The sequence below is a fragment of the Peromyscus leucopus genome, chromosome 23 (genome assembly GCF_004664715.2).
Source record: "Peromyscus leucopus breed LL Stock chromosome 23, UCI_PerLeu_2.1, whole genome shotgun sequence".
Classification (NCBI taxonomy): Eukaryota; Metazoa; Chordata; class Mammalia; order Rodentia; family Cricetidae; genus Peromyscus; species Peromyscus leucopus.
In genome coordinates this window covers 29,816,977-29,888,208 of record NC_051082.1, presented here as the reverse complement: position 1 = coordinate 29,888,208, position 71,232 = coordinate 29,816,977, and the positions used below count along the sequence as shown (strand labels likewise).

At 44.5% G+C, this 71,232-nt stretch overlaps 3 protein-coding genes and 2 pseudogenes across 5 annotated transcripts in view; 2 read left to right on the top strand and 3 right to left on the bottom strand.

Moving 5' to 3' along the window:
- Positions 1-9,064, bottom strand: part of Gjc3 (gap junction protein gamma 3) — a 12,270-nt gene extending 3,206 nt beyond the window's left edge. Inside the window, exons 1-2 of the mRNA XM_028859641.2 lie at positions 8,723-9,064; positions 1-737 (exon numbers count right to left, since the gene is read on the bottom strand). The exon at positions 1-737 is cut by the window's left edge and continues 54 nt beyond it. Coding sequence (XP_028715474.1) covers positions 1-730 — 730 coding nt within the window. The 5' untranslated portion in view covers positions 731-737; positions 8,723-9,064. The remainder of the gene's footprint in view (positions 738-8,722) is intronic.
- A 12,304-nt stretch (positions 9,065-21,368) lies between these two features.
- On the top strand, positions 21,369-29,183 carry Azgp1 (alpha-2-glycoprotein 1, zinc-binding). 2 transcript variants are annotated; one of them, XM_037198367.1, is made up of 4 exons: positions 21,369-21,504; positions 23,595-23,855; positions 26,855-26,995; positions 28,578-29,183. In XM_037198367.1, exons 1-4 carry the CDS (start codon positions 21,444-21,446, stop codon positions 28,898-28,900), a joined length of 786 nt encoding a protein of 261 aa, XP_037054262.1. In that variant the 5' UTR covers positions 21,369-21,443; the 3' UTR covers positions 28,901-29,183. The 2 variants fall into 2 exon arrangements, with proteins under 2 accessions (XP_037054262.1, XP_028715477.1); XM_028859644.2 differs by having other exon boundaries at positions 21,370-21,504; positions 26,720-26,995.
- Positions 29,184-51,238: 22,055 nt separating this feature from the next.
- LOC114685014 lies at positions 51,239-51,990 on the top strand (annotated as a pseudogene).
- Positions 51,991-52,427: 437 nt separating this feature from the next.
- LOC119086562 lies at positions 52,428-55,020 on the bottom strand. Of its 2 annotated transcripts, none has more exons than XM_037198555.1 (5): positions 54,716-55,020; positions 54,345-54,526; positions 53,716-53,763; positions 53,085-53,269; positions 52,428-52,846 (listed from the first exon to the last, which is right to left on the bottom strand). In XM_037198555.1, the coding sequence occupies exons 1-5, from the start codon at positions 54,848-54,850 to the stop codon at positions 52,515-52,517; spliced, it is 882 nt and encodes a 293-aa protein (XP_037054450.1). In that variant the 5' UTR covers positions 54,851-55,020; the 3' UTR covers positions 52,428-52,514. The 2 variants fall into 2 exon arrangements, with proteins under 2 accessions (XP_037054450.1, XP_037054451.1); XM_037198556.1 differs by having other exon boundaries at positions 54,725-55,018.
- A 5,122-nt stretch (positions 55,021-60,142) lies between these two features.
- Positions 60,143-60,894, bottom strand: LOC114685013 (annotated as a pseudogene).
- Positions 60,895-71,232: the final 10,338 nt, after the last annotated feature.

Below are 71,232 nucleotides of genomic sequence, written 5' to 3'. Positions count from 1 at the left end.
CCTTGCGTCTTACAGAGCTCTTTGAGGTTCGAAAGTTCTTTAAAAAGGGAAGTTTGTGCTTGTACATCCTCCAAAACCTCCCCAAACCCAACAGCATCAGCTCCAAGGAAGTGACAAAGAGGCAGGCCCCACTGATTCCAAACATGGAGTTGAGGAGAATGGTCTTCTCAGAGGGGTGGGACTGGAAACAGGTCGTGCTGCCGATGCAAGGATCCTCACGACATATAAAAGTGCTGGGCATCTTGAAGCCATACAGGTGGTACTGAACTCCCAAGGCTGCTCCCTCAAGGACCAGCCGTGCCCCAAGCTGTGCCGCATAGGCCCAGAGAAGCTTGAGGCTTCCAGCCCCTAAGACATCCTTGCTATGGTCCCCCTTGCAAATCCGTGTCTCTTGTTCCTTATTTTCTTTTTCTGGTTCCTCCCAGTATCCAATCACATGATACAGAGTGAAACCCATGTAAATGACACTGGGTACAGCCATCAGGATGACTTGGAAGGCCCAGAAGCGCAATGGAGAAAGGGGGCGGAAGATGTCATAGCAAGTGGTCTTGCAGCCTGGCTGTCCTAAATGACACATGAATTCGTTCTCATCATCACCGAAAACCCCAGGTCCACTGGAAACCAGAAGCAGGAGGCGGAATCCCATGAGCACCGGAAGTAGGAAGCGCCCCACGGGGGTGGAATGCTGGCTCTCCTTAGCCAACAGCTGCCTCAGGAACTTGCCACACATTCTGCCACTGAGCAGAGAACAATTATCAGTGAAGGTGTCCCACTCACTGCCCTTTAGAGGAAGCTTCAGCCTGTTTTGTTCACCTGCTAACCCAAGGATCTGCAAAGCAAGATCTGCTCCTCTCCAAAGTTGATCAAACACCATATAGTCTGTTTTGCATGCCTATAAGACAATACCTGAGGTAAGTGCCTTTATAAACATAAAAACGGTTAGTTAGCTCACAGTTGTGCAGGTTTGAACTCCAAATAGCATAGCACAGATTGGTGAAGGTCACTCATTGAAAGAATGTGTCATGTCTTGGATGGCAATGAGGAGGAGGGCATGTTGGAGCAAAAAGTTTCAATGTAAGGAGAGGGGAGGATGGACAGAATTCCATGATCCCTTTCAAGAGTACATTTTCATAGATTGGGGGCAGGAGGCTCAATCAGTAAAGTATCGCACAAGCATGAAAACCTGAGCTCAATCCTCAGAACCCATGTAAAAATTCGGAGTGTGGTGGTGTGCACTTGAAACCCCACTGCTGGGGAGGCAGAGACAGGAGGATCCTAGCCAACTGGAGAGCCTCCAACCAGCAAGAGATCCTCTCTCAAACACAAGGTGGATGACTTCCAGAGAATGACACATGTCACTGAACTCCAGTACACACACACACACACAGACACACACACACAGACACACATACACACACACACACACACACACACACACACACACACACGCTGAGGGCCGTGGGAGTATACAGCAGGTGACAACTGATGTTTGACCAGTCAACCCACCAGACGTATAACTCCCTGATGGGGAGCCCCACCTGGCAAAGCTGTGGGGTCAATGGCTGTGGAAACTAGTTGTTTTCTGTCTGTAACTTTCTCATGTACCACCATTATACCTCCCTGTAAGAACAGCTGTGAGGTGCTTTCCACAGCCCTTTGGTAGTATGTTTTACATCTCTGGGCACACATTTAGCTGTGGATTTCTGTTTAAGCTGTATAACTCTGATGAACAGAAATATTATCAGAATATTCTTTACTGACATAGGAAAGTAGCAGTATTCTCAGTCTCAAAGACAGCCTTTTATACATTTTGCAAAGACCTTAGAACAAGTCCAAAACAGACTAAGCTGCCTCTACAGAGAATACACAAAGACTAATTCCTAGGTGTTGTCTATTGCTAAATCAAGGCCAAGCTGTTTACATCAAAACACAGTCCTTGCAGTAGCTCCCTTTCTGTAGGTGCCCTGACCACTCAAGATTCAGCCAATTGTTTATTAGCTGTGTAGAGCTGTGTGAGAGCTTGTGGCTGCATCCCTGCTGAGCTACTCCTGGCCTGGCTCCAGAGAGTAGCACCTAGCCCTAATCCATCTTTCCTTTAACTGATACCTTTCCTTTGTCCTATGTGAACCTTGTTTCAGAGTCTCCCAAGGATACAAAGGCCTCTGCAAAACTTGATTCAGGAAACCAGGCAAATTGTGGTACCTGATAAATCGTGGCATTTGCACTTGGCATTGTATTTTTGGGAGCTCCTTTCAGGTTGTTTTAAGCATATGGAAATTAACTGGAATATTTACAGTTTATTGAGAAAAATGCCCTGGGTGAAGGGAAAGGGATCAGTCCCTAGAGCCTTGAGTCCAGAGAGGCTGGATCCCCCTGCAGCCTCAAAGGCTAAATTCATTCTTAAGATGCCTCTGAGTCTTCTTTCCATGGAACCCACACACCCCGTGCTGTGACACACGGTGACAAGAGCTGCTGCAGAATGTGGGTGAAGTGTGTGTGTGTGTGTGTGTGTGTGTGTGTGTGTGTGTGTGTGTGCTGGGTGAGAGATGAAGAAGAAGAACCATGAGAGAAGTGTGAGGAAATGAATGAGTGAAAGGATGAAGGAGTAAGTGTGATAGACTAAAACTTGTTCCTAATTACCCTCAGATAAAGAAGTTTCCTACCCCTCGATACTCTGAGGCATTCCTTTCATTACCCTGAGCGGATCATGGGGGCTGGTCTCTCATGGTCCAACACACATACACACACACACACACACACACACACACACACACACACACACACGCCACTCACAGGCCAACCTGATCTAAACAATCCCTCATCGAAACCCCCTTCCTAGTTTGTGTCAGGTTGACAGACTTATCACCACAGATGGCTGGAAGGTAGCTCAATGGTTAAGAGTATTGTTGCTCTTGCAGAAGACCCTGGATCAATGCCCAGCACCCACAATGGTGGCTCTCAACTGTCTGTAACTACAGTCCCAGAAGATCCAGTGCCTTCTTCTGGCCTCCATGGTCACATGCGTGGGGTACACATACATACATGCATGCAAAACACTCACACACATAAAATAAATCATTTTTTAATTTAAAACAACCACAAATTGTTGGCTTAGGGAGCTAGAAAGCAATGTGATGAAGTTAACAGAGTTAATGTCAAGATTTACTCTAATCTAATTGAAAGGACCAAGCAGATGCCATAACAGGCTGCTCAGTCTTGTCTCAGAGATCAGGCCTCAATTTCAGTTTCCTGAGACTGAGCAAGCAGTCTCTGGGAGGACCCTGAACAAAAGACAGAGTCCTTGCAGTAGCTCCCTTTCTGCACGTACTCTGACTGCTAAAAGTTCAGCCAGATGTTTACTGTCTGGGGCCCCTCACCAACTTAGAGTTATGTGCATGACGTGCTAGGCCAGCCAGCCCCCATGGCGGCTCAAGGACAAAGCCTGGGACTTGTGCTGGGCAGCCCCCAAAGTGATCATTGTAACCACCAACCAGTAAATTCAAAGGTTACATACCCTCACCCAATTAAAAGAGAACAGAGATAAAAATAAACCAATCCAAGTTGCACCCATGCAAACCCCCCCAACCCCCCTGAAGGGCTTGTGGTTTTTGCCTTTAAATAGCTAGCCACACAAAGAAAGAGGAACTCCTCCCTGCCTCACTGTATTGGGTGTAGGAATGAGTCCCCTGTCTAGACTTGTATCTGCAGAATAAACCTTGTTGTTGCATTCTGGACATCCAAGGTCTTCAGTGGTCTCTTTGGGGGGTCACAATCTGGGCATAACACTAATGTTCTTTATACCTTACCATCTTGGGAACAAGAATTTGCCATAATTAAATGCTATAGGGTTTGGGGCAAAGCCAAGATGAGGATAAACATTCAAATTCCTAATCTCTGTTCTTTAAATGTTTATCTCCCCATGATGAGGGGTAACCATTTTTGAGGATAAATTTCAGATGTTTCTCAGTTCTCTGTCCATAATACCAAGTTTGCCATCTTTATTTCTGCCCTAATATTCCTAGTGTTCCTTCTTCAGTGCCCAGAAGCTGCTTCCAGCCACCACCATTCCCAACCATCTTCCCTTTCTCAATCCCGAATGATCATGACGGTCAGGTGCCATGACCTAACTGATGCCACCCTCCCCAAGTCAGATGCTGAAGCCTGGTGAGGAGTCAACGGTAGAGCACCACCTAGAATCCCCCAGTGAGGGGCTGGGGTGTGGCTCAGTGGTAGAGCACCTGCCTAGAATCCCCCAGTGAGGGGCTGGGGTGTGGCTCAGTGGTAGAGCACCTGCCTAGAATCCCCCAGTGAGGGGCTGGGGTGTGGCTCAGTGGTAGAGCCCCTGCCTAGAATCCCCCAGTGAGGGGCTGGGGTATGGCTCAGTGGTAGAGCACCTGCCTAGAATCCCCCAGTGAGGGGCTGGGGTGTGGCTCAGTGGTAGAGCCCCTGCCTAGAATCCCCCAGTGAGGGGCTGGGGTGTGGCTCAGTGGCAGAGCACCTGCCTAGAATCCCCAGTGAGGGGCTGGGGTGTGGTTCAGTGGTAGAGCCCTGCCTAGAATCCCCCAGTGAGGGCTGGGGTTGGCTCAGTGGTAGAGCACCTGCCTAGAATCCCCAGTGAGGGGCTGGGTGTGGTCAGTGGTAGAGCTCCTGCTAGAATCCCCAGTGAGGGGCTGGGGTGTGACTCAGTGGTAGAGCCCTGCCTAGAATCCCCCAGTGAAGGGCTGGGGTATGGCTCAGTGGTAGAGCACTGCTAGAATCCCCAGTGAGGGCTGGGGTGTGGCTCAGTGGTAGAGCACCTGCCTAGAATCCCAGTGAGGGGGGGGTGGCTCAGTGGTAGAGCACTGCTAGATCCCCAGTGAGGGGTGGGGTGGGTGGTAGGCTCCTGCTAGAATCCCCAGTGAGGGCTGGGGTGTGACTCAGTGGTAGAGTCCCTGCCTAGAATCCCCCAGTGAAGGGCTGGGGTATGGCTCAGTGGTAGAGCACCTGCCTAGAATCCCCCAGTGAGGGGCTGGGGTGTGGCTCAGTGGTAGAGCTCCTGCCTAGAATCCCCCAATGAGGGGCTGGGGTTGACTCAGTGGTAGAGCTCCTGCCTAGAATCCCCCTGTGAGGGGCTAGGGTGTGGCTCAGTGGTATAGTACCTGCCTTGAATCATCCAATGGGGTACTGGAGGTACACGCCCAGCATGCAAAAAGCCCTAGATTCAACCCAAGAACCTAAAAAAGAAAAGAAAAGAAAAAGAAGCAAGGCCTTTAAGTCATGAATGGGGTTATAAAGGAGATTTGAGGGAGCCCTTCAGCCCCTTCCATCAATTGATGACACAGAGACATCACCATCCATGAGGAAAAGGCCTACACACCAGACACTTTATCTGCTAGTGCCTGCCTCTTGGACTTCCCAGCCTCCAGAACTGGGAAAAAATAAAATTCTGTGGATTATAAATTACTCCATTGAAGATATTTTATAGCAGTTTTATTATACTAAGATGTTATGCAGACCCCTAGAAAGCTCCATAGATGGTTCTTTATCTTTTTTTCCCTTGTTTAAGAATTTTATAGATGAGTACTGTATTTACATCATTTCCTCCAACTCCTTCCTACTTTACCCATGTCCCTCAACTCCTTCTCAAAGTCATGGTCTCTTTTTCTTTAATTGTTATTGGTACACACACACACACACACACACACACACACACACACACACACAAAACCTGTTGAGTCCCTGTATTATTACTTTTATGTATGTATGTCTAGAGATGGCCATTTGGGATTAGATAGCCTATAAGGCACTTGCCCCTGGAGAAGACTAATTCTCCTTCTTTTAGAAGCCATTAATTGCCTGTAACTCTATCTAGGAATGGGGCCTCGTGGGATTTCCCCCTTCCACAGTGGCATGTAACCTGGTATTGTAACATTTCAGGTCTAGTTCAGGCAACCATATTGTTGGCCTTTCGTGGGTGCATTAGATGTCCTGGTCCTCTGACTCTTCTAATCTTTCTGCCCCTGTCTTGTGAAGGGTTCCCTGAGCCTTAGGTGTAGGGTTGTATTGTGGATGTATCAACTGGACCCGGGCACCCTACAGTCAGTGGCTCTCTGCATTTTGACCGCTTGTAGCTTTCCATAACAGTCTCCATCTGCCGCAAACAGGAGTTTCTTTGGTGAAAGGCGAGAGCTACGCTTAGTTGTAGGTATGGAGATAAGTTTTTTGTTTGTTTGTTTGTTTGTTTTTAGTTTTTCGAGACAGGGTTTCTCTGTGTAGCTTTGCGCCTTTCCTGGAACTCACTCTGTAGCCCAGGTTGGCCTCGAACTCACAGAAATCTGCCTGGCTCTGCCTCCCTCCCGAGTGCTGCCTCCACCACAGCCAGGCTCAAGGTAAGTATTTAGAACGAAGTTAGAGTGAAGAGAACCCACTGCTGTGACTTCCCTAAACCAGTGTGATCACTAGCCACAACTGTCTCTATTGTGCGCACGCGCACTCGTGCACTGGCACACACGGAGGTGGGGCATACATACCGTAGCATGCCTGCGGAGGTCACAGGGCATGTTTGTGGAGTCAGTTCTTTCCTTCCACCTTCCCGTGGCTTCAAGGGATCAAACTCAGGTTGCCACGCTTGTGCAACCAGTGTCTTTACCAGTGAGCTACCTCAGCACCCTACCTTTCTGTATCTTAATCTTCCTTCCTTCTCCTATCTTCAAGAAAGATGGTCCTACCCCTTCGAATACCACCATCCTTTCCAGAGCTAGCACTTCAGGCCTCTCCTTTCCCACTGCTGCGAGGATTTGATCCCCAGATGACCTTCCCTGGAATTCAAAACCCACTCCCTAGTTTTGAAATGGCACAGTAGGTAAAGTGCGCCTCACGAAGCGTTTGGGTCTCAGTGTGGGTCGCCAGCACCGACATAAAAGCCAGGCATGGCAGCACTCTTCTGTAACCAACCCTAGGGCTGCTGCGGGGCAGAGCAGGAGGGGGAAGTGAGCAGAAACAAGCAAATTCCTGAAGTTCATTGGCCGGCCAGCCTAACCCATCAGTGAGCTCCAAGTTCAGCAAGCACTTCTGTCTCAAAAAGTAAAATGGAGACCAATCAATGAAGACACAAAAGTTAGTATCTGACATCCATACTCATGGGCACACACCCACGGGAAGGGTTAAAACACCAGACACACACAAAATGAAGGAAGGAAAGAAGGAACGAGAGAGGGAGGGAGGGAGGGAGGGAGGGAGGGAGGGAGGGAGGGAGGGAGGGAGGGTAGAAGGAGGCCTTTGGCACAAAAAAGGGAATCAGTAGGAATGCAAGGGGGCAAGAGACCGTAATGGACAGTGAATATAAGAAAAATACACGATAAATGTGTATGAAAATGTCATGATGAAATTAATTATTATGCATTAATAATGTAAGCTAATAAAACATTTTAAAAATCCACCTTGAAAACAATAGGACAGATTCCGGGTAAAATCAAATTGAGATATTGTATAAATTCAATACCTTGAAAAATAAAATTTAAAGGATGGAATTAATAAAGTAACAAAAAGGAATCAAATCTAAAACAAATGTGGGGTGTTTTTTTCTTTTGAAAATCAAGACAATAATAATTAAATGTCCACTACAGTTTCAATATCCTGAATCCAAATATCTAAAATCTCAAATTCTACAAAATCTGAAACTTTCTGACTTTCATGTATGTGGTGTGTGTGTGTATGTGTGTGTGTGTGTGTGTGAGAGAGAGAGAGAGAGAGAGAGAGAGAGAGAGAGAGAGAGAGAGAGAGAAAGGATCTCCTCTAGGAGAAAGGTCTTACAGAATGAGTAAGGAAAGGGGAACAGAGTAGATCTCACATATGGAAGGGAAATGAGGGGACAATGGGACTAACCTAGCAGAGAGGGCAAGCGCGTGGGAGGAGGAATGAGGGGAGAAATAGCAATGAATGAAAGTATGCATGAAAATACCATAATGAAGCACATTGCTTTGTATGCTAATTTTTAAAACACAAATAGGACCGGGGGTGTAGCCGGGTTGGTAGAGTGCTTGCCTTGCATACACAAGCCCCTGGGTTTTATCCACAGCACTGCATAAACCAAGTGTGGTGGTGCACACCTGTTATTCCAGCCCTGGGGAGATGAAGGCAGGAGGATCAGAAAAGTTCAAGATCACCCTCAGTTATATAGTGAGATTAGGGCTAGTCTAGGCTGCATGAGACTGTGCCTCAATAAATAAATAAAGTGTAAGTGAAGCAACAATCACAGACTCAAAATTGGGAAAGGAAAGGAAACCCCGGAATTCGAGCAGGTTTTCAAGTACCTAAAGAGATTATTTTAAAATCCCATTTTAAATGAGAATTTTTCAAAGCATCTCACCTAATTTTGGTGATGGAGGGATGGGTTGGGGTTGTCAGGATTCCACCAGTGACTGAATCCATCCCAGAAAGTTAAGGAGCCACAGAGGAAAAGAACCCGTGAGAAGGGAGGAACCTGGCGGTGCAAGCCTTAACTCACTGCTCCCGCTTTACTCCACCTGGCCTGGAATGCATTCTAGATGCTTCTCTTCAAAGCCTGGCCCTGCAAAACCAGCATGAGCAGAGATGCAGAATCTTGGGTAATATCCCTGCCTTCCAGATCATAGGTGAATTCAGAGCTATTGCTAAGCAATCATGACTGCATCCGCTCACAGACACCTCTCTAGAGCCCAGAATAATCTCAGCCAGAAAAGCTACTCTCTGCCGGTGAACTTACCAGTGCTTGCCGGGCAGCTCCAAGCAGAAGCAGCGACCAGAGAGGAAAGACGCCAAAAGGAATCCTCACACTGGAGCCCTCAGGGTCCAGGCTCTTGGGATGGCCCTGCCTCCTGCAGCCTCCCACTCTTTCTCCTTCTCTTGTTCTTTCCCGGCAGGCTCCCTGCTCCAGTGTAAAAGAATTTCAATTGAAGGACCAGGCCCTCCAGGCATGAGGCCTGGAGAATGACTCTGGTGTTCATGGTACGGGATGTATTCTCTAAGTGAATGGGGATGGGGATCTTTGAGGTCATCTGAAACAAGAGTGAAGGTTTATTATGTGCATTATATTGGTTAATTGTCTTGGGATGTTTGAGCTCACTGAGAAGCTGGCTCCGGAAGTGAAGCTGTCCTCTCCAGTCTCAGGCCCAAGTGTGTTTGTCTCTCTGTCCTCCAAAGCCCTTTGTCTAGAGATGGGCTGCCTCCCAGACTCTGTGACAGGGAGGGAAGGGATCAACAGACAGCCAAAGAATAAAAGCATTATATCCTTGAGAACAGCTAGATGGAAAACGAACTGTTGGGAAATACAGCAGAAGTTACCACCGTGTATCCCATAATACAAAACTACCTAGAATCGGAGGAGAGCTGATAGTTCAGACACTGGGAGCTCAGCCATTGGAGAGAAAGCAGAACGAAGAACTCCAAATGACTGCTTCGACTTCCCCAGTCAGTTTTCTGCTGGATCTTGTGAGCGCCCAATCTGATGATGCTACTTCTGTCTGTTATTTGTTCTTTATTTTTTCTTTTCTCTTTTATTTTTTTCTTTTTGAGATTTTATCTTAATTACAACATTTCTCCCTTCTCTTCTCCCTCCATACCCTCCCATATGCCCCTCCCCGTCTCCTTCAAATTCATGGCCTTTTTTCTTCACCAATTGCTATTGCATGCACGTCTGTTTTTTGTGTATACATATATATTGCTAAATATAACCTGTTGAGTCCACATAATTATGGACTAGTATTATGATTTTTAGGGCTGACCCCAATTGGGCACTGAACAATGGGAATGCTCTTCCCTGGGAACGACCGCCTCTCTCTGCTTCACCCAGCTGCCTGTAGTTCTTTGTGTAGAGTTGGTTGTTCTTTTACTTAGAACCTTTGCCAGAGGGACACCCTGCTCTACCCACGAATCTCTCTGTGGGGAACCCCATCTGACTGCCTCTCCCCAGTCATTTCCTGCTGGGTGTTTGTACGCCCCAATTTGATGGTGTTCATTTCTGTCACCCTATCACATTCCATTATTCTTTTACATTGTCTTTCTATGGGCTTAATAAACTCACTCACTCAAAACCGAAAGTGTGTCCAAAGCACCCAAAGGATAAGTTTACCCATATAAGAGTGTTCAAAAGTCTATGCATGGGGAGGTCGTAGGCCATAGAAGGAAACCTACTAGTGATGTTTTGCTAGACAGATATGCTGTCAGTCTGCTTAATAATTGTTTATGTTTATGACATGGATCTGCACCAGGTCCTCCGCTTATATATTACAGCTTTCAGCTTTGTGTTTTCATGGGACTTCTGTGTGAGCTAATGGGTCTCTAATTCTTGTGCCTGCTCTTGGGGTGCTTTCCCTTCTGTTGGGTTGCCTTGTCCGACTTCAGTGGGATGAGTTTTGCTTCATATTATTGTATTTTATTTTGTCATTTTGGTTGTTATCTCTTAGAAGCCTGTCTTTTTTAATGAGACAGAAAGGGAATGAATCAGAGGAGGGAGATGGGGTGGAGTGCAGGGGGGGAACGAGAATCGGGATGCATGGTATGAGAAAAGAATCTGTTTTCTTTTTTGCTTAGCTGTTTGGTTTTTTTGTTTTGTTTTGTTTTGTTTCTTTGTTTTTTTCAAGACAGGGTTTCTCTGTGTAGCCTGGCCATCCTGGAACTCACCCTGTAGACCAGGCTGGCCTCGAACTCACAGAGATCTGCCTGCCTCTGTCTCCCAGGTACTGGGATTAAAGGCATGCATCACTACTGCCTGGCAAGCATCTATTTTCAATAAAAGGAAAAAAATAGTTGCTTATGTTTATACCCATAGAGTAGTGCTACCCTAGGTTAGAGAAGTTTCTTTTTGCTGTGAAAGATGATTACACAGAGACTCGTGACTATTCAAAGTGCCCAGAGAAGTGAGTTTTGAGTGCTCAGCCCTAAGTAGGCCATCTATATTGTCTCCTCCAAACCCCAGGGAACTCCTCAGAAGAGGGGAAGAAAGATTGTAGGAGTCAGAGGATAGAGAGGAACACTAAGAAATGCTGTCTGCTGGACATGACATGGCAATCATGAACTCATGGTCACCTGCTCAAGGCTTACACACACACACACACACACACACACACACACACACACACACACACTGCGCGTGATCTCAAGAGAGATGAAAGTACCAAAGGGACTAACTAGGAAGAGGAAGGTAGAAGAAGGTAGAGAGTGCAAGTAGGAGATGGGAAGGGGCAGATAACACAGAATAAATACAATCATAACTCAATGTGTGCAAGTATGCGATGGTCAAAAAAAAATTAGAAAGGGAGGCTGGAGACAAGGCTCAGGGTTGGTTAAGAGCACTGGCTGCGAGCCAGGCGGTGGTGGCGCAGGCCTTTAATCCCAGCACTCGGGAGGCAGAGCCAGGCGGATCTCTGTGAGTTCGAGGACAGCCTGGGCTACAGAGCCAGATCCAGGACAGGCGCCAAAACTACACAGAGAAACCCTGTCTCAAAGAAGAAAGAGAGAAAAAAGAGCACTGACAGTTCTTGCTGCAGACCCAGGTTCAGTTCCCTACACCCATAAGGCAGCTCACAACCATCCATATAACTCCAGTTCCAGGACATCCAATGCCCTTTCAGACTACCCCACACACTAGACATGCGTGTGGTGCACATACATACATGCAGGCAAAACACTCACCCACATAAAATAAATAAATCTTAAAAAAAATTAAAGAGTGTTGTGTGTGTGTCCATGAGTATCTATGTACGCATGCATGCATTCATGTGTATGTGTGTGTGTGTGTGTGTGTGTGTGTGTGTGCTTCATGTCCTCAGGTAGTTCTCATCCCAGAATTCATGTGACTTCTCAATGTCCTCTTGGCTAGAAGAAATATTGCAACTCTTAAAGCACCATGGAAACCCACTCCGTGTCCTCTCCGCAGCTCAGAAAGCCCCAGTGAGAGCTTTCTGCTCCACACCCATTCCTTCCTGCCTCACTGCAGGGTCCCTGCAGAGATGCAGCTGAGAAAGGGGAAGGGCAACACTGGGCACGCAGAGAGGCTTAATCCTGAACTGCTTTTGTGGGAAAGATAATAAGCACACCTGGTTTTATGCCATTAAAATGTCTGCTTGGGGGGCTGGAGAGATGGCTCAGCAGTTAAGAGCACTAACTGTTCTTCCAGAGGTCCTGAGTTCAATTCCCAGCAACCACATGGTGGCTCATAACCACCTGTAATGAGATCTGGCGCCCTCCTCTTCTGGCCTGCAGGGACACATGCAGGCAGAACACTGTAAAAATAATAAATAAATGAATAAATCTTTAAAAAAAAAAAAAAGTCTGCTTGGTTATTAGTAGTCCAAGGCAATTCTTAACCAACCTACCTCTACAAACTACAAATATTGGGGAGGTATGGAATGTTCATGGGTGCATAGATGCAGGTGTGTGCTTGCATGTAGAGGTTAGAGGTCAACTTCAGCTGTCATTCCTCAGGAGTTATCCACCTTGTTTTTTGAGACAGGCTCTCTTTCTGGCCTGTAACTCACCACATAGGCTAGCCTGGCTGACCTACAGGCCCTAAGGATCTGCACATCTCTGTCTCCCAATACTGGGATCACAAACACACCCCACCATGTCCAGGGTATTTTTTTAATATTTATTTTAGTCGGGCAGTGGTGGCACATGTCTTTAATCCCAGCAAGAAGGCAGAGGCAGATGGATCTCTCTGAGTTCAAGGCTAGCCTGGTCTACAGAGCAAGTTCTAGGACAGCCAGGGCTACACAGAGAAACCCTGTCTTGAAATACCAAAAAAATAAAAAATAATTCTTTAAATTTTAAAATTTTATTTTATTTTTTAATTGAAAGAAATTCATAAAATATATCCTGATCACACATTTTTCCTGCCCCCAACTCCCCTCAGAGACTCCCTACCCACCCAACTCCATGCCTTTCTCTCTCTTTATTTTATTTATATACATTGGTGTTTGACCTGCATGTCTTTGTGAGAGAGTCAGATCTACTGGAACTTGAGTTATAGACAGTTGTGAGCTGCCATGTGGGTGCTGGGAATTGAACCTAGATCCTGTCTAGAAGAGCAACCAGTGCTCTTAACCGCTGAACCATCTCTCCAGCCTCTCCTTTCCCTCTCTTTAAAAAACAAACAAAAACAAAAAATAAAAAACACACACAACACACATACAATAATAGTAATAATAATAATAATAATAATAATAATCACTTAAACCAAAATTCACAAGCAAAAGACCAAGGGAACAAAAAAAATGCCCAAACAAAGCAATATGAGACAAAGTCTACAAAAATACCATTGAGTTCATTTTATGCTGGTCGTTTACTTCTGCATGTGGCGCCTGCTCTGAACTGGGGTTAACACGCTCAGTGAGGCACCATTGAAGAAAACTAATTTGTCCTTTGCCAGTGAGTACCAGTTGCAGATAGTTAAGGGTTGGGAGCCCTTGTTCACTTTCCCTCCCAGAGCTGGGACCCCAGCTGGCTTGAACCTGTGCAGGCTCCACACTCAGGTTGAGGGGGTTGCTTGTTTGTTTGTTTGTTTGTTTGTTTGTTTGTTTGTTTTACGTGAGTTCTGGAGCTCAAATCCTAGTACTCACACTTGCAAGGCAAGCCTTCTACTGATTGAGCCCCCTTCCCAGGCCCTTTTTGTTTTGTTTGCTTATTTGTCCTCATACAGTTCTAGCCAAAAAACTGATCCTCCTGCCTCCACCTCCCAAGTACTGGGATTACAGTCCTGTGCCACCACACCTGGCTCAAAAATATTTTTAAATCATAAATATTTTCCTAAATCTAGTGAGACTATATTATAACATACATGCAAAATAAATAAGTAGGTACAGTCAATTTTTAATGCAAATTGGTCTGGTCCTTTGATGAACACTTGAGAACTATCTACCAATCATTAGCTTTAATTATGCTCATCTTGCTAAGCCAGCCATTCAGAGGCAGATGCCCTGAGAAGTAACGCATTGCACTACATTCTCTCTATGGTACATGCATACATGTGCATATATGTGAATGAGCAGCAGGTGTATGAGCTTGGCATTGGCATTTCGTGTCATTTTTTTATCTTCTGTCACTCACTCTTTTCTTTGAATATCCACAGACTGAGAAGTATAAATTGTAGTCTGATTTTGTGACTGTGTTCCTATTCATTTCTTCATCTCCTATGGTTTTTTTTTTCTATAATGAGATAATGTTAGTGAATTTGGTGTAGACATAAATCTTGATGGCTGTAAATTGCACAACATTATGGAAGGAGAGAACTGACTGCTGAAGGTTGTTCTCTGACCTCCACACGCATGCCACGGCACCTGTGTACCCACATACATACACACACAAAGATGAATGAACGAATGAATGAATGAATGAATGAATGAATGAATGAATAGAAGAAAGCTTAAGTCAAATGAGTTCTTTCTTGTGATCCCAGAATTTGGGAAGTAGAGGTAGGAGAAGATCAAAAACAGAAGGAGGAGGAGAAGGGGAAGGGAGGGGAGGGGAGGAGAGGGAAAGAAAGGAGAGGAGAAGAGAGGAAATGAGGGAAGGGGAAAGAAAGTATAAGGAAAGGAGAGAAGGAGAAAGGAAGGAGGGGGTCAGAGGAGCAGGCTGGCTAAGGTGTACTTACCAGCTACCTTCCTAAACGGTCACAAATATGACCTCATTTGACCCTCATTCCAAGCCTAGGAAGTGGACTTTAATGCCACCCTCGGGTTATAGGAAACTAAGATATGAAGGGGTTAAAACTGACCTGGAAAGGTCACTGAAACAGCGACTGGAAGAGGCCAAATGGAAAGAAATGAAGGGTCAAGAATCCTATTTTCCCCATTTGCTAAACCACTTCTTAGGAAGGATCCATTGAGTCAAGTACACCTCACCTCTGCTCGTGGTAAGCAAGCACTTGGAAACTAAGAGGGGTGACCCTGCCATTTGAGGTTACACAGATAGTCCAGCCAGAGAGTTAAAATGTCTGCACTGGGGGTGGGAAGTGGGGAGATGACCAGGACCCAGGCAATAAGACTGTTTCTCAAGGGTGCAGGAATTTCCCCCTGATTCCTCAATGGCTCTATTTATAAATGCCCACAGCCCAGGTCAGTGTGGGTCTCAGGGGAGGAGGCTGCAGTTGGCCCCGAAGGCTGGAGGGAGAGATGTTCCGCCTATTTATTTCTAAGCTGCTGTCGAGACGTTAAAACACCAAGACAAACTTCTCTTTCATAGTAACTTTCTTAGGCTCGGTGCCAGGAAGTTCTCACTGCACGGCTTTATGCCACCAACAATGTCCCTGCTGTCCCCTCTCTTCCCACCAGATGAGACCAGCCTCCACCCACAGCCAGATGTTAGTGATGTGTGCCAAGACCTGGGGTAGCCGGGTACTCAGGGAGCAGGCATCACCCAAGGGTAAGCAGTGGAAAGAAGCATACAGCTTAGAATGGTGATTCTCAACCCATGGGTCACAACCCCTTTAGGGTACAGCATCCCTTTCACAGGAGTTGCCTAAGACTATCAAAAAACACAGATATTTACATTCCAGTTCATTAGAGTAGCAAGCAAGATCGCAGTTATGAAGTAGCAACAAAAATAATTGTATAGTTGCGGGGTGGGGGGTGGGGGGCACCGCATTATAAGGAACTGTATTAAAGGGTCACAGCATTAGGAATGTTGAGAACTATTGGCCTAGAACCTCTACACACACACACACACACACACACACACACACACACACACACACTAGAAGGAGGGATCTTTCCTCTCTCCGTCCCTTTCTTTTTCACACCAGGTCTTAGGAAGAGTAATAGATACATGGAGGAAGAGGTGTTCAGGGACGGTCAGCAAAAGCTAAGTGGCAGAACACACAGAACTAGATACAACTTAACAAGCCTAGCCCTAGAAAAGATTCCCGGCTAGGCCTGGTCCTGTCATCATACAGAAATCTGGAAATTATTAGATTAAGCAAAATAGCCCAAATTCACAAAGACAAAGATGGTGTGTTCTCTCCAATATTCGGATCTTTGTGTATGTGTGTATTTATGTGGATGTTAGTGTTGGTATAGTTCATGAAACTAGAAAGGAAACCACGAGAGTGGAAAAAGATGTTTTGAGAAGAGAAGAGGGAGGTGAAAAAATGTGCGTGACCTGAAAGGGCAAAGGGAACCACTGGGCATGGGAGAGGTCAAGGAGTGGAGAGACAGAGTGGAGAGGGTGAAGGATCGACGGAAGCAAATTATGTGATAAAATGTCAAAATGAACCATATTGCTTTATATGCTTATATCAAAAAATTAAGAAGTTAGGGAAATGCCTCCATTGGTAAAGTGCTTGCCATGCAAGTTTGAGGACCTGAGTTCAGATCCCCCACCCCTCCACAAAAAGCTAAACTTGGCAGTGAACACCTATAGACCCAGCACCGAGGAGGAAAACACAGGAGGATTCCTGGGACTCACTCACCAGTCAGACTAGCCCTGAGGTGGGGTCAGTGAGAGAGACCGTGTCTCAAAAAATAAGATGGAAAGGGATTGTTATCAACCTCTGACCTACAAACACACACACACACACACACACACACGCACACGCACACGCACACACACGCACGCACACGCATGCACGCACACGCACGCACACGCACACACATGCATGCACGCACACGCTCACACATGCACACTAAGTAAGCAGGGCTGAGGCTGAGGAGATGGCTCAGAGGTTAAGAGTGTTTATTGTGTGAGCATGAGGACTTGAGTCTGAATCCCCAGCACCCACAGGAAAAACTAAGAGTGGTTATGCATTCTTGTCACCTCAACACTGTAGCTTCAACACCCACTGGGTGGAGAGAAAAAGATCTGGGCTTGCTGACCTGGCTTCAGGTTCTCAGGGGAATGTGGCAGGGAGTGATAAGGCAGGGCACCCAACAGTCTCCTCTGATCTCTGCACACATACACAGGCATGAGCACCTGCACATGTGTGCACCTACACAACACACACACACACACACACACACACACACACTCCTGCCTCTACTTCCCCAACGTGCACACCCATACTCAGTTCTGTACAGTGCAGGTGTGGGAGACAGTACCCAGGGCCAAGCACTCTACCAACTTAGCCATATCCCCAGCTCCAGCGATTTTACAAATGTTTAAGGGGAAAAGCCATAGTTTTTAAAGCCTGCCGGATTTCAAACTCTGCTGCAACTGGAGCCGGGGAGAACTGGGCTAGAAAGGAGTGAAGGGATGTCAGACGGTTCCTTTCCCGATCAGGTCCAACCCAATCCCTTGGAGGAGGCTAAAAGGTGGCTTTAAGGGTGGATGCCGCAGGGACAGTAAAATGCGTCTAATAAAGCCGCACCAGAGGTCCAAGAGGAATCCAGGGTTCAGGCTCTGCTCTTCCCACACTGAGCAGAGCCCAGTGTGGAAGTCTTGAAACCCCAGGACCAAATGCCTCTATGACATGTTTTTTTGGACAGACATCCGGGGATCCAGCAAAGCCTGGTGGTGTAGGCCTCTAACCCAGCTGCTGGGGCAGGGGGGCGGGGTGAGTGCAAGCTGGAGACTAGCCTGAGCTACATAAGCCTCAAAATAAAAAGGAGACGAGGAGGAAAAGGAAAAGAAAGTACAAGAGGAAGGTGGTGGGGAAGAGGAGGGGGGAAGGAGAAATCAAAGAAGGAGGAGTGGAGAAGAGGGGAGGGAAGGGAGAGGGGAACGGAGGTGATCAAGAGGAGGAAGGAAGGGGAGGAGAAAGACGTTAGGGATGTAACTCAGTGGCAGAGGGCGCCTGCCTAGATTGCTCCATCCGAATGGCCGGGCTTGGAAAAGTTCTGCAATCATCTAAGGTTATTCTCCAAAATGTAAAGTCAGAAAGCATAAATCCGGACAAAAGTACGTCCCTGCACCACCCGCACGTCCCAATAGAGGCCTTTGCCGGCTGGCGGGTGCATCCTGAGAGCATCAGTTGAGGTAAATTACACCGCAGTGTTCTTGCTCTCGGGCCTTGCGAGTTGTCCAGGTCCCAGCCAGGATATAGCGCCACCTAGCGACCACTTGGGGCAGTTACAGTGGAATTTAATTTTGTGCTCCTTCCCTAGCGGTTATAGCAAGCCCTCAGCCAAGGCCGTATTGTCTTTAATTATTTTTGAAATTTCTCCCTTCATTTAAATGTGCGGGGTTTGGGGGTTGGGGGGGGGGAGGCGCTTGACCAACCCTAATCCCACCGCTCCATCACAGGTGAGTTGGTTGACTCAAGTCGAAACTTTTTCCACCTGCCGGACCCCCAATGCCTACAGAAGGTGAGCAATGGGGGGCAAAGGATCGTCCCCTAGTGTGGGTGCTCCTCAGGGTCCGGAATTACGAACCAGTAAATTAACCTGCTGCTGTTTGCAGAACACCTCAAAGACAGGAGAACTATGGGTAAGAAAGACCTACAGACTGAGACATCTACTGCAACACGGGCGTCTTTCTTGGCCTAAGTTCCCTTAGGCCCCTAAAGTTCTAACAATGTCTCTCTGAGGCCAGATGAACACTGGAAAGATTTATGTTGCCGTCTAGAAATATCGGTCTTGGTGAAATCACGTGCTTGCAGACAGCAGTAAGGACACCGGCTCTTTTTGCGAAGGGAGTCAGCATCTTGTCCCCTGGGAAAACTCCACTGCAAACCATTCTCTGAGAAATGACCTGGATGAAGAACAGACAGGGTCTTGCATTCATGTATGGGTGTGAATGTGTGGGTGTGGTGTTATGAGTGTATACGCTCATGTGTGCAGGTGTGCTCACCCATGCAGGCGTTTGTGGAAGCCTGAGGTCAACTTCAGACTGTCTCCCTCAGTCACTGCTCCACCTTAGAGCCTGTTTTGTTGGGAGCAATAGGGTCTTACTGTGCAGCCCTGGCTGGCCTATCACTTGCTATGTAGAGCAGGCTGGCCTCAAACTCAGAGATCTGCCTGCCTCTGCCTCCCAGTGCCAGCTTAAAGGTGTGTGTGCCACCAGGCCTGGCTCCTTGCTTGTTTTTAAGCCAAGGCCTGTCACTGAACCAGGAGCTGGCCAGCTAACCTGGCTGCCTACAAAGCCTCCAACAGCCCCTACCCACCCATTTCCATGGTGGTCCTGACTCTGCCCCCTAGTGCTGGATCACAGCACTTTATATGGGTGCTGGGAATCTGAACTCAGGTTCCCAAGTACTACCCACTGAGCCATCCCTCCAGCCCCAGTTGCTGCATTCTTGAGACAGCCAGCAAAAACATGCATCGAGCATAATACTACAGCAAACTGCCTCCTCCTCACACGTCCACTCTTGAGCTGGGTGCGTCCGTTATCTACATGGGTGGAGGAGGGGATGGCAAGTCGATTGTTCCCATTGATTGAAGCAGGGTTGCATCAGAATGTTACCAAAGCTTTGATGACTCTTTCCAGTGGTCCACAGTTAAGTTCTGCAGGGGACACACTGGCCAACACCAACCTCCAACTCTGTTCCGATGTATGAGGTGTGGCAGAAGGCTTCTGAGCTGAGATTTACAGAGGAGATCTCAGTGTGATCTCCAAGGAACAGGATGAAGTGTGCTTCTTGCTGACCCTGGAGAGCTGCGGGTGGCCCATTAGGTGATGGAGCCAAAGTCTAGGCACTGTGGTTTGTTCTGCTTCTGAAGTGCCTTAGCCAAGGCTGGAGAGTAGGAAGGATGGGTTCTCTCCCAGCTTAGCTGCAGAGCAGGTGGACATGTGGCCCGGAAAGATGCATAAAAGCATAGACTGTCATCTGGGGAGACAGCTGTCAGTAAAGTGCTTGATATGTAGATATTAGGACCCAAATTCAAGCAAGCAGCACATATTTGTAATCCCAGGACTGGGGAGGCAGAGACAGGGGGATACCTGGGCTTGCTGGCTAGTCAGTCAAGACAAACCTGTGAGGTTCAGGCTCAGTGAGAGATCCTATCTCAATATAAAGTGGGGAGTAACTGAGGCAGACACAAGACATCAGCTCTGGCCCCCACACAAATGCATATGCACATGTACAACACACACACACACACACACACACACACACACACACACAGCATGCAGTCCCCAGCAGCCCAGACGTGGTAACCAGACATCCTCCTGAAATAAACAGCCATGCAGGCAAGCTAGTGAAAGCAAACAGTAAAGGAACAATGCTTGCAACATCCATAAAGGTCAATAGCAAAAAAAAAAAAAAAAAGCAAGTTTCATGGTGCTTGTGGTATCCACTGGTGGGGAGGAATAGCGTTCACTTGTCTTCAGCCCCAGCCCTGGATTCCAGAAGAAATCCTGACTCATACTTAAAAGATAACTAAGGCACACAGCACCAAAGTTTGCTTTATTGGTGACAGGTCATGGATAAGGAAAAGACAATTTCTCAAAGGAAAAAAAAATAAATGGTGGAGACTACTGCTGGCAAAGATCACCCTGGAAAAAAAAAACAGACCACCCCGAAAAGAGCTGCAGGTGTGAGGCTTTTAAAGGGATTTGTCGGGAGGCATTTAGACAGGAGGGTGCCAAGGTAGTTATGGATTCCAGGATAGTTAGGAACTCATTCACTCCCTCCCTCCTCCCTCCCTTGTGGCTGCGTTCCTGCTGAGCTGCACCTGGCCTGGCTCCAGAGAGCAGCACCTAGCCCTAATCCTTCCTTTGTTTCCCTTGTTGCCCTCTCTGTGAATCCTGTCTCGGAGTTTCCCAATGATACCATATGAAGGCCACCTTTGGTGGCTTTCTCACCTTCGTAGTAAAGTTAGTGGGAGACTACACTATTCAGCCATGTGACTTATAAATTAGTGGTCTTTAACGTCAACTAAAGGGCTGAGATGTAGTTCAGTTGGCAGAGTGCTTGACTAGCATGCGCAAAGTCCCAGGTTCCATTCCCAGAACCACAAAAAGCAAGTGTAGCATCTCGTGTCTGTAATCCCAGGGCTTGGAACATAGAAGCATTAGAATCATTGTCAACCACGTAGGAAGTTGAAGGTCAGCTCAGGATACGTGAGATCCTGTCTTGATCAGTCAATGAAGTCTACTTGAAGCAAGGGAACCTGGAGGGTGTGTTTAGGTTTTCCCTTGAATTGCCCACACTTTTGCAGAAGGAAGAATTCATTCTTACAACATGGTCTTAGCAACACCCAAATCCCCCTGCTGACACCAGGGTAGGGGATGTCACCGTATACTGTAAGAATGGCACACCTTCCAATGGCACACCTGCTACACACACCTCCACCCCACTGGTGTTCTTTCATCTGAGGGACACACAAGGTCTCCGTCCTTAGGCTGGCTTTCTCAGCTTTCAGCAGCTCCTGTGTGTGAAGCCTGTGACCACACCTCTGCCCAGCCGGTTTGTACGTCTGTCTTCAACACTGTCTGAGGAGGAATTCCTCTAAGCTTTCTCATTGGCTGTGGAATCACCTCCCCTTGGCAGGATGCCAGGCCTCGCGGAATGAGCCATGTTCGCTGTGTAGACTCTCCTTCCGGGCACTGTAGTAGCAATGGTGCCTGTCCTGCTGTCCCTGCCTCTCCTTCTGGGTCCTGCAGTCCTTCAGGAGACTGGTGAGTGGGCAAAACAGAGGAAGACTGGGGGAGAAATAAGGGGAAGGCAGAGAACAGAATGCTGGGCCATAAGAAGGATCCCTCGTGCACCTGGGATTCCCATACGTGCAGTGGTAACGGGTTTGCAAAGTTGCCCGTTAACCTAGATCACCCTTGTAGAAGCATTCTGGAAGTCACTGGACTTGTGTTAAATAAGACCTTAAGGAACATGAATCTGAGGGCTAGTGGTGTAGCTCAGTTGATAGGGTGCCTGCTGTGTATGCATGAAGCCTGGGGTTCACTACCCCAGCACCACACAAATCATGTATCTCATTCCTGTCATCCCAGCACATGGGAGCTGGAAGCAGGAGAATCAGGGCTGGGGAGGTGGTTCAGTATGATCTTGAGGACTCGAGTTCAGATCCCTAGGACCCATGGAAATCCAGATGTGGTCACATCTGTCTACAATCTCAGCTTTCCTATGGCAAGGCACCAGAAGCCCACAGGCCAGCTAACACCCATGAGCACACCCACCCACGCAGACACACAAAAGACTTTTCACATGGGAAAAGTATACCCAGAGAGGCAAAGTGACCTGCCGAGAGTCAGGCAGTGGAACTGAATATGGACCTGACGAGTTTCCTCTACTCTCTCCTCCCCCTCTTCCACTTGTCTGACTCTGAGGGAAAAAGGAAAAGATCCCAGGAGAAAAATACAGAGGCAGGCTAGAAGCGAGGAAACCAGGACCTTCCTCCACAGTGAGATGAGGCAGCGGGGAACCAGTGAGATCCACAGTCAGTTCCAGGACAGGGAATGAGGCTATTCACTGCACACAAACTTTTGGATAAAGATTTCAAACTGCACCAGTTCAAAAACTTAGTACATTCCCAGAATGTTACATAGTTATTTATGTCTGTTTTATAAGGTGCTGTGTTTAGAATGTTAAGTATGTTCTAAAGGGGCCATAGAGAGGGCTCAGCGCTTGTTGCTCTTGCACAGGACCTGTAGTTTAGTTCCCAGAATCCACCTGGTAGTTTATAACTGCCTGTAACGCTAGCCCCAAGAGATCTGACACCCTTTTCTGCCCTCTTTGCATACTGCACACATGTGCAGTGTATATAATTTTTAAATAAATATTTTTAATGTTAAGTATATTCTATACCAAAAATATGAATTAGTAAGGGGCCTCTAGAGAACAGAACTAATGGGTTAGATATACGGGTGGACGGATGGATGGATGGATGGATGGATGGATGGATGGATGGATGGATGGATGGATGCAAAGATATAAACAGGGATAGGTAAATAGATGATGGTTGAATGAATAGATAGATGGGAAGATATAGACAGGTAATGGGTACATGGATGAATATATGATTGATAGATAGATAGATAGATAGATAGATAGATAGATAGATAGATGATAGATAGACAGACAGACTGACAGGTAGAGGCAGATCCCTAGAGTTCATTTATGGCCTAACCTGCCTGAACTGAAGAACTCCAGATCCAGTGAGAGACCCCATCTCAAAAAAATAAGATGTCAGACCAGAGACATGGCTCAGAAGTAATAGTACTTACCACCAAGCCAGATAACTAAGTTTGATCCCTAGGACCCACATGATAGAGAGAACCAACTCCTACAAACTGTCCTCCGACTGCTACACACACAGTGGTATGTGCATGTTTGTGCATGCACAAGTCACACACACACACACACACACACACACACACACACACACACAATTTTTAAAAAAAGATGGAAAGCTATAAAGGAAGACATACCAACTTAACCTCTGACCTCTACATCATGCACACGTGCTCGCACCCACAAGAACACATACATATCACACACACACACACACACACACACACACACACAATTTTATATGTGAACTAGAGTGTAGACAACACAGAACAGTTTCTGACATGGCATCCCCAGGAGAAATGGCGCCCTTCACATGAGTGAACCTCCCACAGTGTGAGGCAGCGGCAGTAAAAGCAGAGGAGGCGAAGCTCCACGGCCGGCCCTCCCTCCTGGGGCCCTGCCGCTCCCCATTGGGCCTCCTGGGCATGAACCCCACCCCTCAGAATCTTCTTCTCTTCCGCAGGGCCTTATTCTCTGATCTTCCTCTACACCGGCTTGTCCAGGCCCAGCAAAGGCATCCCCAGGTTTCAAGCCACCGCGTTTCTCAATGACCAGGCCTTCTTCCACTACGACAGCAACAGCAGGAAGGCGGAGCCTGTGGGGCCGTGGAGCCAGGTAGAAGGAATGGAGGACTGGGAGAAGGAGAGCCAGCTTCAGAGGGCCAGGGAGGAGATCTTCCTCGTGACCCTGAAAGACATCATGGACTATTACAAGGACAGTGCAGGTCAGTAAGCTATTACAGACCAATGAGGTGGAGTGCTTTACCTGAGGCAGCCCCATGAATATGACTGGAAAAGATTCCCCAGGCTGGAACTAGACACACACACACAGGCAGAGGGGTGGGGGGGAAGCAGTAAGCACAGATAGACGTGCACAGGTTCATCCAACCCCCCTCCCCCACCCCACCCCCCACCTCCACCCCGAGCGTGCGCACCCCCACACTCACATTGATCTCCTCCTTCCCCATGGCTTCTTTTATTTTCACTCCAGACCTTAGCCCCTAAAGGAAGTGATATCAGAGTCACTTCTTACCCAGGGACCACCGACCTTTCAGCTCGAGAAGGTATCAGATTCAACCCTATCCAGGTGGAGAACAATAAAGGAACATCCCAGCACTCTGTGGGCTCTGAGTGTGCATGCACACTTACATGCACTTACACTAAACACACACACACACCCCACAATTATCTAATTAGTAAGAAGAAGGTAACAGTAATTTACATTTACTGAGCACTTGCTCTGTGCCAGGCCCAGGTATGAACACATTTAATGCTCAGCATCTTCAAAGATTATTATTACTATTGTCATTTCGAGGATTTTTTTAAGTGTTTCACTTAAGCTTAATCATATTTCATAGTTCACTTAACAAGGCAGATGGGCAGACCAGGGGAAGATCTGGAATTAAACCCAGACAGCTTAAGAGCTTTTTGAACCTGTGCCAACTCAGGACTGGGTCAACATCCGCTGTTGTAATCAGACTGACCTGTGCTAGGCAGGCCACTTTGTGTAAGGTCACAGTGGTTCATGGGCTTTAGAGGTCTGGAGTAAACACCAGGGATGGTGGCTTATCAGTAATCTCAGCATCCGGAAAGCAAAGACAGGGGGATTGCCATGAGTTTGTGCCAGCCTGGACTATGTAATGAAATCCAAGCCAGCCTGGGCTATAAAGTGAGACCCTATGGAGTACCTAGGGTCCAGGGGCTCAGATAAGTCCAGCGTGGGATCTGAGGGGGGGATAATCTACGTACACTATGTTCTTATGTCTGTTAACTTTATTCCTCTAAGACAAAATTCTATCAATTCAGCTATAGCTCCACCAGGCATTCAAGGCAAGAATAACTCTAGACATACCAAGCTCTTTATCCATCTACTTTATTTCTCTGTGATGAAATCCTGTCTCCATAACTACATTATCCCACTCAGAGCCCTGCTAATGACTAACTCCTATGCTTCCAGCCTCATCTTCGTCCTCTGTATCCTCTTTCTCCATCTCTGCTACTCTCTACTCCTGGCACTCAGAAAACTCTAGCCGAGATCTGCTTACCCTCTACGGAACCTCTGTCTTCCTCTCTTCTCTCTCACCATGCTGTTCTGTCTCTGTCTACAGAAAATGCCTGCCTTTTCTTTCCCTGGGCATGTGGTTCCCTGCCTCCTCAGGAATGTTGTTTTACCTCTCACCTTGATATGAAAAAACCTCTTTTGATGCTTTGGAGAATCACTAGGCCTCCTCAAGGCAAGGGATGGTCTGAGCTTCATTAGCACAGGAAACAAAGCTAGGCATCTCCCACCAGCTTATCTCCTAAACTCAGCAGGGCAGTTAGTAACTTAGTAGGTTCAGCAGGTCTGGGGAGTTGAACTATTTACCAATTGGTCTGGGCATAAAAGGATTTAATAGCAGAAGACAGCTGGAGGCACTAGAACAGTAAGGATGTTCTCTTGCTGGAATATTAAACACTGGGTAACACCAAACATTCATAATAAATGGCTTGCCTTTTGACAGACCCTTGGCTGGTCAAAGTTCAGCTTTAATACACAGGTGAATCTCTATGATATATTCTTGCAGCCCACAATAAACAAACAATAAACAAATAAGATACTAACCACTGAAAAGAGGGAAGTGATCCAAAATTATGTATAGAGTAATTATTTGAATGCAAAATAGAAAGTGACGTGTAGAAATTCCTATAATCTGTAAGAAACCACAAATAATTCCTATATTTAACTTGGAAATGCAGTTCAGTGTGACTGTGTTTAATTCTGAAGAATTCACCATCCATTAAAACACATACGTTTGTTAGATGAGACAATGAAAAAGGCTTGAAATCTGAGTGCTTGCCTAGCACACAAGAGGTCCTGGGTTCAGTCCCCAGCACCACATAAAACTGGGTATGGTGTCACACATCTGTAAACCCAGCACTAGTAAAATGAAGACAAAAGGGTCAGGAGTTCAAAGTCACCCAGAGTATCTGATCCTGTTAGAAAGAAATAGACTTGGAATCTGTCCATAATCATGAAATTCTCCCACTATAAAGAATGCATTTCCTCTCAGAGAGGCCTGAAACACCCAGCCAAGTAGTTTCTTCCTCTGCTGTGTGCCTGGTTAGTAACTTGTAAACGGACATTTCTTTCCCACATGTCAATTCCCAAATAACCACTCAGAGGCTTATACTAATTACAGAATGCCTGGCCATTAGCTCGGGCTTATTATTAACTAGCTCTTTTTACATTTGAATTAACCCATTTCTATTAATTTATGTATTGCCACATGGTCTGTGGCTTTACTGGTCCTCTGGCATATTGTTTCTTAGGTGGTTCACTGGCATCTCTCTTGCTCCCTTCTTCATCCCCTCCTTAGTTTGGTTTTTCCACCTAACCTTATCCTGCCTGGCTACTGGCCAAGCAGATTCTTTATTAACCAATGAGAGTAATACATATTCACAGCGTACAGAAGGATCATCCCACAGCAGTAACCTGTTTGCCAAGATAAAGAATTGAGTGTTTAGATTCCCAAGTATGTAGGAATGAAAGTCGCTCAGCCGGAGTTGGCACCCATCTGACTGACTCCCTGTGGGGTCGGGGAGGCTTCAGGGTCTCACACCTTCCAGGGAATGTTCGGTTGTGAGCTATTGAATAACAGAAGCAATGGAGCATTCTGGAGGTATGCCTATGATGGACAGGATTTCATCGAATTCAACAAAGAAATCCCAGCCTGGATCCCCTTAGTCCCAGCAGCTGAGAACACCAAGCTGAAGTGGGAGGCAGAAAAAGTCTACACACAGCGAGCCAAGGCATACCTAGAGGAGGAGTGCCCCACAATGCTGAAGAGGTACCTGAACTACAGCAGATCTCACCTGGACCGAAAAGGTATGCACTGCTTTTATGATCTGCTCCAAGTACTAAACTGAACCAAAGTGATCTCAGGCTCAGGGGACCATGGCAGGTTGTCCCATCAACCCCTATTAGTCCCTTAATCCCCAGCTTTCATTTACTAGGATTCGTTCCTTCTGAAAACATGATGTGAGAGCCAAAAGGAATGTTCATCAAAAAAGTGGAAAGAACTAGGAATTACAGCTCAGTGGTAGAGCCCCTGCCTAGAATCCCCAGTGAGGGCTGGGGTGTGGCTCAGTGGCAGAGCACCTGCCTAGAATCCCCCAGTGAGGGGCTGGGGTGTGGCTCAGTGGTAGAGCACCTACCTAGCATGTACAAGAGTCTGGATTCAATCTTAAATACACATACACACACACACACACACACACACACACACACACACACACACGTCATGAACAAAACTGGCTTAATGGCAGGGTTCCCTAAATAATCCTTGCTTTGCATCACATGCTGTAATCCCAGCACTCAGAAGGTTAAGGCTAGAGAGTATTGCCATGAGTTCAGGACCTGCCTACATGACAAGTACCAGGAAAGCTATACCCTGTCTCTGAAAGGGGTGGGAGGGACAGAGAAAGAAAGAACTGGGATTTAGCTTCAATTGGCACTCAAATTCCACATTTCGGATTTCAAACTCCATAGCAGTTCCTTGATACAATGATGCCTCTCGTCTTGTTTGTAGTGAGGAGGTAGGTGTGTAAAACGTCTGGCTAGGAAGGAAGAACAAACAGGAGCAGAATCAAGTGCCACACACTGAGACATCACTGGAGAAAAGGGGAAACGACTATTTAGAATATGAAACAGCTTAATGGGCAGAGATGTAGACAGAAGGGAGGAGCTGGGCCGAGGTGGGGGTGGGGCTATAAAACACACTCAAGACACTCAGAATCTGGGCATGGTAGTACATGCCAGTAATCCTAGCACTTGGGGCAGGAATGTTGCAAATTCAAGACCAGCCTGAGCTACGTAGTGAGGTCCTGTCTCTATGTTTTGTTCTCTCTCTCTCTGTGTATGATGTGTGTATTATGTATTATGTATGCATACATGTATGTATAAGGGTGCATGTGTGGAAAATTGGAAGAGAGCCTCAGCTGTTGGTTCCCACCTTCTACCTTGTTTGAGACACCAGGCTAGCCTGCCAACCAGCTTCCAGGTATTCCCCTGTCTCTGTTACCCATCACCATATATGAGTTCCAGGGACAGAGACATGCATGACTGCATCCAACTTTTACTTGTGTTCTGGAGATCCAAGCTCAGATCATCATGTTTATGCAGCCAGCCCTTTACCCACTGAGCCATCTCCCCAACCCTGTCTCAACTGACGTCTGCTGCCAACTGAAGTCAATACACCACAGCATGAGGCAGGGATTGAGAGAGTAGCTGTGGACATATTACATAACCCAGCAGGGAAGGCTTCAGGGAAACCTCAGACCTTCCTGAGCTTCACAAAGGTCTCTTGGGGGTGTCAGATCAGATGGTCATCCAGGGAGTTAGGAATGAAAGCATGGAAGGAAAAAGTCCACCTTAAAACTCTCAACATCCACACTTGATCCCTCCACAGATCCTCCCACTGTGACAATCACCAGCCGTGCAGCCCCAGGAAGAAACAGGACATTCAAATGCCTGGCCTATGACTTCTACCCACAAGGAATTAGTCTGCACTGGAACCGGGCTGGCAAGATGCTGGCATCCAAATCAGGACGTGTTTTTCCCAATGGAAACGGCACCTACCTGGCCTGGGTGGAGGTGGAAGTCCCTCCTCAGGACAAAGACCCCTACTTCTGCCACATAGAGCACAGTGGACTGTCCCAGTCACTCTCAGTGCAGTGGGATGATACAAAGAAAGCAAAAGCTGAAAGCAACCCAGCAACTCAGTCTCAATAAGTTACTCTTTCTGCGTGACATGAGAGAGTTGAGCTTCAGAAGTCAATGTCACCCACAAGGACTTCCATGGGCAGCTGTTCGACAGCTAACAAGAATCCAAGAAACAGGCGTGGAGACAGAAGACTTGAACACCAAGCGCTGGGTACACATTCAATGTCAAATCACCTGGCCTTGTAAAACTCCTCACTGATTAATCTGTAAGCCCTCACAACCCCTCATGCCTAGTACTGCATAGAAAGGCATTTTAACCTTGGAGATGCTATAAAAGTGTGAGTTGATTTTATCATGTGTCCTGTATAGTTGTTTTGTTTTTTGATTTTTGTTTTTCAAACTCTTTAGGGACCCACCATCCAGCTCCCAAATAAATACATGGAGAATTATTCTTACTTATCAATGCCTGGTCTTAGCTTGGCTTGTTTCTAGCCAGCTTTTCTAACTTAATGTGTTTCTCTTCTTCTACATTTTGCCTCTGGGCTTTTTACTTTTCTTTATTCTATATATTGAATCATAAATATAACTAATCTTATCAATAAAAACCTGAGATGAGAGTAGGAGAGCAGCCACAGTCGCTTCCTTCCTCTTTGGTTCCTCCAGTCCAAAAGGGCCATGATCCTGTCTCTGCCCTGCCTTATCACTTCCTGTTCCTCTCTGTACAGACCTACAGACCTCTATGGTTAACTAGTAGCTAGCTCCAGCCTCAGACTCCAAGCAAGCTTTATTTGTCAGAACACAAACAAAGTATCACACAACAGTATGTCTTTCTTCCCTTCGTACTCCATGGCTGGTTGTGTGGCTGGGTGCCTGGCCTCTGGCATCCTCCTCTCCTTCTCCTTTTCTTGTCCCTCCCTATTCTCCTTCTTTTCTAACGTAGATTTCTCCTATTTAGTCTCTATGCCTGGCAGCCCCACATATCCCTCTCCGGCCTCACTATTGGCCATTCAGCTCTTTATTAGATCAATCAGGTGTTTTAGTCAGACAAAGTAACACAGCTTTACAGAGTTAAACAAATGCAACATAAAAGAATGCAACATCTATTGGCATCATTAAACAAATATTCCACGAACAAATATAACACATCTTAAACTAATATTCCACAATATTCCTGCCCCCACACATTTGATTCATGGGAATGTTCTCATATTCACTCAAAGATGCCTTGGCTTCATTTCTCTTGTTGTGAAAGGATAACCTGACAAAAACTATTTTAAGGGAGAAAAAGGCTATCTGGCTTATCCTTCCAGGTCTCTGTTGTGTGATGCTATTCCTGGGAAGATGTGAACAAATATCTACTAACCTCAGTTAGGGAACCAACTATAGATCGAAGAAAGGGTACCACCAACGTCCCAACTGGTGAACCAATTAGTTGAGATTATTTACATGAATATGAGTAAGGGATTAATTACAGAAGCAGAAATAACTCAAAGACAGTTTCATTACCAAAGTCCACTCATGAAAACGAAACCTTGAGCCCACTACACAACCTGCAGGCAGCTCAATAGTTTGGAGATTGTCCTTTGCAGTTACTTCAGCTAGTCTGAGCCTCTCCCAGGCAATAAGGCTGGTCTATGCTTCTTCCAGGAAACTCATCTCATCTGAGACTGTCTCGTGGTAGTCTTTATTGCTCATATAGGCTTGGAGAGGGCGGGGCCTAGTAAATCTAATCAGTTTCAGTGACTTTCTGAAGCTAGTGAGTTTTGTTTACTTTCTAAGCTTAATGAAATCCCCTGAGGAATGAAATATTTTGCATCCCCTTAGCCCATCCTGTTCCTTCACCTCCCTTTCAACATTCTATGTCTTAACAAGCTTTCCTTCAAGATGGAAGTATGTAATCTTGAAAGATTACTAAACAACAGTTGTAGTCCGTCACTGTGGAGAAGCCAATGCAGGAACTTGAAGTAACTAGTCACAGCTACAGTCAAGAGCAGAGAGAAAAATGAATTCATGCATGCCTACAACTGCTCAGTAGCCTCTCTACATACAGTCCAGGATCTCCTGCCTAGGGAATGGTGCCACCCACAGTGGGTAGAGAACTCCTCACCTCAATTAACATAATCAAGATAATCTGAACAGATATGCTCATAGGCCAATCCAATATGGGCAGTCCCTCATTGAGACTTTTCCTGGGTGACTCTAAGTTGTGTCAAATTGGCAATCAAAATTAATCATAGGGGCCATCAAGGTGACTCAGTAGGTAAAGGTGTTTGCTGCCAAGCCTTATGACCTGAGTTCAATCTCTAGGACCTACATCGCAGAAGGAGAAAACCAACTCCTGGGGTTGGAGAAATAGCTCAATGGTTAAGAGCACTGACTGCTCTTCTGGAGGACCTGGGTTTAATTCCCAACACCCATATAGCAGCTCACAACTGTCTGTAACTCTAGGTCCAGGGGAATCGACACCCTCACACAGACATACAAGCAGGCAAAACACCAATGCACATAAAATAAAAATAAATTACTTTAAAAAAAGAAAACCAAGTCCTAGAACCTGCACATACATATTCTCTCTCTCTCCCTCCTTCCCTCCCTCCCTCCATGCTCTCTTGTGCTACCTCTCAATTTTAATCTCTTTAAATTTTTAAAAGATCTTTTTTAGATTTATTCATTTTTATTTTTATTTTATTTTGTGTACATACTTATGCTGCCTGCATCTTTGTCTGAGCACCATGTGCATCCCTGGTGCCCACAGAGGTCAAGAGAAGGAATTGGATCTCATGAACCTAGAGTTATAGATGGTTGTGAATCACTGTGTCGGTGCTAGGAACTGAACTCAGGCCCTCTCCAAGGGCAACAAGTGCTCTTTTTTTTTCTTTAAACAAGAAGTTTATTTAAACAACAAGACGCTTGACTTGAAGGGAAAGCTATCTAGGATCCTTTTGTTCAAGAGTAATTTACCCCTACTTAAAGAGAGATTGCCCTACATGTAACAAAAAAGTTATAAAATTGTCCTTGGTTTTACAATGATAAATGAAAAACATTAAAATTCTCCAATCAAACAAGGTATGCAAGGATTTTGTTGTTGGGTTCTTTTGTTAAAACGTTGAGAGCAAAATAACTTACTGGAATATAAAGGTAAGAGCTGAGTGAGCATGCCACTAATGGAGAAGGGGGATATTTTCACAGAACCAGTGCTTTCCCCAGACCATCTCCATCTGATGTCAATCAAAACAGAACATTAGCCATTTAGTTTAAAAAAGAAAAGAAAAAAGCGCAAATGCTTTTGTACATACACCAGTTACTTTATGTACAATAAAAAAATGGGAACAGGGAAATGAAAGAACAGAGAAAACTATACTGCAGTAGTCAAGATGTGGTGGAACCAAATTGCAGCTTTCTAATTGCGAATATATTCTTGGTCTATACCAAAATTCTGGAGTAAAGTAGCAGGTTCCCTTTGTAGTAGACACCTCCTGTCTGCTGCTGGAACACATCAATCGTATCTTCATCCTCCATGTCCAACTGTGCAGGTGTATCTGTTTCATTGATTGGTTGCCCATCAAACTGGAATCTGATCTGCCTCATTGACAAACCCTGTCATTCACAATAGGCTTTCATTAGTTTACTAAGTGGTGTATGCCTCTTAATCTTAAACTGCACCACAGAACCATCCTACCCTGCCACCTTTAAATTAATATGATCGTTGTTCTCGTCAGCCATGGCAAATGCTGGAGTCTCCTCATCTGCTGCTTCACAAAAGAGGCACCCGGGTCCACACTGCAACAAGTGCTCTTAACCATATCTCCAGTCCCCTAAAGAGATTTTAAAAAAAAAAAAAAAAAAAAAAAAAACCAACCACTACAACTATGTTTTAAAAACCTTTGAGCATCTTTATCTTGGGGTATCACATGACCTGGATCACTCAGTTCCTGGGCATTATTCAGGCAACCACTGCTGGTAGCCTCAGATATAGCCATAGCCCTGGTAACTGTGGCAGTCAAAAAATCTGCACACTCGAGGCAAGCAGATCTCTATGAGTTTGGGGCCAGATTGGTCTACACAGTGAGTTCCAGGCCAGCCAAGGCTACATAGTAAGACCTTCCCTCAAAAATGAAAAGAAAAGGAATCTGCACAAACAGACTTAGAGGCTGGACCCCCTTGCAGCCAAGAAAGGCTAGATTCATTCTTAAGGTACCTCTGAGTCTTCTTTTCACGGATCTGAGTAAAGCCACACACCGGTGCCACCGACACACCACGACAACATTTTATTATTTAAAATTATTATTTTAAATTTAAATATAATTTATCATATTCTCCCCATCCCCCAAGTCCTTCCAGATCCTTTACCCCTCCTTACCCACTCAACTTTGAGTTCTTTCACAAAAAAAAACAAACAAAACCCTATAAAACAAAGCCCCCCAAATGAAGAAGATAAAATAAAACACCACCCCAAAGCAAAACAGAACCAAAAAAACAAAACCCACCAAACTATAACTAAACAAAAGCATACAAAAAGTTGTGGAGTACATTATATGTTGGTCAACTACTCCTGAACATGAGACCTGGCCTGGAGTAATTGATGTACCCACTGTCACTCTATTGAAGAAAACTGATTTCCCTCTCTTAGCAGGTATAAATGACACTTCAGTTGTTAACCTTTCACTCTGGGGCCATGTTTTATTCATTCATTCATCATTCATCCATTGATTTACACATTTTTAAAAATAGAACAAAATAAAATATAATGATGCCGGGCGGTGGTGGCGCACACCTTTAATCCCAGCACTCGGGAGGCAGAGCCAGGCGGATCTCTGTGAGTTCGAGGCCAGCCTGGGCTACCAAGTGAGTTCCAAGAAAGGCGCAAAGCTACACAGAGAAACCCTGTCTCGAAAAACAAACAAACAATATATATATATATATATATATATATAATGAGATAAAACAAAAACTATCACATCGAAGTTGGACAGGACAAACCAATAGAAGAAAAAGAGCCCAAGAGAAAGCACAAGAATCAGAGACCATACATTAGCACCCTGAGGAATCCATAAAAATACTATAAACTAGGAGCACAGAGGACCTGGTGCAGACCTGTGCAGGCTCTGTGCATGCTGCTTCAGTCTCTGGGAGTTCATATGAGCTTTGTTCATGTTGATTTAAAAGGTCTTATTTTCTTGGTGTCCTCCATCCCTTCTGGCTCTTCTTCCACAGGATTACCTGAGCTCTGATGGGAGAGATTTAATGGAGACATTCTGTTTTAGGTTGTATGTTCCAAGGTCTCTTACTCTTTGCATAATGTCTGGCTATGGGTTTCTATATTTGTAACCATCTGCTGCAGAAGGAGTATTCTCTGATGATGGCTGAACAAGGCACTGATCTATATGTATAGTAGAATACCATTACGAGTCGTTTTTTCATTATGTATTTTTTTTTCTTTTTTTAGCCGTAGTTATTGGTTTTACTCTAGGTCACTGGGCTATCTAGTCTTTGGTCACCCAAGCAGTGATGGGTAAGGGTTCCATCTTGTGGGGTTGGCCTTAAGTCAAATCAGGCATTGGTTGGTTACTCCCACAAGCTTTGAGCCACCATTGACCTAGCATATCTTGCGGGTAGTACACCATTGCAGATAAAGGGTTTGTGGCTGGCTTGCTGATGGTGTTTCTCTTATGATAGTGTGTGCAGAGTGCCTTCCTGTACCAAAGATCCTGGAACATAGGGATCAAAGGTCCTACCTTTCTTAACACCTTTGGAGTCAGTGTTCACCACATGAACTGCAAGGACCAACATCCACATCAGGTCCTGAGCAAGCTGATTATTTGCTTTCCTAAGGATTCAGTGAGAATCAATATCCATGTTGTTGTATCATTGTTGCTAACTTCCCAGAACCTCTTACACCTACAGAAGTGTATACTGTGCCATATATTTGTTATTTTTTTTTTTTGCAGGGAAATTTGGTCTCATAGAAACATTGAGCAAATGTACAGAAAAATGACCTCAAGTTCCTTCTCCCCTAAAGCACCTTTTCTTCGTAGAAACGTGCATCAGTTGGCACTTTTGTTGTAACAGATGAGTTGTTAATGATACATACCAAGACTGTTTTGAATATAAATTAAACAGTTTTACTTTGAACTATTTGTGTGGTTCAAACTTGCAAATGTAGAGAATGGAAGGCAGTGAAGAGCAGTCCACCCTTTGGCGTGGAGGTCATCCTCATGTGCTGTTCACGTGTAACTAGCACACAACACACAAGTGTTCTTTCTTACTGAAATGGTGTCACTCTATGGCCGATTATTGTCTTTCAAACAAAACCGCTTCACCTTAGGATTTTGCTGAACAGTTTCTCTGCCTTCTCCACCATGCTGTATCCTTTTTTCCAGGACACCAATCTTGAACTTCCTCACTGAGAAGAAGGGAGGACAGTGAAGACAGGGTCGGTTTTTCTGGCACCCTGTATGTGAGATTGCATCTGGCCACCCTTGTCTTCCACATGATTCTGCTCCTTTCCAGGCACCCTTGTGCTTTGGGCTTTTAATAACTAAAACTAATGAAATGCTGGAATTACGGGGCAATTTAAATATTATTCATCATCAAAAGTAAGGATCATTTGTCCCCTTCTGTGTTTACAAATATTTTTTTTTAATTTTACTAGTGTGATAAATGGATCTGGGGAACCAAGAAAATGACCATCCAATCTACAGTATTTGAGCCAGACTATAAGTCCTGCTGAGAATTTATTCTAATGCAAATAAATGGTTGCCATGCCTTACTCTGAGTGGTCAGAGCTTGGCCTCATATTACTTACTACATAGCTGGTTACTCAAAGTGGTCCACTTGATAAGCAGAATGCACTTGGGAATACCTAGTGTAACCTTGCATACATATTTGTATTTCATTATATGTATGTTGGCATTTGAAGATATTGTCTCAGATATGGTGGTAGTGAAAAATTATATTTAGAACGCAGAAAATGAAACTGTGCCACTCATCTTCTACTATACACAGGCTACGCATAAACGGGTCATGGATGTCAAAATGAACCCTGATACTCTGACAATGCCAAAGGACATGGGAGAGAAAGTATTCCCACTTCTAAGCACAGGTAAGGGTTTTCTGAATAGGACTCTCAGCTAATAGGAAATGAGACCAAAAATTAACAAAAAGGAACTCATGAAATTAAGACTTCATTAAAGGAAAAGAAAATATCATCTAAATAGTAGCACAGAGAATATGAGAAAATCACTGGTGCAACAGTGACATGGAGTTAGTATATAATTAATTTCCTTCTGATCTGCAGTATAGGAAGGAATTAGTATAGCACACACAGTACACAGTACCTGGTCAGAAGACTGTGGCTGCAAGGGTCATGGCCCTTTAAGATTATACTACTAGTAACTGCTTTGTAAATGTTTCTGTTTATACAAATAGATCTCTTCAGCTGTCAGTCTTGGTCAGAGGTTCTTCTTTCTGTAGTAGGCAGCAGTAAATGCACAGCCTGGAAACTTCAAATGCTGAAGTAACCATGAACACTTAAGTCCTAAATAGGGCATGAAGTCCAGCCACTCACCATAGATTTAGGGAGCATACAGAAATAGGTCCTGCATATCGTGACTGAGGATGAGGGGACCTGCTGTGAAATGCTGTCTTTTGGACATGACATATCCATAGTTCACTCACAAGAGCTATGATCACCTGCAGCTTCAGGTAAACATCTTCAATACTAACCTTGAATATATCTATCTATCCTGAACCAGACAGCTGGAAGAAAAAGCTCACTATGCCTTTGTCTTTGGAAAGAAAATTAAAAAGGAAGCTAGAAATTGACCATTGGTATTATTTATCAGTTCCCCCTTTCTTTACCTGTCTGCCTCCCAGGGAAGACTGTGTAATTCCTAGTCTCACAAATTAATGAGTTTATTGAAGTTAATTAACAGGAGTATAGGTAAGGGATTACTTTCAGGAATATGAATAACTCATATGCAGTAGCATCACAAAGGCTCATATTAAAATGGGTGACTCATGAAAACTAGAAACCTGAGTATCTCTACAAGACTCATCTCTTCACCTGTCCTACTCACTACCTATATAATAACATTGGGAGGGGAAGGGCCTTGTTAATCTTTTAAGTTTCAGCTTTCCCAGCCATGGTCTAATGCCCAAGTCTTGCCAACCTCCTCTGTCTTTCCATAGAACTTTCTGAGCCTTAATGAAACAGTCCTATCCAGGGAAGGGCACACAAGTTGGATATCCAATATCATACATGCTAGCTATATGGAATGATCAGTTTACAGTTAGCAAAATACAACTGCATGCATATACACATGCATGTAACAACAATTAATGAAAAGAGATGTCATAAATTAGAAAAAAAGCTAGGAAGAATGTAAGGAGGATCTGAAAATATGAAAGGGAAGAAAAAATAATGTAATTATAATCTCAAAAATAACAGAAAAAAATTAATGTGAAAGAAGGGAAAATTGTTACACAACACTCCACCCCTTCTTTCAAATGTTAGTTGTTTTCACAAAATCACATTCTACCACGGAGCTCTGCAAAGGTACTAAAGTCACATGCCAGTTCTGATGTCCCTAGTGAAGCAGCCTTTTTATTTTTCACCTCTTCTGTAAGCACAGCTCCATCGTGCCCAGTGAATTGGCCCTAAAGCTTTGCACCTCTCCTTCCTTCATCATCTCCCAGTACATGATATTTGTGAGACCTCTGCTTGTGATAACCAAGCATCCCAATGCTTCCTTTGAGCCAGTCCATCAGGAAATGATTTCTCTCAGATTTCCTTAGATTGTGTAGCCTTTATTTCAAGGACATCTGAGTAAGTACATGACTCACTTTCCCACTTCTCTAGCACTCAGATTGATCCCATCAATAGTTTACCATCTCATGAGCCAAGCTGTGGCAGGAAATTTCCTTGATCTTTTGAAAGTCTTTCCAACTCAAGCAGTTGAGAGATATTGGACTCCCTGACTAAGACAGTATCCTTCCTTTTGCAGGCCATTTTAAGGCTCTGAAATGCAAGTTCAAACCTAGATTTTCCTTTTCTCTGTATAAAATGTTTAACGTAAGTGACAGGTACCTTCTATCACCTTTATTCCAAATAAAGAATTATAATTGTGAATCAGTGCATAGATTTTAGGACTAAGACATTTTTAACAAATACTGCAGTTTTATAAATGATCTTGATTTTTTTTTATCTTCCTCAAACTTTGTTTTATAATTAAATCTATTTTCTGGCTTTGTCCACATATTTCCATTTTCATTGAGAAAACTTTACAGATTTTACCTCACAACAAACATTTATTTAGTCAGAAAGAGGTTTTGGGAACATGACAGAGAACTAATTGTACCAATCCATTGTAAACATTTCCTCTAAATTACATTTATCACATAAGGAAACAAAGATGATCAATTTTTTTAATTGTTTTTTGTTTGTTTGTTTGTTTTTTGCATCTCTGTATGCTTCAAGAGGAGATAGGGACAAATTGTTGACAGCAACCTGTGTTTCTCACACTTCAAATTTTTCCAAGTATTTAAATGACTTAAAAAGTATTCCTGTGGAATTTTTTTAAAATGTGTTGCTCTGAATTACATCTGATAACTTTTGATTAATATGATGGTATGTATTTTCCTGTGCAAACTGAAATGAATTGGTTTGACAATATGTTAGAACACATCAGAAAACACTTAATTTTAAACCTCCTCTGGTATTTATCTTAATTTGTTGCTACAAATCAGTCTGGCATAAGGGTTCTGACTGAAGTACCATGTTTTCTAAAACAGTTCCGATTTCCAAAAGTTTATAGTAGTAGTAGAGCGTAAGCCTTAGCTTTTTATTTGAATTCCGTGGTGAAGTGTTTCTTATCACATTACATACAATAGAAAAACTGAAAGCCCAGCCTGCACCGATTAGGAAGAGAACCTTCATCCAGTGACTGAAGGAAGCAGATGTAGGGCAGTGGAGTGCTCTCCTCACCTTGGATTTTCCAGTCCCGGAGGGTGCTGCAGCCACCCCATCTTAAAGAGGACCGTGCAAAACAAATCGTCACAAGAGTTCAACCAAAAGAGCTTGTAACAAGGAAGAGGTCCTTCAGGACCAAGAACCAGGGACCATCTCCCTGGCATGTGCCAGCACCAGGCTATACACTGAGCGCGGAGACGGGGACAGCGTGCTGGCCGTGCCCTCCCCCACCTAGAGTGATGCAGACCAGCGGGGCAGAGCGACACCACCGTTACTTCCAACGTCAGAGTGACCCCAGGACACCGCTGTCATGCAGTGTCCGGGCTGCTCCGCCTCTGAGGCTGCCAGAGCAGATCAAGGATCCTCCTAAGGAAATGCTTCCCAGGTTTCCAAGGTTACACGGAGAGGCACTTCCTCTTCCTCCTCAGCCTCCAGGAGGAAGTTAGATCCCTGTGTGCAGGTCCCTGACCCTCCCCTGCAGCACTCAGAGCACTGCCCTGGGTGGAGTGAGGCATTTGAACACAGGTGTTCGTTGGTCAGTTTGTTTCCTAATTTTTTTTGATGTTGTTTGTAAGTTTAAGTGTCCCAACTAGCGGGCATATGTGGAATAAATAGTTCCTAGGTGATGTAATTCTGTCAGATGTACAAAATTGGTTGCGTCATGAAGAGTAATTGGGAATAGATATCTGGATTCATTAGTTTATCAGAGTTGCAAAATGTTAGCATGTTGACTCTGCCCTTCTAAAAATTAATTAATTGGCTGAGATAATTCTTGTGTTTCTTAAGATTGTTAATTTGGAAGGCTCTGGAATCATATAGGAAAACAGCCTTTAGGCTTGTCCGTGAGATTTCTCTAGATTAAATTAATTGAGATGGGGAAATCCACGGTAAATGTGGGTGACATTATTTCATGGATTGAAGAACATGGCTGCATGAAAAGGAGAAAGCAAATTGCACACCAGCATTCATCTGAGAGGATTCATCAAGGTCACAGTGTGGGAAGTCAAGAGTGACTGGTGTCTATAGGCTCCCTTCAGTGTGGTCCCTAATGAGAGAGGGCAGGGTACAGGGATCTAAGTTCTGCCAGACAGTACAACAGGCTTCCCTTTCCTAGTGGTTGCTCACAAGGGGATGAAAGGAAAAAAAGGGAAAAATATCAGAGGACTCTCTGGAGAGGAAGACAAAGAAGAGATGGAAGATCATCCAATATAGATGATTGTTGTTGCCTCACAGAGTGGTAACAGGTAACCCCTAGACTGACCTAAACCTTAAAAAAAAAAAAAAAAAAAAAAAAAAAAAAAAAAAAAAGGCCTGATATTTTTCTATAGTTAATCCTGGCCCAAACATAAACTGGAAGATGGAATAAGGAGTATCAGTCATAGTGCTGTTTGTTTAGGTGAAAAGGCATATATTTATTCCTCGGGTTTTTCAGGATGTCTTCTCCCAGGTGTAGACACACACTAATTGCAGGTACAGGCCTTCAAGCAGTTTGGCCCTCACAACAAGTATAGACAGAGAGTATGTCAAGTTACCCAGAGGTGAAGGCAGATATTTTTGTTGGCTTGATCCTCTTTGATTGTGGCTTCTGGAAGCTGTGTGGCATGATGTTACAAAATATGAAGATAGGGCGGGGGTGGCACACACCTTTAATCACAAAATATGAAGATATCAGAGGTTTACAATTCAAAATTAAGTTTTGTCCCTGATAATCCTCTGGTGGGGCAAAAATCCTTACCTCTTTTTTTATCCTCATTCTCAATACACAGCACAGCAAGCAACTGGATTCCTTCTCTCTCGCTTCTCTGGTTCTTGAGTTTTACAGTGGAATGAATGCCTTTTGTTAGCAAATTGTCATGTGCTGTTTAACCTCACTGAAGCTGGCTCCAGAGGTGAGATTTTCCCACAGACCCAAGCTCGTACGTCTCACAGTGTCCTACAAACTCCCTGTGTCGTCCCCCCCTCCCTACTTTGTAGCAGGAGAAAGGAGAACAGCAAAGTAGCACCAAGGTGAAAAGCACTGAGCCCTTGGAAAGAGCTGAAAGACAACTATTTCCAAAAGAGGATACTGTTGTTTAACCCGGGATATAAAATGGCTATGGTACCCAGAGCTAGAACTGACCTGCATTTCTGTACCATTTGGATTAGATTTCTTGGTACCAGAAAGCACCATGCAAGCTTCCAGAGATGGGAGAAAACCAACAGTCTTTCCCAGCTGTGACACCTGTGAACCTGACCAACCAGCATGGCATGACAACAGAAATGAAGTTGTGGCATGTGTACCTTGGACTAAATTGGACTCATTGGACTTAAGACCTGCTCAACAAGAGGGCAACCATGCTGATACAGGGAACAAACCTAACTGCTCAGTGCTAGTGAGGTCATGGTTATTGGTGGAGAATTTACAGCCACGAATTTGCTAAACCAGCATCATCCCTAACAAAAATCTGTAAACATTTGTCCTTATGCCCACAGATAAGTGTGGTCCTCACCGCTCATCAAGGCAACTTCTCTTTGCAACATACGGAGACCACTACAGAAAAATATAATCAATAAATATGCAGAGTTATAGAGCTCAGTCCCAATAGAGACATGTATCAAACACTTCCACATCTAAGGCTCAGGCCAATTTGAGGAAGAGGGGGGTGGAAAGATTGTAAGAACCAGAGATCAGGAAGTTTGCTGTGAGGTTGTGTCTCCTAGTGTGGTCAGAAGCTATGCCCATAAAGTCTTATCAACATGACTGCTCAAGAATGAACACTGAGGACACCAATGGCCAGGCCAACATGGGCAGAGAAGAACCCATGAAGTCTCAACCCCACATAAAAAACTACAGGCAACTGAGGAAAGCTGGGAACAGAGAGAACACACCAGTTGCTTGTCCAGTACCAAATAGCCCTGAAAACATCCATAAAAGTAACAGGGACTCAAGAGGTTATATTTAGAAATATACATGTATATATGTATATACATATTTGCATGCAATAAAGTTAATGAAAAAAGAAGCCATGAATTTGGTGGAGAACAGGAAAGGTTATATTGGAAGGGTTTCGAGGGAGAAAAGGAAGGGAGAAATGTTATATTGTTTACCTTCCCTGGCCAGGGATCCTAAATCTCTTCAGATTGAAAGTTCTGTGAAAAGATCTACAAGGGATTACCAGGGGACTCCAGACTTATGAGTGGTGTGAACAAAGCACTTCCCATTTTTATTCTTAAAGCAAGGGAAACGTGAGTTGACTTTTGTAGTTAACCTAAGCAAATAGAAGGGCATTGAGGGAATTCAGCTGGTGGTGTGTCTTATCATCATTTGTCATGTGAAAAGAGCCAAAAATATGTCATGCCATTCCCTTCATGTCCTTGCTTTCAAGTGCATTCACTTATGGCTTTATACATTTTCTAGAAGGCTACGTTATGGAAAGAACATTCTGCGCTCCATCATAATTCACTGTTAAATTTACAACTTTTTTTAAAAAATATAGGCTCCCGATATTATAATCTCAGAAAGAATTACAAATGTCCAGTAAACTCTCTCTTTTTTTTTAGATACGGTCTCTCTATGTGCCTCTTGACCGTCCTGGCACTCACCATGTGCAGACCAGGCTTGGTCTGCAACTCACAGATAGCCACTTTCCTCTGGTTTCCATGTGCAGGGATTAAAGTTGTGCATCCCACTCAGCTAAAAAACATTTTGAAAAATATTCACTGTCCTTGGTTGTGAAGGAAACATAGATTAACACTACTTCAGAATTCCATCACTCCAGACAGAATGGCTATGTTCAGGAATACAAGTGACAAGCAATGCTGATGTGGATGTACAGAAAGGAACACTCTTATGCGCTGTGGGTGGAGGCATAAACTAGTACAGACACTATGAAATCAGGCTGGACTCAAGAACGTCCCCGTAGGCTCCCTAGTTGAACACTTGGTCCCCATTTGGTGACACTGTTTAGGGAAATTGTAAAAGGTGGAACCTTGTTGGAGGATGTGTGTCACAAAGGAAGAACTCTAAGCACGAATGGACTTGCTTCACTTGCAGCTCTCACACTCTGTTATTTTTGCTTTTGAAGATAAAACTATACAGTCAATATAAATTCTTTCATAAGCTGTTATTAGTCAGAGTAGTTTTCCAGAGCAAGTGAGGTCATGGACCTTAGAAAAGACTCTACCAGCACAACTTTTCTAGACTAGCATAATTCCTTACTACACTTGAAATCTTATCCTTATACCCACAGATAAGTGAAGCTACCATTCCTCATCTAAGACCCTTCTCTTTACAGAAAATGGAGACCATCACAGGAAACCACAACTGGACACAATGCAGAAATAAACCAGTGGGTCATGGGGAGACCAGTACCAATGTATACATCTACATCACTGCTCCTGTGTCTCTGATCAGGTACCAATTTGAAAGCGAGGTTGTGAAAGCTAAACTACCAGGAAGTTTGCTCTGCAACAGTTTCTTCTAAAAATGACTATATAAACAAGACCGGGACAATGTCAGTATTAATGGACATGTTGATGTAGAACACCCCTAGAAAAAGGACTAAAAGCACCTAATGACTGCTGAGAGGAGAATTACCTTCTCCCAGACTTGAACCCCTTATTCAATGTCTAATGCACAGTGGTCAGCCCTGAAACTGTATACACACAAACAAGAAAAATGTATTCTACTAGTTGTGTATATATATATATTACATATTGTCTTAGAGTTTCTATTGCTGTGAAGAAATACCATGACCATGATGACTCTTATAAAGCAAAACATTTAATTGGGTGGCTTACAGTTTCAGAGTTAATCATCATGGGGAGATTGGTGGTATGTAGGGAGACATGGAGTTGGAGAGGTAACTGAGAGTTCCACATCTTGTGCAGGCAACAGGAAGTGATTTGCCTCACTTGCTTGGATTGAGCATATATAAGACCTCAAAGCCCAACTCCACAGTGACACACTTCCTCCAATAAGGTCATACTTATTCCACCAAAGCCACACCTCCTAACAGTGCCACTCCCTAGGACCTTATAGGGGCCAATTACATTCAAACTACTGAGGTTCACTCCCTGGCCCCCAAAAGCTTGTAAAAATATCATAATACAAAATGCATTTAGTCCAACTTCAAAAGTTCCCATAGTCTATCACAGTATCAGCAATGTTTCAAAGTCCTAGATTCACCCTTCTGAGGTTCATGCAATCTCCTAACAGTAATCCCCTATAAAATCAGCATCAAAGAATAGATTACATACTTAAAACATATAATGTCATAGGATATACCTTAGCATTCCAAAATGTAGGGAAAGGACTAGAGTGAGGAAAACCAGACAAAAGCAAGACCAAAAACCAGCTGGGCAAACTCCACACTCCCTATCTCCGTGTCTGATGTCAAAATGCTCTTCAGCTCTCTTAACTGCTTTCAGCTTTGTTGACTGCAACATATTTCTTTTTCTTGGGTGGTTCCACTCCCTGTTTGCAGCTATCCTCAGCAGGTATCCCATGGCTAGGTGTGGCATCTGCTGTTCCACAGTTTAACTGCTGTGAACAGTGCAGCATGTGGGTGCACTGAACATGGGTATGGATGTACCCATTGTGACAATGTGACAGAGATTCATTTTGTATAGACCCTGGAGTGGCTCCACTGGATGGTATGACAGCTTTAGTGTTTTCTTGTTGTTACCCTCCTGTGATGGTTCATCTTCCTCTTCCACTGGCTACATTTGGAATCACCTGGAAGCCACACCTCTGGATGTGTCTGTGAGGCTGTCTCCAGACAGGGTAAACTGAGGAGGGGAGACCCACTCTGAGTCTGGGCAGCACCATCTCATGAGCTGGGGTTTCTGGCTGATTCCAAAGTGAAGTGAAGTGAATGCTGAGCACCAGGATTCATCTGCTTTCTGACTGAAGAGACAATGTGATCAGCCACTTCAGACACCTGCACCCCGCCTTTCCCACCAGGATGGACTAAACTCTTAAACAGGGGCCCAAATATGCCATCCTTGCTCAAGTTCCTTTCTCAGATATTAGGTCACAGAATTGAGGAAAGTCACCAACAGCCCTCCATATTGATTCCCGTGGCAACTGTACCAGTTCCCAGCCTGACCAGCAGAGTATAAGAGCTCACTTCCACCTCCTCCCTGGATGCTTTTGTTTCCTTATTATGACAGTTCTGACTATGATGAGATAGTATCACCACACAATTTTAATTTTTATTTTCCAGTGGATTGTGGTATTTGCCCCTTTTTTTCAAATGTTTATCTAGGTTTTGTAAATTATAGTCGTATTTCTTCAATTCACTTGTCCATTTATTAATTGGAAGATTTTTTTGATATTCAAGTTTTGAAATTCATTACAGAGCCTAGATATTAATCTGCTGACTGATCTGTCGATGGTAAAGAATTCTCCCATTAGCCAGTCTGTCTCTTTGTGCTGGGGATTGCGTCCTTGCTATTGGAGTATGTTTTTTAATTCTTGGAGTCCTTTTTGCTGATTCCTTGGAATATATCGTTTACTGGATTTCTTCTCAGAATGTTCTTGCATATGCCCATATATTGAGCTGTTTTCTGTAGCTTTTTCTCTAGTGGTTTCAGATCTCACCTTAGGGTCTTTGTCTAATTTGAACTGCACTTTTGGTTGGAGAAGAGATGAGAATCTAATTTCATCCTCTATGTGTGAATATCCAAAACTACTTACTCAAAAAATATCATTTTCCCCAATGTATGATTTTGGCATCTTTGTCAAAAGTGTGTTGGGGTAGAAGGATGGCTCAGTGGTTAGAAGAACTTTCTGCGCCGACATAGGATACAGGTTTGCTTCCCAGTATCCAGGCTGTCAACTCACAACCACCAGTAATTAGCTCCAGCTCCAGGGGATCCAAAGTCCTCTTCTGTCCTCCAAGAGCACTCCCATTCACTGCCATACACCTGGACACAGATATATAAATAAAAAACAAAAATCTTGTTACAGACCAAGGTGGCTGCAAGCTGTGTGGCTTCATTTCTTTTCTTTTTTAAATAGATTTCTCTATTATGTATACAGCATATATATGCAATAAACGAGATCTTTACAGATGGCTGTGGCACATGTGTGCTAATGAACTCAGACTTGAGAACAGTCATGCTTACCTGAGCATCTCTCAGATGTGGCTTCATTTCTGTGTCCTCTGTCTATTCCACTGGTCTACTCTTCTGTTTTCTGACAGTACCATGCTGTTCCTGCCACTTAGAACCAAGTCTTGAGTTCAAATATTCTGATAACCGGAAGTGTTTTTTCTTGCTTTGGATTATTTTTTTTCCCTAGGGTCTTTATAGCTATCACATGAATTGTAGATTTTTTTTCTCTTGCTTTGTGAGGAATATCATTGGAATTTTCATAAGAATTGCGAAGATCACTAGATAGATTTTGACAACATAGACTGTTTCATCTTTTATTCATGGCAATCCAAAAGCATGAGAAATTTTGTTTTCTAAAACCTTACTTTTTTTTTTTTTTTTTCTTTTTTTCTTTTTTTTTTTTTTTTTTTTTTTTTTTTGTTGTAGATATCATGTGCCTTCAAGGGTAGGTATTATTTTTTTAAAAAACTTTTAAAAGTGGATGGGGTCCCCACCTCCTGATTTCTACAACAGCCACAGAGTTTGATTTCCAAATAGAATCAGAAAGGATTCAAATTTCAGGTAATTGAAGTAAGTTGTGAAAACTTAGGAGAAAAGAATCCAGATATGATGGCTCTTAAGGCCAGCACTCAGGAGGTAGAGATGGGCAGATCTCTGAGTTGAGGCCATCCTGGTCTGCAGAGAAACCCTATCTCAAAAGCAAACAAACAAACAAAAGTTAGGAGAAGGCTGAGAGATGGCTCAGCAGTTCAGAGCACTGCCTGCCCTCCCAGAGGACCTAAATTCCACTCCCAGCACCTACATGATGACTCATAACTAACTATAACTGCAGTCCTGGGGATCCAGAGCCTTCTGTCCCCTATGAGCACCAATCATGCATGTGGTGCACAGACTTTCCTGTAGGTAAAACACCCATACACAAAATAATAGTATCAGGAGAGGACCCTCACTGTTTCCGTGTTTAAGTGAGTTCTGTGTGTGGCTCTGGTGGGAACACTCACTGATATTTCACTGTCTTCATAGCTTTTATTGGTTTACCTCTCTCCTGAGATGAAAGGGGCTCTTGGTTCTGTAAGGCCTGTTGAGTATCCTCTGAGAGAGTATCTATGGTGCCAGGAACCAGAGTCTCAACCAAAGCTGCATTGGGTCTGGATGTTTTCCTTTGTGAACTTTGCTTTGGAATGGCAGGTTCTTAATGCTGCTTTACTAGAGCGCCTGAGGAATTTTGATCTGCTTTCAATTCAGCTCTGTACATATTCCATTTACACTTCTCTTGCTGTGATTGAAAACAGAAAAAGAAAAATCTTAAAACCTCTGACTAAAAGCATCTTAAGAGAGGAAAGCATTTATTCATCTTAAAATTGAAGGTTACAGTCCAACACTGAAGGAAGTCAAGGCAGGATCTAAAGGTGGATCTGCTTGCTGGTACACACAGCATTACCTCCATCAAAGGATCACATTTCACAAGCAAAAATTAGAGCTCATAGAGAAAGCTGCTTATTATCTGCCTTGCCAGCTGGCTTATACCCAGCTAGCTTTCTTATACAGCTGATTTCCATGTGCCTAGGGATGGTACCTCCTACATCCTGGCTGAGCCCTCCTATATCAACTAACAATCAAAGAGTCCCTCACAGACATATCCACAGGCCCATCTGATCTAGGCCAATCCCACATTGGAGGGTCTCTCCTCAGATGACTCTAGCTGTGACAAGTTGACACTTTATGCTACCCGGGTCAATACACTGTATTGTGTTGTGAGACACCATTTTAGAGAACTGTTTGCTGTCAGCAATGGTGTTTCTTTCCCTATAAACTGTGGGAACTGTCATTGATCTCTTAAACAGGGCCTGTAAATGTCCAGAAAAGGGATCAGAAACAGTTGAAAAATTTTCTGAGCTTCCAATCCTCCATTTCCTGGGTCCCCAAGTTTAATACTATTTGCAGGTCACCAACCACATCAGGGTCACCTCCCCCACCAGGTGCTTACACTTCTATAACCTTGGGTGGGGTGAAGGGAATAAGTCTTGTTCTGGCTTTAAGTTGCACTGTGTCAATTTTACCTAAGAGGTCTCACAAGACAGAGAAGTAAAACCTCACATACATCTCAGCAACCCACATGATGTTTTGATTATCACTGCCAATTGATCTTTGGAGCCTGGTCTTGGGTCCCACCATCTCTTCATTAACCCTTTCTTGCACATGATCTTTAGTTATCATTGGCTGTGTGGAGCCCATGGCCTCTGTCTAGTCTTTTAACCCGAGTGTCCACGGCCTTATGCAGGGGCAAGTCATCTAATGATAGAAGCAGCTCTCATGATGGAGAACATTCCACCAGAAGAATAAATGTTTTTTCTAGGTATGGTGGTGCACACCTGTAATCCTACTCTTTAAAGCAGTGATTCTCCTTCCTGATGCTGTGACCCTTTAGTTCAGTGCTCATGCTGTGGTAAACCTGGCCATAGTAGTATTTAAATTGGTACTTCATAACTCTAATTTTGTTGTTATGGATCTTAGTGTAAATATATGTGTTTTCTGATGGTCTTAAGTGACCCTTGTGAAAGGACCATTCAACCCACAAAGGGTGGTGACCCACAGGTTAAGAATCAGTGATTTAGAGACTGGAGGATCGGATCTGGAGATAAAGACCAGCATAGACTTCAAGGTGAACTCCAAGTGAGCCGGAACTACACAGTGAGACCCTGTGTGAGCACTGCACCCCGGGACCATTCTCTCTCAGTTTCTGGACTCTTGCCTCAGCTCCATTGATCCTTCTGGCTGTCGTCCTGACAGTTGATCCCACTTAGCTGGTAATAGCTGCTTGAGGTGGGATTGAAGCTGGCTGTGATCTAGTTGTTTTGTTTTCTGTATGTATGTATGTGTGTGTGTTTGTGTGTGTGTGTGTGTGTGTGTTTGTGTGTGTGTGTGTGTGTGTTTGTGTGTGTGTGTGTGTGTGTGGTATGTTTGTACCAGTACACGTGTTTTGGTGTTTGTGTGCACACACATGTGTAAGTATGTAGATGTGTGCCCTAAGTGTGTGTATGTGTCCATTCACATGTGTGGAGTGAGCATGTGTAGCCTTGTGTATATGTGGTGTATGCATATGTATGTGTGTATATATGTCTTTGTGTTCATGTGGTGTCCATGTGGGTGGAAGCAGGAGTTTGACACCACGTGTCGTCCTTAATCCATCTAATCCTAGTTTTCACTGAACCAATTTTCTCACTGAATGCAGTGCTCACCAATTGACAAGACCAGCTGACCAGTGAGCTCTGGGGACTTGCTATCACCCAGGGTACCTTAGTTTTCCTTTCTCTTGCTGTCATAGAACACTGACCAAAAACAACTTTGGAAAAGCAGGCATTTATTTCTTTACAGGTTACAGTCCATCATGAAGGGAAGTCTGGACAGAAATGCAGACAGAGACCTGGAGGCAGGAACTGAAGCAGAGGCCATGAAGGAACACTGCTGACTGCCTTGCTCCCCATGGCTTGCCCAACTTGCTGTCTTATAGCACCCCAAAACACCAGTGCAGGGGTGGCACTGCCCACAGTGAGCTGAACCTTCCCACATAGAGCATTCGTTATTCAAGAAAATGCTCCACAGACTTAACTGTAGGCCAATCTGATAGAGGCATTTTCTCAACTAATGTTTCCTCTAACAATTGACCCTACCTGTATCAAGTTGAAAACAACAACAGCCACAACAAAAGTAAACACAGCACATTGGGCATCATCTGCACATGACCATAGCATTTTTTATGTAAATCCTGGAGATCCAAACTCGGGTCCCTGTGCTTTCTCAGCAGGCAGCATACTGACAGCCATCTCCCTATCCCGATCTGGATTGTGCTGTGGGTACTTTGAAACCACCTAGGGACATTGACATACGCATTCCCACTGTTGTCCACCACAGTAATCATGTGGAGTGTGCAGAAGGATTCCCATGTCACCAACTTAAAAAGTTATGGTCCTTTAACTCATGAACTGCCATTTCTGCATCTCTTGACTTTCTTGGTTTTTAAGCTACACGTTTAATTTCTTACCCATTATTTACATTTCTTTGAATTTTTCTAGAGGGAACGTTAGGTATACTGTGGAGAGCAGGGGACAAGGCAGTAACAGACTCGATGGCTGTTTGAATGGCTGCATCTACTTACTTTCCTGTGATGTGCTTTTGAGTCGATGCTCTTATCTGGTGTCCTCCCTGGGCATGGCTAGTGTCCAGTAAATGGTGAGTTCATTTCTTGTGATGTGTGCTGGTGTGTCCTTTGTGATTTTCTTAAACTACCTTACTAGCTCTGATAATGTTCTGTGGATTCTTCAAGGCTTTTTGCACATATTGCTAATGTACTAGTTCCCTTTCTCCATGTATAGAGATGACAGCTAGACCACTGCCTCCATCACTTATGGCTACTGTCCCCTCTCTGTTCTCTGTGCTGTACAGGCCTCTACAGTTCAACAGGAAAGCCTGTCCCCAGCCTACAGCCTAGATGGGGTTTCTCTCAAACTGTCTAATGCAGCCCTGGATCTCTAGTCCCCAGAGCCATTGGACACCCTAATTCTGGTGACTCGATGACATAAGCAGCTAGCTTTTTTGGGTGGGGGAAGGGGTTCTTGGAGTTAGGGTTTCTCTGTGTAGTCTAACATGACCTGAATCTCGGTCTGTAGAACAGACTGGCATCAAATTCACAGGATCCACCTGCCTCTGTCTTGTGACTGCTGGGATTAAAGTTGTGAGCCACCATCACTGGACTAACAACTCACTTCTTGATGAGACATGAACTAGCCTGATGTATATAACCTTTCCAAAGCCAAATGCATGGTAGACAGTGATGTGGTGGTGGTGGTGTGTGGGTGGGTCCTCCCTTATCATACCTGAAATGAGGTACCCTACACCCTAAAAGGCCACTGACACCCTTCAGTGTCCACTAAATGGTAGGTGGCATCTCACATGCCCTGGACGAGGACAACAGTGAGCCATTTTTAACGATGACCTCTATTTTTGTCATTTGGGTTTTTTTTTTTTACTGGACATACTGAACATAAGCTGGCATGCAATCCATTCCCCACAGACAAGTGTGAAAAATTTCCATGGACTCAACTCTGTCATGTGTTGATCACCCCCAGCATTCTTGGAAAACCTGGCACTTCTTTATGATAACCATCTGTTTAAACATGTTCATTGGGGTGTGACAAGTGTCACAACATACACTGAGTGTGTATACACAGCTCTGGGCTTAGGGTTGGTGAGAATAGGGAGCACCATTACAGTTAAGTTGACATCATCTTTCTCTGCATGGCCCATTTCGTGGGACCTCCTAGGTGGTTAGCTGTGTCAAGATGAAGCTGAGTGTCTCCTTTCCTGCCCCCGGCTGTGAGAAACTCATTGAAGTGAATGCTGAATACAAGCTTCGTGTGTTCTATGAGAGAAGCCCATGAACACAGAAGCAGCTGCTGATGCTCTGGGTGAATAATGGAAGGGATATGTGGTCCAAATCGGTGGCAGGAATGACAAGGTTTTCCCATGAAGCAAGGCATTTTGACCCATGGCAGAGTGCACCTGCTGTTGAGTAAGGGACGTTCTTGTTATAGACTAAGGAGAACAGGAGAGAGGAAGAAGAAGTCTGGTTGAGGATGCATCATGGAAGCCAATGTCAGTGTTCTCAACTTGGTTATTGGGAAAACAAAAAAGGAGAGGAGGATATTTCTGGATGGACAGCTACTACTGTTCCTTGTTGGTTGAAACCTAAAAGAGCTAGCAGAATCTGAAAGCTTTTTAATCTCTTTAAGGAAGATGATGTCTGCCAATAATACATGGTCAGAAAGTCATTAAACAAAGAAGGTAAGAAGTCCAGGACCAAAGCACCCAAGGTTCAGCATCCTGTCACTCCTCATGTCCTGCAACACAAACGCCGGTGGATTGCTCTAGAGAAACAACGGACAAAGGAAGACAAGGAGGAGGCTGCAGAATGTGCTGAACTTTTGGCAAGAGAATGAAGGACGCCCAAGTAAAGCACCAGGACCAGATCACCAAGAGACATAGACTATCCTCTCTGAGAGCTTCTACTTCTAAGTCTGAAATTAGTCTTTAAGGGTAACAAATACATGATCATGCCTTAAAAAAAGTTAAACAAAATTCAGAGAGATACTAAAAATGAAAACAACAATAAAAAAGAATTAGACAAAATTTAAGGAGATATTAACAAAGAAAAGAATAATAAAAAGAATTAAACAAAATGAAAGGCAATATTAACAATGAACACAACAATAAATAAGAATTAAACATAATTAAAGGCAATAATAACATTGAAAACAATGAAAAAGTATTAAAGAATATTAAAGGAAATATTAACAATAAAACCATTAATAAAAAAGAAATAAACAAAATTAAAGGCGATATTAACAAGGAAAAGAATTAAGCATACTTAATGTTTATTAATAAATTTTAATATTAAAAACAATGAAAATAATACAATAATAAAAGAAATATAATTAAACGTGATATTAACTTTGAAAACAACAATAAGAATTAAACAAAATTAAAGATGATACTTTCTCTAAAGATGGGAAGGACAGCTGGTTCTGGGTGGAACTCAGCAGGTAATAAACAATCTCACTATATGTCAACATCAGGCAGAGGGAAAAAGGGCTCTGCAACACCCAACTGCACAACAGAAACTAGAAAGAGCTGCCCAGCATCTGGAACATCTGCAGCCACTTCTAGAGGTGGCTGTGCATCAGTGGGCAGAGGCTGATCTGAAGTTTGAAGTGGCACTGGTCCAGCTTCTGGCACAGTTGGTTCCCCAAGTGCCAGGTCTGTGTCATCTTGGGTTTTCAGAAATTCCTGGGGCCCTGCCACAGAAGTTGGTCCCAGATGCAGAGTCTCCACCATCCCTGATGAATCCTGCATGGGTGCCTCTGGATTTATTTCCCTGAGGAGTCCATCATCTAAGGCAGAAAGAGATGGGCCATTAGTGGAAGTGCCCTAGAAGTTTCCATGATGGGGTGAGCTTCCCAGAGATGGCCTTGATGGTCACACAAGGTGTCAGAAAATCCCCAGTCCCCTCTCCCCACAACAGGACATCTCACCTGGCAGGTGTCCAGCTCTGGTTCCAGGCCGGGATATCTGGACAATTTCCTGGTACAACCCATCGCCAAAATTACCTCAGCCTTCCCAGGCACCTACCCCAGGCCTCCTCGCCCGTTTTACACTCCTGCTCCTCCAGCTCCTCTCCTTGAAGAGTGAGGTCCTTTGCAGGCTCATCGGGCCATAGATATTTCACGAGCCTCTTGGCCACGGCAAGGTCTGGAGACCGACTGAAGTCCCGGGGGTGTTTCATTCTCCATATCGACAGGAAGGATAATAAGGCACTGCAGGGAGGAGCAGGTTGGAGGGAAGTAGAGTCAGAAGCCTGGCCTCACTTCACCAGCACAGCAGTGTCCCTTAGATGAGGACAGGGCTGCCCAGCCCATGTGCTGCTGGGCATGGTGGTCAGGACTATAGAGCTGTATGGAGAGGGCTCGAGACACTTTCTGTGCCTTGGAGGACAGACTGGGCAGACTGGGCTGGGCTGTAGTGGGGATGGTTTCCCCTAGGGCCCTTCAGGTTCCGTCCATCCCTGTGCTCCTCAGGACCAAGGAGACCAATGGAGATTTCTGTTTTTCTCCACCTGCATGTGAAGTCTCTGGTACCATCCCTCTAGTGGGAATCCCAAGAGCGGGGTGACTGGTAACAGCTCAGTCCTCAACCCTAGCCACCCCAGACATCCCACTGTGTAGAGGGGCTCTTACCTCCCTCGTCACCCAAGCCAACTCACATCTTTTTTTCCTGATCCTCCACGCAGTCTGGCTGCAAAGGTCCATACCTGTGGCATTCCATGAGGGTGTCACCACTAAGGCCATGTGTCCCCAACCCACCAAGAGATCCTGAGAGAGCTACTTGAATCAGGTAGAGAAATAGAAGCCAGGAAGGGGATGAGGATCCTCAGGGCTCCTTGCAATGTTCTGACTTCCATGGTTAGGGCCTGGGAATGAGCCCCTGGTCACAGCTCTTCAAGGATCTTCCCACACTGGGTAACCTAAGCTTCTCCTTCTTAGGTTTTTTGGTTGTTAGAGGACTTCTTGGGTGGCCCCAGGGACTCTTATCTGCTTCTGTTAATCCCATCAAACCTAGATAGTATCTAGAACCTTTTATACAAATGGGGGAAAGGCTCTGCTCAAGGGATAAGAATGGATAGTGTTTGACACTTCTTGAGAAAAGTGAATGACAATCTCGTGTTGACTCCCCTATCTCTGGCCATGTCATCTGGAAGGTCCAGGCCCAGGACCAATGATGCCAGGGTACAATAATACTTGTTCTGTGAGAGCATACAGTCCCAGGGAAGGGTGGAGATGTTCTAAAACCAAACAGGGGGCTTGAGAGCCTGACTTGTGTGTAGTCACTCACGTGTCCATAATTAAGTCCAGCATCTCCCAGGTGGTCACAAACTTAGGGTAGACAGCCAATACTGTACATATAAATAGGTAATTCCCATCCTTAAAGGCTTTTGGTATATGATTGATAAGGTCTTTCATATAGGTTGGGCTCTGAGGATCAAATATGGGGTTGTCTTCCTGATTCCTGTTATCCTGAGGAAAGACCAAGGAAGGAAGGAGGGTTTAAATGTGAAATCTCAGAGACAATAACAACCCATTACCACACACTGAAGTGAAAAGCGAGCATAAAAGATGTTCCTCAGTGTTCTCACAGGAACAAAGACCCAGTCAGGAACTGCAGTGGATCAGGGGGACCAAAAAGTCTCCTGGCTACAGGCTGACCTGTGTTACCTCATTTTCCCTATGGGAAAATGGACAGAGGTGTCCATAAATACTTCGCAGCACACGTCGGAACCGGCCAGGAGGCTTTGGTTTTCGGCGGCCTGAGCCACCACAACTCCTGAAGCAAGAGAACATCTTTACTGTTCTAGTGCCTCCAGAGAAGTGAGTCAGTTGAGGCTGCTGTGGGTGGCTGGTTACCTGGTAACCAGGAGCCTGAGTTCCATCTGTGATAATACTAAGGAAGTGAGGTCACTTCTTGGCGGCCCTCCAGCCAGCACCTCCTCCACATAGGCTTTCTCCTCCACAAGGCTGCCAACTTCTCTCCTGCCTTTCTATGTGTACAATGGGACACAGTGGTGTCCATATGCTTATGCCACACACTGACCTGGGAAGCCTGGCTCTACCAGACCCTCAACTTCCAGAAGGCAGAAGAGGTTTCCCAACCATTACCTCTATACCACATGCATTCCAGGAAAAAAGTAATTTTCTCTTAGGGTCTTCCCACTGTCCCAACCTGCTCCCTGTAGATCATTCTAGCCATTGATTTCCTAGTGTGTCATCTTTTGTATATGATCACAGATTCCCTACACCTGGGAAACCCCATACCACTGTCACCAGAGGTGAAGGCACAAAAAGGCACATGTGCCCATGTCCTCACACCCACACTCACAAGGGCACACAGAGGACCCACTCACAAGTGCCTAGGAACTTGTCAGTACAGAAAGGGCCATGCTTAGATGGCCTTAGGGATATTTAGGTTGAGGTTAGTGTTAGGGTAACAGACAGCAGCAAACTGTAAGTGTTCATGTTTAATCGTGCCTTTCACTTAAAGAACCAGGCTGGACTCCTGTTCTTTTCTATGCGTGCCAGTGTTTATTCCCTTTGGTCTTCCACAGGCAACAGTGTGCCTCTTCTGCATCCCCAGGCATTGCAACATTGCCCAGGAGCTGGTGGGCATCCCGTCTGCATCCTGGAAAAAAGCTCTACTACCCACCCCAGACTGGCCTCTATAATTGTACATCTATGTAGCCAAAATAAGTGTGGCCATCAACTGAGCTTGCTAATATTCTTGGTACAATAGTTTAATTAATAGGACAGACATGAATGACACACCACCAAGTTGTATAAAACCCAGCCGGAAACGTTTACTGGTTCACACTGGATGCTGATTATGGTTTCTACAAGGGACCCCTCTGTGACCACAAAGAGAAATAATGGGCTGCAGAAATTGCTCAGTGGTTAAGAGCACTGGCTGCTCTTGTAGATAACCGAGTTCAGTACCCAGCACTAACATGTCAGCTCACAACCATTCATAACCCCAGTTCCAGGGGATTCAATACCCTCTTCTGGCTTCCACGGGCACTGCACATATGTACAGCATAGAACACACGCATATGCAAATGTAAAATAGTAAGATAATTTTTAAAGGAAATAAAACTTTTTAATTATGTAAATGTTCATTGTGTGTGCTTATATCTAACATGAGGATATGGTCATAGAAAGCTATTTATATCAATATAAATTTTTGTATTTCTATAAAATCTAGGGACTTATTCTTTCCCTTTTTCTTCCTTGTGGATTGGCATTAAATTTTTAAGATTCTCATTTTTCCTTCAACAAGCCTGAAACTTATATATGAATGAATTTTAAACTAGTCATCCAAGAATGAAGATACATAAACTTTTACCAAAGTCTTAATGTTAGTGTGTACTTTCCCCTTGGGGTAAAGAATGTGGTGAGAGGTGTTGACAGCCTGCAAACCAGAACCAAGACTGCAATGCCTGGGGATGCAGAAGAGGCACACTGTTGCCTGTGGAAGACCAAAGGGAATAAACACTGGCACGCATAGAAAAGGACAGGAGTCCAGCCTGGTTCTTTAAGTGAAAGGCACGATTAAACATGAACGCATACAGATTGCTGCTGTCTGTTACCCTAACACTAACCTCAACCTAAATATCCCTAAGGCCATCTAAGCATGGCCCTTTCTGTACTGACAAGTTCCTAGGCACTTGTGAGTGGGTCCTCTGTGTGCCCTTGTGAGTGTGGGTGTGAGGACATGGGCACATGTGCCTTTTTGTGCCTTCACCTCTGGTGACAGTGGTATGGGGTTTCCCAGGTGTAGGGAATCTGTGATCATATACAAAAGATGACACACTAGGAAATCAATGGCTAGAATGATCTACAGGGAGCAGGTTGGGACAGTGGGAAGACCCTAAGAGAAAATTACTTTTTTCCTGGAATGCATGTGGTATAGAGGTAATGGTTGGGAAACCTCTTCTGCCTTCTGGAAGTTGAGGGTCTGGTAGAGCCAGGCTTCCCAGGTCAGTGTGTGGCATAAGCATATGGACACCACTGTGTCCCATTGTACACATAGAAAGGCAGGAGAGAAGTTGGCAGCCTTGTGGAGGAGAAAGCCTATGTGGAGGAGGTGCTGGCTGGAGGGCCGCCAAGAAGTGACCTCACTTCTTAGTATTATCACAGATGGAACTCAGGCTCCTGGTTACCAGGTAACCAGCCACCCACAGCAGCCTCAACTGACTCACTTCTCTGGAGGCACTAGAACAGTAAAGATGTTCTCTTGCTTCAGGAGTTGTGGTGGCTCAGGCCGCCGAAAACCAAAGCCTCCTGGCCGGTTCCGACGTGTGCTGCGAAGTATTTATGGACACCTCTGTCCATTTTCCCATAGGGAAAATGAGGTAACACAGGTCAGCCTGTAGCCAGGAGACTTTTTGGTCCCCTGATCCACTGCAGTTCCTGACTGGGTCTTTGTTCCTGTGAGAACACTGAGGAACATCTTTTATGCTCGCTTTTCACTTCAGTGTGTGGTAATGGGTTGTTATTGTCTCTGAGATTTCACATTTAAACCCTCCTTCCTTCCTTGGTCTTTCCTCAGGATAACAGGAATCAGGAAGACAACCCATATTTGATCCTCAGAGCCCAACCTATATGAAAGACCTTATCAATCATATACCAAAGCCTTTAAGGATGGGAATTACCTATTTATATGTACAGTATTGGCTGTCTACCTAAGTTTGTGACCACCTGGGAGATGCTGGACTTAATTATGGACACGTGAGTGACTACACACAAGTCAGGCTCTCAAGCCCCTGTTTGGTTTAGAACATCTCCACCCTTCCCTGGGACTGTATGCTCTCACAGAACAAGTATTATTGTACCCTGGCATCATTGGTCCTGGGCCTGGACCTTCCAGATGACATGGCCAGAGATAGGGGAGTCAACACGAGATTGTCATTCACTTTTCTCAAGAAGTGTCAAACACTATCCATTCTTATCCCTTGAGCAGAGCCTTTCCCCATTTGTATAAAAGGTTCTAGATACTATCTAGGTTTGATGGGATTAACAGAAGCAGATAAGGGTCCCTGGGGCCACCCAAGAAGTCCTCTAACAACCAAAAAACCTAAGAAGGAGAAGCTTAGGTTACCCAGTGTGGAAGATCCTTGAAGAGCTGTGACCAGAGGCTCATTCCCAGGCCCTAACCATGGAAGTCAGAACATTGCAAGGAGCCCTGAGGATCCTCATCCCCTTCCTGGCTTCTATTTCTCTACCTGATTCAAGTAGCTCTCTCAGGATCTCTTGGTGGGTTGGGGACACATGGTCTTAGTGGTAACACCCTCATGGAATGCCACAGGTATGGACCTTTGCAGCCAGACTGGTGGAGGATCAGGAAAAAAAGATGTGAGTTGGCTTGGGTGACGAGGGAGGTAAGAGCCCCTCTACACAGTGGGTGTCTGGGGTGGCTAGGGTTGAGGACTGAGCTGTTACCAGTTACCCCGCTCTTGGGATTCCCACTAGAGGGATGGTACCAGAGACTTCACATGCAGGTGGAGAAAAACAGAAATCTCCATTGGTCTCCTTGGTCCTGAGGAGCACAGGGATGGACGGAACCTGAAGGGCCCTAGGGGAAACCATCCCCACTACAGCCCAGCCCAGTCTGCCCAGTCTGTCCTCCAAGGCACAGAAAGTGTCTCGAGCCCTCTCCATACAGCTCTATAGTCCTGACCACCATGCCCAGCAGCACATGGGCTGGGCAGCCCTGTCCTCATCTAAGGGACACTGCTGTGCTGGTGAAGTGAGGCCAGGCTTCTGACTCTACTTCCCTCCAACCTGCTCCTCCCTGCAGTGCCTTATTATCCTTCCTGTCGATATGGAGAATGAAACACCCCGGGACTTCAGTCGGTCTCCAGACCTTGCCGTGGCCAAGAGGCTCGTGAAATATCTATGGCCCGATGAGCCTGCAAAGGACCTCACTCTTCAAGGAGAGGAGCTGGAGGAGCAGGAGTGTAAAACGGGCGAGGAGGCCTGGGGTAGGTGCCTGGGAAGGCTGAGGTAATTTTGGCGATGGGTTGTACCAGGAAATTGTCCAGATATCCCGGCCTGGAACCAGAGCTGGACACCTGCCAGGTGAGATGTCCTGTTGTGGGGAGAGGGGACTGGGGATTTTCTGACACCTTGTGTGACCATCAAGGCCATCTCTGGGAAGCTCACCCCATCATGGAAACTTCTAGGGCACTTCCACTAATGGCCCATCTCTTTCTGCCTTAGATGATGGACTCCTCAGGGAAATAAATCCAGAGGCACCCATGCAGGATGCATCAGGGATGGTGGAGACTCTGCATCTGGGACCAACTTCTGTGGCAGGGCCCAGGAATTTCTGAAAACCCAAGACGACACAGACCTGGCACTTGGGGAACCAACCGTGCCAGAAGCTGGACCAGTGCCACTTCAAACTTCAGATCAGCCTCTGCCCACTGATGCACAGCCACCTCTAGAACTGGCTGCAGATGTTCCAGATGCTGGGCAGCTCTTTCTAGTTTCTGTTGTGCAGTTGGGTGTGCCAGAGCCCTTTTTCCCTCTGCCTGATGTTGACATATAGTGAGATTGTTTATTACCTGCTGAGTTCTACCCACAACCAGCTGTCCTTCCCATCTTTAGAGAAAGTATCATCTTTAATTTTGTTTAATTCTTATTGTTGTTTTCAAAGTTAATATCACGTTTAATTATATTTCTTTTATTATTGTATTATTTTCATTGTTTTTAATATTAAAATTTATTAATAAACATTAAGTATGCTTAATTCTTTTCCTTGTTTTCATTGTTAATATCGCCTTTAATTTTGTTTATTTCTTTTTTATTAATGGTTTTATTGTTAATATTTCCTTTAATATTCTTTAATACTTTTTCATTGTTTTCAATGTTATTATTGCCTTTAATTATGTTTAATTCTTATTTATTGTTGTGTTCATTGTTAATATTGCCTTTCATTTTGTTTAATTCTTTTTATTATTCTTTTCTTTGTTAATATCTCCTTAAATTTTGTCTAATTCTTTTTTATTGTTGTTTTCATTTTTAGTATCTCTCTGAATTTTGTTTAACTTTTTTTAAGGCATGATCATGTATTTGTTACCCTTAAAGACTAATTTCAGACTTAGAAGTAGAAGCTCTCAGAGAGGATAGTCTATGTCTCTTGGTGATCTGGTCCTGGTGCTTTACTTGGGCGTCCTTCATTCTCTTGCCAAAAGTTCAGCACATTCTGCAGCCTCCTCCTTGTCTTCCTTTGTCCGTTGTTTCTCTAGAGCAATCCACCGGCGTTTGTGTTGCAGGACATGAGGAGTGACAGGATGCTGAACCTTGGGTGCTTTGGTCCTGGACTTCTTACCTTCTTTGTTTAATGACTTTCTGACCATGTATTATTGGCGGACATCATCTTCCTTAAAGAGATTAAAAAGCTTTCAGATTCTGCTAGCTCTTTTAGGTTTCAACCAACAAGGAACAGTAGTAGCTGTCCATCCAGAAATATCCTCCTCTCCTTTTTTGTTTTCCCAATAACCAAGTTGAGAACACTGACATTGGCTTCCATGATGCATCCTCAACCAGACTTCTTCTTCCTCTCTCCTGTTCTCCTTAGTCTATAACAAGAACGTCCCTTACTCAACAGCAGGTGCACTCTGCCATGGGTCAAAATGCCTTGCTTCATGGGAAAACCTTGTCATTCCTGCCACCGATTTGGACCACATATCCCTTCCATTATTCACCCAGAGCATCAGCAGCTGCTTCTGTGTTCATGGGCTTCTCTCATAGAACACACGTAGCTTGTATTCAGCATTCACTTCAATGAGTTTCTCACAGCCGGGGGCAGGAAAGGAGACACTCAGCTTCATCTTGACACAGCTAACCACCTAGGAGGTCCCACGAAATGGGCCATGCAGAGAAAGATGATGTCAACTTAACTGTAATGGTGCTCCCTATTCTCACCAACCCTAAGCCAGAGCTGTGTATACACACTCAGTGTATGTTGTGACACTTGTCACACCCCAATGAACATGTTTAAACAGATGGTTATCATAAAGAAGTGCCAGGTTTTCCAAGAATGCTGGGGGTGATCAACACATGACAGAGTTGAGTCCATGGAAATTTTTCACACTTGTCTGTGGGGAATGGATTGCATGCCAGCTTATGTTCAGTATGTCCAGTAAAAAAAAAAAAACCCCAAATGACAAAAATAGAGGTCATCGTTAAAAATGGCTCACTGTTGTCCTCGTCCAGGGCATGTGAGATGCCACCTACCATTTAGTGGACACTGAAGGGTGTCAGTGGCCTTTTAGGGTGTAGGGTACCTCATTTCAGGTATGATAAGGGAGGACCCACCCACACACCACCACCACCACATCACTGTCTACCATGCATTTGGCTTTGGAAAGGTTATATACATCAGGCTAGTTCATGTCTCATCAAGAAGTGAGTTGTTAGTCCAGTGATGGTGGCTCACAACTTTAATCCCAGCAGTCACGAGACAGAGGCAGGTGGATCCTGTGAATTTGATGCCAGTCTGTTCTACAGACCGAGATTCAGGTCATGTTAGACTACACAGAGAAACCCTAACTCCAAGAACCCCTTCCCCCCAAAAAAAAGCTAGCTGCTTATGTCATCGAGTCACCAGAGTTAGGGTGTCCAATGGCTCTGGGGACTAGAGATCCAGGGCTGCATTAGACAGTTTGAGAGAAACCCCATCTAGGCTGTAGGCTGGGGACAGGCTTTCCTGTTGAACTGTAGAGGCCTGTACAGCACAGAGAACAGAGAGGGGACAGTAGCCATAAATGATGGAGGCAGTGGTCTAGCTGTCATCTCTATACATGGAGAAAGGGAACTAGTACATTAGCAATATGTGCAAAAAGCCTTGAAGAATCCACAGAACATTATCAGAGCTAGTAAGGTAGTTTAAGAAAATCACAAAGGACACACCAGCACACATCACAAGAAATGAACTCACAATTTACTGGACACTAGCCATGCCCAGGGAGGACACCAGATAAGAGCATCGACTCAAAAGCACATCACAGGAAAGTAAGTAGATGCAGCCATTCAAACAGCCATTGAGTCTGTTACTACCTTGTCCCCTGCTCTCCACAGTATACCTAACGTTCCCTCTAGAAAAATTTAAAGAAATGTAAATAATGGGTAAGAAATTAAACATGTAGCTTAAAAACCAAGAAAGCCAAGAGATGCAGAAATGGCAGTTCATGAGTTAAAGGACCATAACTTTTTAAGTTGGTAACATGGGAATCCTTCTGCACACTCTACATGATTACTGTGGTGGACAACAGTGGGAATGCGTATGTCAATGTCCTTAGGTGGTTTCAAAGTACCCACAGCACAATCCAGATCGGGATAGGGAGATGGCTGTCAGTATGCTGCCTGCTGAGAAAGCACAGGGACCCGAGTTTGGATCTCCAGGATTTACATAAAAAATGCTATGGTCATGTGCAGATGATGCCCAATGTGCTGTGTTTACTTTTGTTGTGGTTGTTGTTGTTTTCAACTTGATACAGGTAGGGTCAATTGTTAGAGGAAACATTAGTTGAGAAAATGCCTCTATCAGATTGGCCTACAGTTAAGTCTGTGGAGCATTTTCTTGAATAACGAATGCTCTATGTGAGAAGGTTCAGCTCACTGTGGGCAGTGCCACCCCTGCACTGGTGTTTTGGGGTGCTATAAGACAGCAAGTTGGGCAAGCCATGGGGAGCAAGGCAGTCAGCAGTGTTCCTTCATGGCCTCTGCTTCAGTTCCTGCCTCCAGGTCTCTGTCTGCATTTCTGTCCTGACTTCCCTTCATGATGGACTGTAACCTGTAAAGAAATAAATGCCTGCTTTTCCAAAGTTGTTTTTGGTCACTGTTCTATGACAGCAAGAGAAAGGAAAACTAAGGTACCCTGGGTGATAGCAGGTCCCCAGAGCTCACTGGTCAGCCGGTCTTGTCAATTGGTGAGCACTGCATTCAGTGAGAAAATTGGTTCAGTGAAAACTAGGATTAGATGGATTAAGGACGACACGTGGTGTCAAACTCCTGCTTCCAACCACATGGACACCACATGAACACAAAGACATATGTACACACATACACATGCATACACCACATGTACACAAGGCTACACATGCTCACTCCACACATGTGAATGGACACATACACACACTTAGGGCACACATCTACATACTTACACATGTGTGTGCACACAAACACCAAAACATGTGTACTGGTACAAACATACCACACACACACACACACACACACACACACACACACACACACACATATACATACATACAGAAAACAAACAACTAGATCACAGCCAGCTTCAATCCCACCTCAGCAGCTATTACCAGCTAAGTGGAATCAACTGTCAAGACGACAGCCAGAAGGATCAATGGAGCTGAGGCAAGAGTCCAGAAACTGAGAGAAAATGGTCCCGGGGTGCAGTGCTCACACAGGGTCTCACTGTGTAGATCCGGCTCACTTGGAGATCACCTTGAAGTCTATGCTGGTCTTTATCTCCAGATCCGATCCTCCAGTCTCTAAATCACTGATTCTTAACCTGTGGGTCACCACCCTTTGTGGGTTGAATGGTCCTTTCACAAGGGTCACTTAAGACAATCAGAAAACACATATATTTACACTAAGATCCATAACAACAAAATTAGAGTTATGAAGTACCAATGAAAATACTACTATGGCCAGGTTTACCACAGCATGAGCATTGAACTAAAGGGTCACAGCATCAGGAAAGTTGAGAACCACTGCTTTAAAGGGTAGGATTACAGGTGTGCACCACCATACCTAGAAAAAAACATTTATTCTTCTGGTGGAATGTTCTCCATCATGAGAGCTGCTTCTACATTAGATGACTTGCCCCTGCATAAGGCCATGGACACTCGGGTTAAAAGACTAGACAGAGGCCATGGGCTCCACACAGCCAATGATAACTAAAGATCATGTGCAAGAAAGGGTTAATGAAGAGATGGTGGGACCCAAGACCAAGCTCTAACCATCAATGGCAGTGATAATCAAAACATCATGTGGGTTGCTGAGATGTATGTGAGGTTTTACTTCTCTGTCTTGTGAGACCTCTTAGGTAAAACTGACACAGTGCAACTTAAAGCCAGAACAAGACTTATTCCCTTCACCCCACCCAAGGTTATAGAAGTGTAAGCACCTGGTGGGGGAGGTGACCCTGATGTGGTTGGTGACCTGCAAATAGTATTAAACTTGGGGACCCAGGAAATGGAGGATTGGAAGCTCAGAAAAATTTTCAACTGTTTCTGATCCCTTTTCTGGACATTTACAGGCCCTGTTTAAGAGATCAATGACAGTTCCCACAGTTTATAGGGAAAGAAACACCATTGCTGACAGCAAACAGTTCTCTAAAATGGTGTCTCACAACACAATACAGTGTATTGACCCGGGTAGCATAAAGTGTCAACTTGTCACAGCTAGAGTCATCTGAGGGGAGACCCTCCAATGTGGGATTGGCCTAGATCAGATGGGCCTGTGGATATGTCTGTGAGGGACTCTTTGACTGTTAGTTGATGTAGGAGGGCTCAGCCCACTGTGGGAGGTACCATCCCTAGGCACATGGAAATCAGCTGTATAAGAAAGCTAGCTGGGTATAAGCCAGCTGGCAAGGCAGATAATAAGCAGCTTTCTCTAAGACCTCTAATTTTTGCTTGTGAAATGTGATCCTTTGATGGAGGTAATGCTGTGTGTACCAGCAAGCAGATCCACCTTTAGATCCTGCCTTGACTTCCTTCAGTGTTGGACTGTAACCTTTTAATCCTAAGATGAATAAATGCTTTCCTCTCTTAAGATGCTTTTGGTCACAGGTTTTAAGATTTTTCTTTTTCTGTTTTCAATCACAGCAAGAGAAGTGTAAATGGAATATGTACAGAGCTGAATTGAAAGCAGATCAAAATTCCTCAGGTGCTCTAGTAAAGCAGCATTAAGCACCTGCTATTCCAAAGCAAAGTTCACAAAGGAAAACATCCAGACCCAATGCAGCTTTGGTTGAGACTCTGGTTCCTGGCACCATAGATACTCTCTCAGAGGATACTCAACAGGCCTTACAGAACCAAGAGCCCCTTTCATCTCAGGAGAGAGGTAAACCAATAAAAGCTATGAAGACAGTGAGATATCAGTGAGTGTTCCCACCAGAGCCACACACAGAACTCACTTAAACACGGAAACAGTGAGGGTCCTCTCCTGATACTATTATTTTGTGTATGGGTGTTTTACCTACAGGAAAGTCTTGCACCACATGCATGATTGGTGCCCATAGAGAACAGAAGGCTCTGGATCCCCAGGACTGCAGTTATAGTTAGTTATGAGTCATCATGTAGGTGCTGGGAGTGGAATTTAGGTCCTCTGGGAGGGCAGGCAGTGCTCTGAACTGCTGAGCCATCTCTCAGCCTTCTCCTAACTTTTTGATTGCTTGCTTTTGAGATAGGGTTTCTCTGCAGACTAGGATGGCCTCAACTCAGAGATCTGCCGATCTCTACCTCCTGAGTGTTGGCCTTAAGGGCCATCATGTCTGGATTCTTTTCTCCTAAGTTTTCACAACTTACTTCAATTACCTGAAATTTGAATCCTTTCTGATTCTATTTGGAAATCAAACTCTGTGGGTGTTGTAGAAATCAGGAGGTGGGGACCCCATCCACTTTTAAAAGTTTTTAAAAAAATAATACCTACCCTTGAAGGCACATGATATCTACAACAAAAAAAGAAAAGAAAAGAAAAGAAAAAATTAAGGTTTTAGAAAACAAAATTTCTCATGCTTTTGGATTGCCATGAATAAAAGATGAAACAGTCTATGTTGTCAAAATCTATCTAGTGATCCTTGCAATTCTTATGAAAATTCCAATGATATTCCTCACAAAGCAAGAGAAAAAAATCTACAATTCATGTGATAGCTATAAAGACCCTAGGAAAAAAAATAATCCAAAGTAAGAAAGAACACTTCCGGTTATCAGAATATTTGAACTCAAGACTTGGTTCTAAGTGGCAGGAACAGCATGGTACTGTCAGAAAACAGAAGAGTAGACCAGTGGAACAGACAGAGTACACAGAAATGAAGCCACATGGGGCTGGAGAGATGGCTCAGAGGTTAAGAGCACAGACTGTTCTCCCAAAGGTCCTGAGTTCATTCCCAGCAACCACATGGTGCGTCACAGTCATCTGTAAGGAGATCTGGCGCCCTCTTATGGCCTGCAGTCATATATGCTGTATACATAATAGATAAATCTATTTAAAAAAAGAAAAGAAATGAAGCCACACAGCTTGTAGCCACCTTGGTCTGTAACAAGACTTTTGTTTTTTATTTATATATCTGTGTCCAGGTGTATGGCAGTGAATGGGAGTGCCCTTGGAGGACAGAAGAGGACTTTGGATCCCCTGGAGCTGGGGCTAGTTACTGATGGTTGTGAGGTGACAGCCTGGATACTGGGAAGCAAACCTGAATCCTATGTCAGTGCAGAAAGTTCTCCTAACCACTGAGCCATCCTTCTACCCCAACAGACTTTAAACAAAGATGCCAAAATCATACATTGGGGAAAATGATATTTTTTGAGTAAGTAGTTTTGGATATTCATACATAGAGGATGAATTTAGATTCTCATCTCTTCTCCAACCAAAAGTGCAGTTCAAATTAGACAAAGACCCTAAGGTGAGATCTGAAACCACTAGAGAAAAAGCTACAGAAAACAGCTCAATATATGGGCATATGCAAGAACATTCTGAGAAGAAATCCAGTAAACGATATATTCCAAGGAATCAGCAAAAGGACTCCAAGAATTAAAAACCATACTCCAATAGCAAGGACGCAATCCCCAGCATAAAGAGATAGACTGGCTAATGGGAGAATTCTTTACCATCAACAGATCAGTCAGCAGATTAATATCTAGGCTCTGTAATGAATTTCAAAACTTGAATATCAAAAAAATCTTCCAATTAATAAATGGACAAGTGAATTGAAGAAATACGACTATAATTTACAAAAAAATCGATAAACATTTGAAAAAAAGGGGCAAGTACCACAATCGACTGGAAAATAAAAATTAAAATTGTGTGGTGATACTATCTCATCATAGTCAGAACTGTCATAATAAGGAAACAAAAGCATCCAGGGAGGAGGTGGAAGTGAGCTCTTATACTCTGCTGGTCAGACTGGGAACTGGTACAGCTTCCACGGGAATCAATATGGAGGGCTTTTGGTGACTTTCCTCAATTCTTTGACCAATTATCTGAGAAAGGAACTTGAGCAAGGATGGCATATTTGGGGCCCTGTTTAAGAGTTTAGTCCATCCTGGTGGGAAAGGCGGGGTGCAGGTGTCTGAAGTGGCTGATCACATTGTCTCTTCAGTCAGAAAGCAGATGAATCCTGGTGCTCAGCATTCACTTCACTTCACTTTGGAATCATCCAGAAACCCCAGCTCATGAGATGGTGCTGCCCAGACTCAGAGTGGGTCTCCCCTCCTCAGTTTAGCCTGTCTGGAGGCAGCCTCACAGACACACCCAGAGGTGTGGCTTCCAGGTGATTCCAAATGTAGCCAGTGGAAGAGGAAGATGAACCATCACAGGAGGGTAACAACAAGAAAACACTAAAGCTGTCATACCATCCAGTGGAGCCACTCCAGGGTCTATACAAAATGAATCTCTGTCACATTGTCACAATGGGTACGTCCATACCCATGTTCAGTGCACCCACATGGTGAACTGTTCACAGCAGTTAAACTGTGGAACAGCAGATGCCACACCTAGCCATGGGATACCTGCTGAGGATAGCTGCAAACAGGGAGTGGAACCACCCAAGAAAAAGAATTATGTTGCAGTCAACAAAGCTGAAAGCAGTTAAGAGAGCTGAAGAGCATTTTGACATCAGACACAGAGATAGAGAGTATGGAGTTTGCCTAGCTGGTTTTTGGTCTAGATTTTGTCTGGTTTTCCTCACTCTAGTCCTTTCCCTACATTTTGGAATGCTAATGTATATCCTATGACATTATATGTTTTAAGTATGTAATCTATTCTTTGATGCTGATTTTATAGGGGATTACTGTTAGGAGATTGCATGAACCTCAGAAAGGTGAATCTAGGACTTTGAAACATTGCTGATACTGTGATAGACTATGGGAACTTTTGAAGTTGGACTAAATGCATTTTGTATTATGATATTTTTACAAGCTTTTGGGGGCCAGGGAGTGGACCTCGGTAGTTTGAATGTAATTGGCCCCTATAAGCTCCTAGGGAGTGGCACTGTTAGGAGGTGTGGCTTTGGTGGAATAAGTATGACCTTATTGGAGGAAGTGTGTCACTGTGGAGTTGGGCTTTGAGGTCTCATATATGCTCAATCCAAGCAAGTGAGGCAAATCACTTCCTGTTGCCTGCACAAGATGTGGAACTCTCAGCTACCTCCTCAACTCCATGTGTCCTTACATGCCGCCAATCTCCCCATGATGATTAACTCTGAAACTGTAAGCCACCCAGTTAAATGTTTTCCTTTATAATAGTCATCATGGTCACTATGAACCAAAGGCTGAGGGGCCCCCAGCTGGATCAGGCCCTCTGAATAGGTGAGACAGTTGATTAGCTTGATCAGTTTGGGAGGCAACTAGGCAGTGGGACCAAGTCCTCTGCTCATTGCATGAGTTGGCTGTTTGAAACCTGGAACTTATGCAGGGACACTTGGCTCAGTCTGGGAGGAAGGGACTGGACCTCCCTGGACTGAGTCTATCAGGTTGATCGCAGTCCTCGGGTGAGGACTTGTCCTGGAGAAGGTGGGAAGGGAGGGTAGGCTGGGGGTAAGGGGGGGGTGGGAGGGGGGAGAATAGGGGAACCCATGGCTGATATGTAGAACTGAATGGTATTGTAAAATAATATATATAAAAGAGTCATCATGGTCATGGTATTTCTTCACAGCAATAGAAACTCTAAGACAATATGTAATATATATACACACAACTAGTAGAATACATTTTTGTTGTTTGTGTGTATACAGTTTCAGGGCTGACCACTGTGCATTAGACATTGAATAAGGGGTTCAAGCCTGGGAGAAGGTAATTCTCCTCTCAGCAGTCATTAGGTGCTTGTAGTCCTTTTTCTAGGGGTGTTCTACATCAACATGTCCATTAATACTGACAGTGTCCCGGTCTTGTTTATATAGTCATTTTTAGAAGAAACTGTTGCAGAGCAAACTTCCTGGTATTTTAGGTTTCACAACCTCGCTTTCAAATTGGTACCTGATCAGAGACACAGGAGCAGTGATGTAGATGTATACATTGGTACTGGTCTCCCCATGACCCCCTGGTTTATTTCTGCATTGTGTCCAGTTGTGGTTTCCTGTGATGGTCTCCATTTTCTGTAAAGAGAAGGGTCTTAGATGAGGAATGGTAGCTTCACTTATCTGTGGGTATAAGGATAAGATTTCAAGTGTAGTAAGGAATTATGCTAGTCTAGAAAAGTTGTGCTGGTAGAGTCTTTTCTAAGGTCCATTGTAGTGGGTAGTCATTCCAGCTTCGATCTGGAAGTTCCAACCCCCATTGAGACTCTGGCAACTGTCACGCCTACGAGGCAGGGCGAGGGGGAGATGCCTGGGGACCCAAGAGCTGGATGGGCCAGCGCTCTCTCTGTGCACTCTCTCGGTGCCGGGATGCTGAACAGTGAAGGTGGACTGTGCAGAGCCTCGGAGAACACCGCTGGACTGTGTTACACCTTCCCCAGACCCTGCGACCTACCCATTACTTAATTTGTGAGTTACACCATTAAATAAATATCCTTTTAACTACGTGGAGTGGCCAAAATAATTTCTCCAATAGTCCATGACCTCACTTGCTCTGGGAAGCTACTCTGACTAATAACAGCTTATGAATTTATATTGACTGTATAGTTTTATCTTCAAAATCAAAAATAAAGCAGAGTGTGTGAGCTGGAAGTGAAGCAAGGCCATTGGTGCTCCAAGTTCATCCTTTGTGACACACATCCTCCAACAAGGTTCCATCTTTTACAATTTCCCTAAACAGTGTCACCAAATGGGGACCAAGTGTTCAACTAGGGAGCCTACGGGGACGTTCGTGAGTCCAGCCTGATTTCATAGTGTCTGTATTAGTTTATGCCTCCACCCACAGCGCATAAGAGTGTTCCTTTCTGTACATCCACATCAGCATTGCTTGTCACTTGTATTCCTGATCATAGCCATTCTGCCTGGAGTGATGGAATTCTGAAGTAGTGTTAATCTGTCTTTCCTTCACAGCCAAGGACAGTGAATATTTTTCAAACTGTTTTTCAGCTGAGTGGGATGCACAACTTTAATCCCTGCACATGGAAGCCAGAGGAAAGTGGCTATCTGTGAGTTGCAGGCCAAGCCTGGTCTGCACATGGTGAGTGCCAGGACAGTCAAGAGGCACATAGAGAGACCGTATCTAAAAAAAAAAAAAATAGTTTACTAGCCATTTGTAATTCTTTCTGAGATTATAATATTGGGAGCCTATGTTAAAAAAAAAAAGTTGTAGGGGCTGGAGAGATGGCTCAATGGTTAAGAGCACCGGCTGCTCTTCCAGAGGTCCCGAGTTCAATTCCCAGCACCCACATGGTGGCTCACAACCATCTGTAATGAGATCTGACACGCAGGCAGAACACTGTATACAAAATAAAATAAATCTTTTTAAAAAAAAAAGTTGTAAATTTAACAGTGAATTATGATGGAGCGCAGAATGTTCTTTCCACAACGTAGCCTTCTAGAAGAAAATGTATAAACCATAAGCGAATGCACTTGAAAGCAAGGACATGAAGGGAACGGCATGACATATTTTTGGCTCTTTTCACATGACCAATGATGATAAGACATACCACTAGCTGAATTCCCTCAATGCCCTTCTATTTGCTTAGGTTAACTACAAAAGTCAACTCACGTTTCCCTTGCTTTAAGAATAAAATGGGAAGTGCTTTTTCATACCACTCTTAAGTCTGGAGTCCCCTGGTAATCCCTTGTAGATCTTTTCACAGAACTTTCAATCTGAAGAGATTTAGGATCCCTGGCCAGGGAAGGTAAACAATATAACATTTCTCCCTTCCTTTTCTCCCTCGAAACCCTTCCACTATAGCCTTTCCTGCTCTCCACCAAATTCATGGCTTCTTTTCTCATTAACTATTATTGCATGCACATATGTATATACATATATACT

What these genes read in the sequence shown, in the direction of transcription:
- Azgp1 (XM_028859644.2), top strand. Translation starts at nt 21,444, where the DNA reads ATGGTGCCTGTCCTGCTGTCCCTGCCTCTCCTTCTGGGTCCTGCAGTC. An exon ending in CTATTACAAGGACAGTGCAG is followed by an intron (nt 23,856 to 26,719) that starts GTCAGTAAGCTA and finishes GGGAGGCTTCAG; the next exon opens with GGTCTCACACCTTCCAGGGA. An exon ending in ATCTCACCTGGACCGAAAAG is followed by an intron (nt 26,996 to 28,577) that starts GTATGCACTGCT and finishes ATCCCTCCACAG; the next exon opens with ATCCTCCCACTGTGACAATC.
- LOC119086562 (XM_037198555.1), bottom strand. Translation starts at nt 54,850, where the DNA reads ATGTTCTCTTGCTTCAGGAGTTGTGGTGGCTCAGGCCGCCGAAAACCA. An exon ending in GGGAAAATGAGGTAACACAG is followed by an intron (nt 54,527 to 54,715) that starts GTCAGCCTGTAG and finishes GTCTTTCCTCAG; the next exon opens with GATAACAGGAATCAGGAAGA. An exon ending in GAGGATCAGGAAAAAAAGAT is followed by an intron (nt 53,270 to 53,715) that starts GTGAGTTGGCTT and finishes TCCTCCCTGCAG; the next exon opens with TGCCTTATTATCCTTCCTGT.